Below are 67,210 nucleotides of genomic sequence, written 5' to 3'. Positions count from 1 at the left end.
GCCACATAGCGGTCGTAGCCCATGACGGTGAGCAGGAAAGAGTGGGTGAAGCCGAATGTGAAGGAGAAGAACATCTGGCTGGCACAGGCCCCAAAGGCGATGGTGCGCTGGGTGGAGAGCAGGTCAGCCAGCAGGCGGGGCGTGATGGCCAAGGTGTAGAGGATCTCGGAGATGGACAGGGTGCACAGGAAGAGGTACATGGGCGTGTGCAGGCCGCGCTCACTCCGGACAGTGACCATGATGAGCAGGTTCCCCAGCAGTGTGAACAGATACATGAGCATGAACAGCAGGAAGAAGATGGGCAGGAGATGTGGAGGGAAGGTGGAGAAGCCCACGAGGATGAATTCAGACACGGAGCTGTGGTTTAGACCCATAGTGGTGGCCATCCCTGGGTGGAGAGAGAGTGAAGGTTGCCTGGTGGGAAGGAGCTCTGGGTCTGTGCTGAGCCAGCCTGGGAGGACTTACCTGTTGGGGGGGGCCCTCGCCCTGGAGACCATGGCCAGTCCCTCTGCCATCCGCTGCCTATGATGACTGTCAGTGCTCTGCAGAGCTGTTTGGGGTTCACAGAAGATAGTGAGCCTCAATTGTGTAGTGCAAGCCCAGGTGCATAGTAAGAACACAGTAAAAAGTAATACTGATAATAATAATTACAACTACTATTATTACTAGTATTGACTCCATGAACAATCACCTGGTTTCCCTGCCTTTGAACATGCTGGCCACTCCATGCTTCTCTACATCTCTGTGATTTCCAATCCTTCCTGAATTTTACATGCAAGCTACTCCCTAATTGCTCTCTTCAGCTGGAGGTCCCCTCTCCTGTTGGCATGGAGAGGATGTAGATTCTGGTTAATTCTCAGCATTATCCCTTACCAGCTCACTGAGAACATGGAATAATAATCCTTATGCCACAAGGCTTTTGTGACACTCAGGGGAGCTGATTCACACTCAGCTCTTAGCTACTGTTGCTGTTGTGTGGTGTAACTTGTGTGACTCCCCACAAGGACACAGCACTGACCAGCATCAGCAGAGTCACATTCTCTGACCCCTGCTGGGCACTCTATCTCTGGTCACTTACCAATGCTCTTCTCTGAATGTCCTTCCCTCTCCTCGAGCCCTACCCACTCTCCTCTCCCCAACCTCCTTTGTGGAGCAACCAAGGCTCACGGCTGTGGCTTCTCTCATAATCCTTCCCCGAGTGGCAACAGACTCACATGTGCCCCAGCTCCCTGTGAGGGCAGCTGTCCTTCCAAGCACCTGCTCCATCCAGTGTTCCTTCTCTGTCTTTCTGTCTCTCTGTCTTCCTCTCTCTGCCACCAACAGACTTGATGCAAAAATGCAACATCTTTTTTAAAATGCAGGATGGATCCAAGATGAATGGATAAACAAAAAGGGCTATAGCCATATGACGGAATATCTTTAAGGCATACAGAAGCAGGAAGTACTGACACCCGCTGCAACATGGATGAACCTCAAAGACAATATGCTGAGTGAATGAAGCCAGCCACAAAGGCCACATAGTGTATGATTTCATTTATTGGAAATACCCAGAATAGGTAAACGCATCAAGACAGAAAGCAGATTAGCGGATGTCAGGGAACGGGAGTAGGGGGTGAATGGAGAGTGACTGTTAATGGGTTACAGATTTCCTTCTGGGGTGGTCAAATGTCTTGGAACGAAATAGAATGTTGGTGGAACAACACTGTGAATGTTTCGATGGCACTGTGTTGTGCCATTTAAAATGGCAAGGATGTGGAGAAATTGGAACTCTGTGCATTGTTGGCGGGATTGCAGAGTCGTGCAACAGCTATGGAAAACAGTATGAATGGTCCTCAGAAAATTAAAAATAGAGCTCCCTACGCCTTGGCCATCCCTCTTCTGGACATATATGCAAACGTGGCAAAAGCAGGGTCTGGCAGAGATATTTGCACACTCCTGGTCATAGCCGCACTGGTCACAATAGCGATGAGGGAGAAACAACTGCGAAGTCCATTGGAGGATGAACGGATAAACAAGATGTGATATAGCCATATTATGGAATATCATTCAACCTTGAAAGGAAGGAAATCCTGTCACATGCTACAACATGAATGGGCCTTGAGAACATTATGCTATGTGGAATCAGCCAGTCCCCAAAAGGAGAAATCCTGTAGGATCGGGCTTATGTGAGGTAGCTAAAATGGTCCAATTCATAGAGACAAAGTAGAATGGAGGTTGCCAAGGTCGATGGGAGTGGGAAATGGGAGTTTTGTTTATGGGTATAGAGTGTCTGTTTAGCAAGATGAAAAGAGTTCTGCAGATCCGTTACACAGCAATGTGAATATACTGCACGCCACCGAACTGCATACTTAAAAATGCTTAAGATAATAAATTTTATATTGTGTGTCTTTTACACCTCAAAGTACGAACACGTGCTACAACATAAATGAACCTTGAAAACGTCATGCTATGTGAAAAAAAGCCAGGCACAAAAGATTGTCTGAACAAAAGGTTGTCTGATTCCATTAATATGAAATACCCAAAATATGCAAATGCAGAGACACAACAAGAAGCTTAGGGGTTGGGGGAAGCTGCAGGCTGGGGAGGGAGGGGAATGGGGAAGTGACTACTAATGAAGGCAATGTTTCCTTTTGGGGTGATGAAAATATTTTGCAACTACAAAGGGGTGCTGGTTGCACAACATTGTGAATGTGCTAAATGCCAATGATTTGTACAATTCCAAATGGTTAGTTCTCTCTTATGTGAATTTTGCCCCTTTTTTTAAGAAAGCAAATGGGCCTTCCTCAGCCCTCCTCTACCTCTGTGCTGCCTGTCCCTGGGTCACAGCCCAGCCTGTTCCCAGAAAGTGAGAGAGTGAGTGCCTACGCCCAGAGGGGAGATCAGGGAAGAGGAGCCCACCACCTGCCCTTAGCCTTCCTGTGCCTTCCAGGGCAGCCTCTGATCCTCTGCCCAGGTGTGAGACAGCAGAAGGGGAGACACCTCAGAACAGCTCTACTCAGGGGTGGACACCCTCCTGTTCTTACAGACTGGGATCTGGGTGCCTCTGTGTGTCACAAACACCTACATATGGGTGTGTCCCCACACCTCCACATACCTGCCTTCCACCACCCCAACTACCACTGCACAGCTGCCTCAAGCTCACACACCAGATAGGCACACAGCAGGCCCCCATGCACCTGGGGCGCGCATTCAGACCCGCGCACTCACACAGATGCGGAGACCCAGCCACGGGGATGGACCCACACACCTGCAGAGTCGCGGCCACAGGCACACCTGCAGGTGCACACAGACGTACACTCTCACAGTATGACACAGCAGAAGTGCGAAGACGGTGACTAACGCCGGGGGTCCTTGGCAGACAACCTTCATGCTAAGACCTGCGGAGGCAGCCAGGAGGCTCAGGGGAAGCGCATGGACTCTGCGCACACCGCCCAGCCTGGATGCGCGATTGTGGAATTAGAGGCCTCTGCCCAGGCACAGTTCTGGATCCCAAGATCCACCCCAACATTCTTATTATCCACTGTCCTTCCCAGGGAACCCGCGCTTGCATCACTTCCTCCTGAAAGGCACCCAGGGTCACACACTCACCTCTGTTGGCAGGGTCGGCCACTGGGAGAAGTCTGGGGGCGTCGCAGAGGAAACCCTGGGTCCCCTCACTCACACTCAACACCAGGAGCTCAGAAGTGGGGTGGGCAGGGCTGGAGGCTGCACCTGCACTTTCTCTAGCTGTATTTGAGTGGCATTCCAAGGCTTCCCAGGGGAGGCTGCCTGTGGACTCAGGCTGTGGGCGGGGCCACCCGCAGGCCCCAGAGTCAGGAGGGTGGGAGCGGGGGCGGGGGCTGGGGGAGGCCCTCAGGGAGACTTCCAGAGGCTTCCCTGAGATTAGCCCAGAGCAGTACAGGTAGCCTCCAAACCTTCCCTGAGGCCTCCCAGCTGCGCTGTGCAGGGAATGGTTAATCCAGGAGATGGAGGTGACAAGACTGCCTCTAACTGGACAGGGGAAGGAATACAAAAGGGTCGCTGGCGCCCCTCCCCTACTCTCTGAGCATACTCCTTTGTGCTCATGCATGGTGGACTATGGACACTCCATTCCCAAAGCTCAAGCCCCATCCACACCCCACACACAGGCACCCCTGGGCCATCCCAGAGAGGACAGCACAGTTGCCCAGAGCTTTGGTGGGGAAACCCTGGGTCCCGGCCCTGGGAGTGGTCCAGAGGAGGGGCTGATATCTGGCCTCTGCAGAAGCAGAGGTCCTGGGCCACCAATGGAATCTCTAAGGCATGGCCCTGCTCTGGGCCCAGGCTGACCCAGGCTGAGCCCTGAGGAGGGAGGGAGGAGACAGTGCCAAGCCCTCACAGCTCCCAGCAGCCAGGCTTGCCTTGCTCTTGGGCCACAGTGCAGCTCAGTGTCCACTCTCCTCCCTCCCCGTGTTCTCACGACCAGGTCCCCCATGCTGGTGTGAACACATATGTCCTAGAAGACACCATCCCCCCTTGCATTAGTTTCCTGGGGCTGAGGAGACAAATTGCCACAAGCTGGGTGACTCAAAAAACCAGAAATGTGCTCTCTCACAGCTCTGGCGGCCACGTGTCAGCAAGGTAGTTCCTTCTAGAGGCTCTGAGGGAGGACCAGCCCTATGCCTCTCTGCCGGCTTCTGCTGGCTGCAAGCACCATGACTGCATCATGCCAATCTCTACCTGTGTCTTCACATGAACTTCTCCTTGTGTCTGTGTGTCCTCTCCTCTCCTTATAAGGACACCAGTCATTAGACACCAGACATTTAAGGGCCCAACACTCAAGACGATTTCATCTTGCGATCCTTCCCTAAATACATCTGTGAAGACCCTATTAAAAACACGGTCACTATGGACTCTTGGAAAAAAACTGAGGGCTTCAGGGGGTGGGGGATTGGGATAGGCCAGAGATGGGTATTAAGGAGGGCACGTATTGCATGGTGCACTGGGTGTAATACACAAACAATGAATCATGGAACACTGCATCAAAACCTAATGATGTGCTGTATGGTGACTAACATAACGTAATAAAAAATTATTATAAAAATAAATAAATAAAAATAAAAAACTAAAAACACGGTCACTTCTGAGGTTCCAAATGGACTTGCATTTCTGACCGACACTATTGTAACCCACTACAGCATCCCCCCTGATTTAGTTCTCTGCTTCAGCTCTCACCTCTACACCTGCTTCCTACACAACATCAGAGGGATCCTGCTAAACAAACCACAGTACATCCTCCCCCCTGCTTGGAACCAGCCATGGCTCCCTAGTTCCAGATGCTTCACTGCAGCCAAAAGTCTGGTCCTTGTTAGCCTCTGCAGGTTCCGCTCTCTGCTGCCTCTCCCTCTTCCAACACGGCACCCCAGCTCTGTGTCTCTAGGCTAAAATGAGATGCGACCATTTTCAATTTCTTGAGGGTAACAAACAATATCATCTCCAGGTCCCACTGCATCCCTCATGCCCCACCCCCATCTGCTTCTATCAACCGGTCTCAGGTCACATGCCACCTCCTCCAGGAAGCCTATCCTGCATCGCCACACCCCAGACTTGGCCAAGTGCCTCTCTGACTCCTCGCTTGCCTGAAGCCCCCATCCCATGGTGCTGTCATCACCTGGTTATGGGTCTGTGTCTCCCACTAGACTTCGACAGACCTCCTGAGGGCAGAGATGGCATCTCACTGGGAGCATGCAGTGTTCCTGGCACCCAGAATGGTAACAATTAAATGGAACAGTGAATTCTCAATAAAGATGCATTCAAGAAAACAGTGAAGGAAGGACATGCACATGCTGGGAGAACCCACAGTGGAGGAGGGAAAGGAGGGACATGGCATCTGAGCTGTAGTCTGAAGGATGAACGGCCCATGACACATGGCATCATGGAGGGAACGACAAGCAGGGGACCCAACATGAGCAAAGGCATGAAGTGCCCAGAATGGGGGCGGGGAGGCTGGGATGTCAGACAGGGGCCAAAATGTGAAGGGAATGGAGGCACCTTGGATCTACCTCTCTGGGGCCTGCAGGAGAGTGGGCTGGAAGGTGGTGCCAGCCTGGACTGAGGGTCCCGATGACACTCTCCTCTAAGCTCTAGCCCACTGGCACAGCAGAAGACCCAGAATGTGGGGGCAATCTGGGGGCTTTTCTGGCACAACTCAATTCCAGAACGGACATCAGAGAAACAGATGTTCAACCAAGAAATATATTCAGGACTAAGGAAAAAGATCTTTTGTTGCTGCTTCTGGACACCCAGAGAGGTCAGGCTGTAAGGCTAAGGTCACAGAAGGGGGTCAATAATAAGCCAGGAGCTGGAGTGAAGCCCAAGGTCTCAGTGCCGCTGAATCTTGCAGCCCTGCCTGGAGGGGGCGCTGTGACCCTGGACAAGTGGCTTGGCCTCTCTGGGCCTCACTTTCTCTTTGGTGAAATGGGGCTGAATGATAAGGAGAAGAGACACTTCGTGTTTAAAGAGCCTGGCACGCAGTAGGTGCTCAGTTGTGGTGAACGCTTCCTCCGCAACGCCCATTTTAATCTTTTTCTTTTTCTTTTTTTTTTTTAATTATTTTTTATTATATCATGTTAGTCACCATACAGTACATCCCCGGTTTCCGATGTAAGGCTCGATGATTCATTAGTTGTGTATAACACCCAGTGCACCATGCAATACGTGCCCTCCTTACCCATTTTAATCTTTTTCTTGAACTATGGGTACCATGCTTTCATTTGTCTCATAGGTATTTCTTGTGAACCTACTGTGTGCCAAGCAGTGTGTGGCCACTGGAAATAAAATAACCAGTAACCAAAGTCCCTTTGAATCACAGCCTTGTAGCTTTGCTCAGTTGTTCTATGACGCAGGATTCGTGCATTTCTGGGTCTGTGCCCTAGGTCTGACCCAGGGGTGACCAAGAAATACTGACTTGATTCCTACCCCAGACATTCAGCAGCCCCCGCTGGGTGCCACAGTCAGTGCTCACAGATGCAGACGGAGAGATGGGTCTGACCAAGCCCGTCCCCAAGAGTAATGTCCTGCACCTGCTTTCCTCTACAGCACTGCGCCCCTGGCCCAGGGTATGTGGGGTACCTTTCCCTGAGTCCTGCATCTAATCCCAGGCGCATGAAAATGGCAGGACACATTAACAGACAGTGAATTTCCTTTTCGGATCTTTTTACCTCCATACGTTTCAGGGAAGTCAATGGGGCTGTAGCGTCCTGGCAGTGGGCTGCACCTTCGTGATATTTATCTCCAGGAGCTGAATGACTTCAGCACTCGCCTGTCTCTCCTCCCTTGCCCAGTCACTCTTAGAGGTGGCACTCAGGTCCAGTCACTTTCCATCTCGGTCCAAACTAGAAACACCACGATTGTGTATAGGAGAAAATTCGCACTGTGGATTGAGCTGTTAAGTCAAGTTGAAAAACTCTTCAAACCCTTGGTCATAATCTTGTTTAAGAAGTCCCCCCTCGTTTTGCTAGGCGGCTGTGTGATGGTACATGGAGGGAGGAAGCCTCATGCTTGATCTGCTCTTTGATAACTGGGTGAGGTCGGAACAGGCCACACTAGCTGGTTAGTGTGATAAGCATGACCAGCCTCGGTACCCAAAGCCTATGGGCCAGATAACTCTTATCTCCCACTCAGACAACGTCCAGCCCCAGCTAGCGTGTGTCCAACAGCTGTGTGTGCAATGTCTGAGCCCTTCTCTGGGGACCCAACGGTGACGAGGACTGACATGCCTGCTCCTGTGGACATGACAGTAGAGAGGAGAAGGCGGGTGATGAGTACCTGAATGTAGTCAAGAATATGAGATGTTTGAGGAAGGGAAGGTGGTGGGCTATGAGAGCAGGGCAGATGGCGGGGGTATTATGGAGAAGGGGGCATTTCGGCTGAGGCTTTCTGCTCCAGAGGTAGAGTGTGAGGAAAGGGTGCATCAGGCAGAGGGAACAGCCTGTGCCAGGCATCTGAGGTGGGAAGATGACTGTCCATGTAAGGAACAGAAGAAAGCCAATGTGACAGGAGGCTTGAACAGGAGGGGAGAAGTGAGTGGCTCAAGATGGCTTAGAGACACACACGGATCCAAACAAAAGGACCCTATTCCATAGAGCCAGCTGCCACGGGACGGCCCTCATCGACACGAAATACTGGCTGTGATACACACACAAGAGGGTAGGTGGTTCCTCTCATGTCATTCACATACTCACCCCTGGAAAGTGAATTTCAGGTAAATTAGGGATGAGCCATTCATATTTCAGAAGGATTTTGCAGCAGACATACTTTCTGTAGCGTTGTACTGAGAGACGAGTTGTTTTCTCAGCCAGTTTTAGTGAACACCTATCAGGTGCCTGGCTCTGGCAACACAATACTAAGCTAGTTTGGCTTGGTCCTACCCTCTCAGGGCTGCTAGTCTAGTGGGGAAGGAGGGAAGGAGTTGATCGGGTAATATCTATAATGCAGTGCAGTGAGCATTCCTGTGGAAGTAGAAATCTTAGCTGCCCTCAGAGCTCTAGGGACCTTTGTCCCTGTCTGTGCCTAGCAGCATGGAGTGTTCACAATGGCCACTTGCCACCACGTGGTTTACAGGCTATGGTTCTGCCAAGGTGCATAGTGTAGAACTTGGCCACTCTGAGCTCCAGGAAACTGGTGCGTGGGCCAAGACATGGTCACCTCCATTTCCCACCTACGTCTCTTGGTGCTAATCAAACACCAAGCCTGAGCTTGAGACTAAGTGGGAAAACTATCTGGGGACCATTCCTCTGGAGTGCACTGAAGCCGTGGCTCTGTCTCCACCCCAGCCCTGAGATGTGCACTGAAACTCATCTGCTTGAAGCCAATCCTTAGGGATTCTTTAATTTCCACAAATGAAGTGGAGATGGGGAATTGTGTGTCAACTTTTAATGAGTTCCCAGGTCTCACTTAAAATCCTGTCACTTGTTCAATAATGAACCAGGGTCTTGGCTTCTAGGGATTGGTATGTCAGCCGGGCTGGGCAGGTTATGCAGGGAAGGGGTCCCATCGTGCTCTTTAACGCCATTGACTGACTCCTGAGGAGCCTAACTCTGTTCGCCTCTCTGTGTCCTCTAGGAACAGACCCAGAGGCCCTGGCAGGTGGGCTCCGAGCACGTGAGGGCAGGGCGGGAGGTGGCAGCATCAGACAATTCTACTAATTGCTTGGTACCCCAACAAGACGTCACTTCCACTGAATTCTCTGGGAGCTTTTTGTTTACTTCTTCAAACAAAGACTAACAAGCCACCAGTGTGTTTGTTCAGCTCTCTTCATGTTCTTAAACACAGATTAATAGGCAAGGAGAGACTTAGTGTAGTAGCTGGGGTGGCTCTGTGCCTCAGGGCACCGACTCACATCAGACAGACTCAGGTGGAAATCCTGGCCCAGCCACTTCCTGGTTGTGGCGCCTTGGTCAAATGACCACACCGTTCTGATTCTCTGTCTGAAACTGGGGATGCCAATAGTCATAGTCCCTGCCTAGTGTATAAACTGTCTGGTCCTTAGCAAATGTTCAGTAAGTGCTCCATACTGTTATTTCATCACCTGGGAGAGCCCTGTAGGAGTCTGGGTATATAGTGACCATCTCCCTGTTTACCCACCTTACCCCATGCCTTTGGAACCTATCCATCCATTCATCTATCAAGCATTATTGAGTGATTTCTGTGTTCCAGGCCCTGGAAATTCAAATGCAGAGCAAGCAAGTTGAGGTTCCTTCTGGTTTTCCCTTCTCCTGGGGAGACACTCATTTAGGAAAATATGAGTTTATCATTCACACAAATAAATGCTAATTTCAAGGAAATGGATTTATGGTTGCGGTTCTTGGGCTAGACGTAGCACCAAAGTCAACAATAAATGGATATTATGTCAGAATCAGAGTGGGCTGTGATGAACTTATTTTCCTGGATTTGTACCCTTCCTCAGTGAGCATCAGGTCCCACTGTCATTTGTCCAAACCTACCGTCATAAGCATGCTATGAAGGTGCATATGCATGTTGTGTCTTTCCATAATGTTAACTTTATTCAGTCCTAAAATAAGGTTAACATAATTGTAAAGCAGGTTCAGGATTCTAAACCCAGTGAGATTTTACTTCCTATTTAACTTGGCTTCATACATGTCACACAAAGCAAGCACAAGACAAAGTCAAACAACAAGCAAAAAACAACAAAGTGTAAAAAGTTCAGGACCAGATGGCGGAGGAGTAGGGGACCCCTTTTTCAGCCGGTCCCCTGAGTCGAGCTGGATAGGTAACAGACCAGCCTAAATAACCACGGAATCAGCCTGAGACGCAGGAAGATGCATCTGGATCTCTACAAATGAACATCCCCGGCGCTGAGTATTGAGGTATGAAGCGGGGAGCCATGAAACCGTGCACAGATATCGGAAGATAAACGGAACGGGGAGGGAGCCGCCGCGTTTGGGCGCTGGGAAGTGGCAGCCACCTGCACGAGGGAGCGGGTGGACTCAGGGACGGCACCCGCAAGAGAGCTGACTGAGACTGGTGAGCCGTGAACGCGCACCACCAGGCTTCTCACGGAACACTGGAATCCCGGTGTGCTCAAGGGATCCAGACTGAGACCGGGAGCTCCTGGAGCATGCGCAGGGCGGCTGGCGGCTGGTGGGCCACCGGCACGGGGGAGCGGGGGGACTCGCGGTCGGCACCCGAGAAACAGCAGACTGAGACCATGAACCGGGTGCGCGCGCCACCAGGCTTCTCACGGAACTCCGGAATCGGGGTGTGCTCACCGGGCATAGACTGAGACCGGGAGACCTGGGAGCACGCGGGGCGGCCAGTGGCTGGCGGCATTAGAAACACAAAGGACAGAGACGCGCCGGCCCTGGAAGTGAGGGCAGGGACGCCGGGTATGGGGCGCACAACCCGGGACGCTGCAGGGTTGAGCAGCACCAACAGTAACAGAGTTAAAGTGGCCAGAACATCAGTGGAGAATGGACCGCAATCCCTCTGTTCTGTGACAATTCAGCCTCTACTGCTCTGACTCTCAGAAGAGGCATAGCCGGCCGCCAGGGAAAGCCGCCAGAGAACAAAAGCCTGGAAATACCGGCTCAGAGAGTGCCCATCCCCATCCCCCCTCACAGGGGACACGGAGACTCTACCCAAACAGGGTTGCCTGAGTATCGGTGCAGCAGGCCCCTCCCCCAGAACACAGATGGCAGGCTGAAAAATCAAGAAGCTCACAACCTGGGGCACCTGGGTGGCGCAGTCATTGAGCGCCTGTCTCTGGCTTAGGGCGTGATCCCGGCATTCCGGAAAGGAGTCCCTCATTGGGCTCCTCCGCTGGGAGCCTGCTTCTTCCTCTCCCACTCCCCTGCTTCTGTTCCCGTTCTTCCTGACTGTCTCTCTCTCTCAGATAAATAAATAAATAAAATCTTTAAAGAAGAAGCCCACAACCCTAAGATCCCTATAAAACAAGGGGCATGGCCTGGGACCCAGTCAATAATTTGGGCTCTGGACAACCCCGCAACCTCTCCTCATCAGAATGACAAGAAGGAGAAGCCCCCCCCTAGCAAAGAAAAGACAGTGAGTCTGTGGCCTCTGCCACAGAAGTAACGGATATGGATGTAACCAATTTATCAGAAATGGAATTCAGAGTAATGATGGTCAAAATGATGAGCAGAATTGAAAAAAGTATTAACGAAAAGGTTACTGAGAATATAGAATATCTAAGGACGGAAATGAGAGCAAACTTGACAGAAATTAAAAATATGAGCCAAATGCAGGCAAAACTAGAGGCTCTGACGGCCAGGGACACCGAAGCAGAGGAAAGGGTTAGTGAATTGGAGGATGGGTTAATAGAGGAAAAAATAAAAATAGAAGATGCTCTTAAAAAAATCCACGCCCACGAATGTAGGTTACAGGAGATTACTGACTCAACGAAACGATCCAATGTTAGAATCATCGGCATCCCCGAGGGGGTGGAGAAAAACAGAGGTCTAGAAGAGATATTTGAACAAATTGTAGCTGAAAACTTCCCTAATCTAGCAAGGGAAACAAACATTCATGTCCAAGAGGCAGAAGGACCCCTCCCAAGCTCAACCACGACAAACCTACACCACATCACATCATAGTGCAATTCGCAAATATTAGATCCAAGGATACAGTATTGAAAGCGGCCAGGGCAAAGAAATTTCTCACCTACCAAGGCAAAGGCATCAGAATTATGTCAGACCTGTCTACACAGACCTGGAATGAGAGAAAGGGTTGGGGGAGCATTTTTAAAGCTCTTTCAGAGAAAAACATGCAGCCAAGGATCCTTTATCCAGCAAGGCTGTCATTCAGAATTGATGGAGAAATAAAGACCTTCCAGAATTGCCAGTCACTGACCAATTTCGTAACCACGAAACCAGCTCTACAGGAGATATTACGGGGGGTTCTATAAGTAAAAAGGCCCCAAGAGTGATACAGAACAGAAAGTCACAGCCAATACAAACAAAGATTTTATTGGCAACATGGCATCATTAAAAACATATCTCTCAGTACTCAGTCTTAATATTAATGGCTTAAATTCTCCCTTAATATGCCACAGGGTTGCAGATTGGATAAAAAGAAATGACCCATCCATTTGCTGTCTACAAGAGACTCATTTCGAACCCAAAGATGAATTCAGACTGAGAATAAGGGGATGGAGTACCATCTTTCACGCAAATGGACCTCAAAAGAAAGCTGGGGTACCAATTCTCATATCAGATAAATTGGATTTTAAACTACAGACTATAGTTAGAGACGCAGAAGGGCACTATATTATTCTTAAGGGAAGTATTCAACAAGTGGATATGACAATTATAAATATATATGCCCCCAACAGGGGAGCAGCAAGATACACAAGCCAACTCTTAACCAGAATAAAGAGACATATAGATAAAAATACATTAATAGTAGGGGACCTCAACACTCCACTCTCAGAAATAGACAGAACACCCTGGCAAAAACTAAGCAAAGAATCAAAGGCTTTGAATGCCATACTCGATGAGTTGGACCTCATAGATATATATAGAACACTACACCCCAGAACCAAAGAATACTCATTCTATTCTAATGCCCATGGAACATTCTCAAGAACAGACCATGTTCTGGGACACAAAACAGGTCTCAGCCAATACCAAAAGATTGAAATTATCCCCTGCATATTCTCAGACCACAACGCTCTGAAATTGGAACTCAACCACAAAGAAAAATTTGGAAGAAACTCAAACACTTGGAGACTAAGAACCATCCTGCTCAGGAATGACTCAATAAACTAGGAAATCAAAAATCAAATTAAACAATTTATGGAGACCAATGAGAATGAAAATACAACAGTCCAAAACCTATGGGATACTGCAAAGGCAGTCCTAAGGGGGAAATACATAGCCATCCAAGCCTCACTCAAAAGAATAGAAAAATCTAAAATGCAGTTTTTATATTCTCACCTCAAGAAGCTGGAACAGCAACAGAGGGACAGGCCTAATCCACGCACGAGGAAGCAGTTGACCAAAATTAGAGCTGAAATCAATCAAGCAGAAACCAGAAGTACAGTAGAGCAGATCAACAGGACTAGAAACTAGTTCTTTGAGAGAATCAATAAAATTGACAGACTACTGGCAAGACTTATCCAAAAGAAAAGAGAAAGGACCCAGATTATTAAAATTATGAATGAAAAAGGAGAGGTCACGACGAACACCATTGAAATTGGAAGGATTATTAGAAATTTTTATCAACAGCTATATGCCAATAAACTAAGCAATCTGGAAGAGATGGAATCCTTCCTGGAAACCTATAAACTACCAAGATTGAAATCGGAAGAAATTGATTTCTTAAACAGGCCAATTAATTATGAAGAAATTGAGTCAGAGATAAACAACCTTCCAAATAACAAAACTCCAGGCCTGGATGGTTTTCCTGGGGAATTCTACCAAACATTCAAAGAAGAAATAATACCTATTCTCCTAAAGCTATTTCAAAAAATAGAAACAGAAGGAAAGCTACCAAACTCATTCTATGAGGCCAATATTACCTTGATCCCCAAACCAGGCAAAGACCCCCTCAAAAAGGAGAATTACAGACCGATTTCCCTAATGAATATGGATGCCAAAATCCTCAACAAGATCCTAGCTAATAGAATCCAAAGTTCATTAAAAGGATTATCCATCACGATCAAGTGGGATTCATACCTGGGATGCAAGTGTGGTTCAATATTCGCAAATCAATCAGCGTGATACATCATATCAACAAGAAAAGACTCAGGAACCACATGATCCTCTCAATCGATGCCGAAAAAGCATTTGACAAAATACAGCATCCTTTCCTGATTAAAACCCTTCAGAGTGTAGGAATAGAAGGTACATTTCTCAATCTCATAAAAGCCATCTAGGAAAAGCCTACTGCAAATATTATTCTCAATGGGGAAAAGCTGGAAGCCTTTCCCTTAAGATCAGGAACACGACAAGGATGCCCACTCTCGCCACTATTATTCAACATAGTACTAGAAGTCCTTGCAACAGCAATCAGACGACAAAAAGGGATCAAAGGTATTCAAATCGGCAAAGAAGAAGTCAAAATGTCTCTCTTCGCAGACGACATGATACTCTATATGGAAAACCCAAAAGAAGCCACTCCCAAACTCTTAGAAGTTATAGAGCAATTCAGTAACGTGGTGGGATACAAAATCAATGCTTAGAAATCAGTTGCATTTCTGTACACGAATAACGAGAATGAAGAAAGAGAAATTAGGGAATCCATCCCATTTACAATAGCACCAAAAACCATACGTTACCTTGGAATTAACTTAACCAGAGACGTAAAGGTCCTATATTCTAGAAACTATAAAACACTCTTGAAAGACATTGAGGAAGACATAAAAAGATGGAAAGATATTCCATGCTCATGGATCGGAAGAATTAACATAGTTAAAATGTCCATGCTACCCAGAGCAATCTACACTTTCAATGCCATCCCGATCAAAATACTGAGGACATTTTTCAAAGAACTGGAACAAATAGTCCTTAAATTTGTATGGAACCAGAAAAGGCCCTGGATCTCCAAGGAACTGTTGAAAAGGAAAAACAAAGCTGGGGGCATCACAATGCCGGATTTCGAGCTGTACTACAAAGCTGTGATCACAAAGACAGCATGGTACTGGCACAAAAACAGACACGTAGACCAATGGAACAGAATAGAGAGCCCAGAAATGGACCCTCGGCTCTTTGGGCAACTAATATTTGATAAAGCAGGAAAAAACATCCAGTGGGAAAAAGACAGTCTCTTCAATAAATGGTGCTGGGAAAATTGGACAGCTACATGCAAAAGAATGAAACTTGACCACTATCTCACACCATACACAAAAATAAACTCCAAATGGATGAAAGACCTCGATGTGAGACAGGAATCCATCAAAATTCTAGAGGAGAACATAGGCAGCAACCTCTACGACATCGGCCAAAGCAACCTTTTTCATGATACATCCCCAAAGGCAAGAGAAACAAAAGATAAAATGAATTTATGGGACTTCATCAAGATTAAAAGTTTCTGCACAGCCAAGGAAACAGTCAGAAAAACTAAGAGGCAGCCCACGGAATGGGAGAATATATTTGCAAATGACACTACAGATAAAGGACTGGTATCCAAGATCTACAAAGAACTTCTCAAACTCAATACACGAGAAACAAATAAACAAATCAAAAAATGGGCAGAAGATATGAACAGACACTTTTCCAATGAAGACATACAAATGGCTAACAGACACATGAAAAAATGTTCAAAATCATTAGCCATCAAGGAAATTCAAATCAAAACCACACTGAGATACCACCTTACGCCAGTTAGAATGGCAAAAATAGACAAGGCAAGGGACAACAACTGTTGGAGAGGATGTGGAGAAAGGGGATCCCTCCTACATTGTTAGTGGGAATGCAAGTTGGTACAGACACTCTGGAAAACAGTGTGGAGGTCCCTTAAAAAGTTACAAATTGAGTTACCCTATGATCCAGCCATTTCACTACTGGGTGTTTACCCCAAAGATACAGACGTAGTAAAGAGAAGGGCCATATGCACCCCAATGTTCATAGCAGCAATGTCCACAATAGCTAAATCGTGGAAGGAGCCGAGATGCCCTTCAACAGATGACTGGATTAAGAAGTTGTGGTCCATATATACAATGGAATATTACTCAGCTATCAGAAAGAACGAGTTCTCAACATTTGCTACAACATGGACGGCACTGGAGGAGATAATGCTAAGTGAAATAAGTCAAGCAGAGAAAGACAACTATCATATGATTTCTCTCATCTATGGAACATAAGAACTAGGATGATCAGTAGGGGAAGAAAGGGATAAAGAAAGGGGGAGTAATCAGAAGGGGGAATGAAACATGAGAGACTATGGACTATGAGAAACAAACTGAGGGCCTCAGAGGGGAGGGGGGTGGAGGAATGGGATAGGCCGGTGATGGGTAGTAAGGAGGGCACGTATTGCATGGTGCACTGGGTGTTATACACAACTAATGAATCATCGAGCCTTACATCGAAAACCGGGGATGTACTGTATGGTGACTAACATAATAAAATAAAAAATCATTATAAAAAAAAAAAGTTCACGACCGAATGCAAGTTCACTCTGTGAGCACGTCGATGGGAGGAGGCCTTGGTCTGGTCTGGGTCAGCTCTCTGCACGTGCTGCTTATTATGTTCAAGCAGTGGAGGATATCTGTTGTGTTGAGAGATCAATAGTGCAAACCTTTTGCAGGCAATGCCATTTTGATGTGGTTGATGTGAAAGGGGCAGCGTTTGGAAAGCCTGACAGTTTCCTGCAAAATTCTTTCTTTTTAAAAGGAGTTTTATCAGTCTTGGATCTTTGCACACCTCCTTTGGTTCAGCTGGTTACCAGTTTTGGAAGTCATCTGCTGGTTTCAGCAATATCCATTCTGCACAGCAATGGCCTGGGCTGCTATGTCAGTGTTTGACATAAGTTACTGCTTGACATGAGTGACTTCATCTTGCTCTGTATGCCTGTTCTATCAGCTCCCCCTCTGCCTTAAACTACAAAGCCTCAGGAAGGCATCCTGGTGACATGAGTGTCTATCCTGTTTTTAATCACTGTGTCTGCCATGTTATAAGTACTCATGAGATTTTACTGAATACGTCGATTGCAAAATGCATCCTGAGAAAGCACATGGTTTGATTCACTTCATCAAACCATCATGAGACATCTGGTCAACCTACATTTTTTTCCAATACCTGAACTTCAGCTAAACTTTCAGAACAAAGAGCAAGAGACCACTCCTAGTTTCTGACAACTCATCTCCATGGATCTGGAAGAGAATCACATTTTCTGTTTCTCTTCTCTGCAGCAGGGATACAGGCATGCATCTCATTCCCATACAGTTTCAGATTCTAAAGAGAGAGATAGTGGGAACTAGATCAAATTGCTATTTTACCTAATTCAAAATGGCATTTGTTGGAGAACAATTCTTACGACAGAACTTAATTTGTTGTGACATGACTATCTAGCCATGAGTGACACATGCATAGGTAAGTAGCGTGGCCAGGACCAGGGAATGGCTGTGCCTAATTCTTATACCTGATGTCTGCACCTTCTCATCAGTCTTGGTCTCAAGAATTCAGGCTTGCAATTGTGGCAGAAACTCACATAGCTTTTTGGAATTAACAGAAGGGGGTCAGACACTTTTTATATGAGATAGAGATCCACTGCATCTGTACAATATAGATCATTAAATTTAATAAAGGTCTCTAAGAGGAAAAAAGGGGTCAGACTCTGAGTAGAATGTACAGAAGATATCAGTTGATTTGGGCCTAATGAAGGAATAGATGTCCCAAGGGAAGCCAGGCCAATGGAGCATCCCAGGCAAAAAAAAAAAAACTGTAGGGGCAAATGTATGGAGGTATGAGGGGCATGAGGAGGTGAAGTGGCAGACTGTGAAGGGGCTTTTGAGATTTAGAACCATCTCACTCCTTACCAGAGAGGAGACTGGACCAGCAGGAGATGCTGAAGGGGAAACCAGAGAGGCTGCCCAAGTTAATGGTGATGCTGAAATGTGAGGGGCCCAATTGCCCTGTATCCACAAGTGTTGGGCTTTTTAGGTCAGAACAAAGCCATAGATACAGGGATTTTAGGAAATGGAACTTGGTCCCCTGTATTGGTCAGCTTAGGTTTAGTGTGGGCAGTGACAACTGCTGACCTCAAAATCTTAGTGGCTGACAACCAGAGAGCTTCATGTCTTGGCCATGCTTTTGGTCACTGTGGATCAGCAGACTCTGCTTGAGGGGGTCTTCATTGCAGGACCAAGTCTGAAGGAGCTGCCCTCTCTGGGGAGAGCTGGTTTTGTGGCAAGAGCAAAATAAAGATGGCAGAACCACATAAGGCTCTTAAGATTCCTGCTTACTAGTGGCACATGTCAATTCCCATCACACATCATTGGCCCAAGCAAGATCCTGGATGAGCCTGGCTTTAATGCGCGTTAAGAATTATAATCCTCCTGCAGGGATGGGCCGAGGACTGCTTCTGGGGCATTTCTGCCACTCAGCAGAAATCAGGAAAGGAAATAAAGGGTGAGCAAGCCTAACGCCAAGAAAGGGACACAAGACTTTGGAGAAAGATCCTTTATTGTTGCCTCTGTGAACTCAGAATCCAGAAAAGGCAAGGATGGGGCCTGAGGCTGTATAACAAGGGTTCTACATCATCCCAGGGAGTGGGGTATATGGTCTTGGGTCAGCAGTTCTGCCGCCTCTCACAAATGAAAGCAAATCTGCCTAATTCACAGGAGAAGTCACTCCAGTGTCCATAGCTGTGCATCACCATGCAGGCTGGGACAGTTACATTATCATGTAGCTCCTCGGAGTCCCAGTTGCTGTAAAGAGATGGCCACAAAATCCCTGAGTAAATGAGCCAGTGCCTGAGCCCCCCAACCCTGTTCTCTGTGAGTGAGTGTCTGGCCCTGAAGGTCTTGAGGCCTCCAATGGGAGTCATTTATTGAGCTCATCTTATAGTAGTCATCTGGTCAACCCCTTCCCATTTCTTTTTTTTTTTTTTTTCTGAGTGGAGAGACTGAGCTCAAATGGGAGTGACAACAGGCAGCAGTCTTTAGGGAAGCTGAGGATCTCCATGTTCTGGGACCACTGTCTCTGCCTCATCCCACTGACCCTCTCCCCTTCTCTGAGGTCCATTTACCCTGAAGCCGGATTTTACCCTGTCCAAATTCTAGGCCTGCCACCTGATATCTATGTGACCAGGGTAAAAGTCTTAATGTCTGAACCTCTGTTTTCTTCTTTTGCAAACTGGGAGCATGTTCTGAGGATGTGTTGATTGGTGCTCAGACAGCAGATGAGTTTACCAAGGAGGTGAATTCTGCCCTAAGCCCGGACCCATCTAGAGCAGTTTGCCAGACAGGGAAAGGTGATGCTGGCAGATGGAAACAACCAAACAATAACAAAGAGTGTGAGGAGGCAGGTAGCTGCAGGAAGGCGTGGGGGATTCAATGTTGTCTCCACTAAAAAGATGTTCCCACACCCTCACCCCAGGTATCTGTGAACATGAAATTATTTGGGAAAAGGGTCTTTGCAAATGAAATTAGTGAAGGATATTGAGGTAAGATCATCCTGGATTAACTGAGTGAGCCTTAACTCCAATGACAAGTGTCCTTATAAGGGACAGAGGAGAGAGGACACAGGGGAAAGAGAAAGCTGTGTGACCACAGAGGCAGAGATTGGAGTGATGAGCCCGCGAGCCAAGGAATACCTGGAGCCACCAGAAGCTGGGAGAGGCAGGAAAAGATCCTCCCCTACAGCCTTTGGAGGGAGTTGTAGCCCTGCTGACATGTCGGTTTGGGATTTCTGGCCTCTAGAACTGTGAAAGAATAAATTTCTGTTGTTTTAAGCCACACAGTTTGTTACAGCTTTGTTAGAGGCCACAAGAAACTCATATAGTTAGCAAGTGCTACATTATTATACTCCTTAATAGGCCCAATCTGCATATTAGCACATTAAGGCTCTTAGAAGTCCTACAACAAAGAACCAGTTTGGCATTGAATCCATTGTTTCTCAAGCATTTAAATGGGAATACCCTTCCCGAGTAACAAAATAGCAATAGCTGGTATGGTAGAAAATGTGGTATGTTGTTTGGGAGTTGTTGCAGGTAAATAGTGAGTGGTCGTAGACTCACCCGTCAAAAGCCCTGCCAATCTCTTAGGAGGGGAATATCGTGGGTGATTAGGGGCACCTGCATGGCAGACATGGAGACTCACATGTAGGTGGGTGTTGAGCCATCCATCCACCTGTGGTGGCCTTTCTGGCCCTCTTTGAAGAGGCCTATCCAGGATGTCACCTGTGCAGTTGATGTCAGGAAGTCCTAGAAGGGAGAAGGCATACTGAGAGGTAAAATTCCATTAAAGCTGAAAGGAGAGAGTTTGGAATGTCTGAGGGTCGTAAGAGGGCTAAGGTACAGAGGAGCTCTCAGGTGGGCTGGCAGACAGAGACAGCCATGCACAGCACTTTATATCCTGATGCAAACTCCAGACCTACTATGTGCATGTTGTATGGCCTCAGACAAGTTACCCACCCTTTGGTCTCCCCATCCATACAAAGGAAAGAATGGAGTCTCCACCTTTTACCAGATTCTCAAGATGGGAAGAATCGATTGTGTGAGGTATGTGTTCCTAGAAAGAAGTACCGGACAAATATTGGCTGCGAATATTTTTTAAGGTCAATGCATGTCAGAGCAAGGGGTTTGATCTGTAGGCTATAGGAATATCTCTGGCTGGAAACCCAGATCTAAGGACATTCTTGATGCCCTGCTTTGAGCCAAGCCTTGTTCCTGAGATTATTTAGATCCTGCCCCAGACAAGCAGGCAAGCCTGGTGCAGTGTGAAGTTCTATGATGAAAGTCTCTGATGGTGTCATGAGATAATATGGAGAAAGGATGCTTGTATTGGGGTTTTGGCAGGTGAGTAAGAATTCTCCACACAGATAGCAAGAGTAAGAGTACTCCAAGCAGAGAGACCTACATGAATCAGAGCTTGGAGGCAGGACCACAGTGCAGAGAATCCATTCCCTGCATGTCTTAGCAGTGAGGTTCAGTTGCAGCAAGAAAGGAAGGTCTTGAAGACCATACTAGAAGTATTATGCTAGATCCCAAAGGGGACAGAAATATGAACCCCCAAATTCTTTTATAATCCCTCCCCACCCTGCTGAGATTCCGCCTTTCCCTATCCCACCTGTTCTGTTCTGCAGTTGATGATAACCAGGTGACCTTTCTTCTGGACACAAGAATCATTAGCTTGGGTCCAGGTGAGGTTGTCCAGGGAAAAGAAGTAGCAGGAGCCCTGAAAGACCTTCCAGTCCAGGGGGCAAGGCTCACAAGAGGATTCTGTGGGAATGGAGCCATTAGCAAAATTGGCATGTCCAGTTTTCCATCCACTGAAGTGCTGTGTCACCCATCACCCCCTGGTCACATTCCCAACAGCCTTCTCTTGAACATACCCAACAGTTGGAAACTCACTACCTGGTAAGTTGGTGCTTCCCATTATTGAACTGTATCAGAAGGAAATATAAAATGCTATAGATATCCTATGAGGTGGGGAAAAGGGACTCAACACTGTGGAATTAATATCCTACTTTTGTATAAAATACAGGGACATATGTTTGACATCCTTATTTGCTTGAAGAAACTCTAGAGCAGAAACTGTACAATGCACAGGACAGTCCCCAGTGCAAAGAATTATTCAGCCCCAAATATCAGTAGCACTCAGTTTAAGAAACTGTGCTCTGAAGGAAAACGTATATAACTACATAAAACAATTACAGTGGTTCCTGAGGATTAAGTGGGAACTTGGCAGTGAGGGCTCAGAAGTGAGAGAGAGGATTCTCGCTGCGTTCATCTATCTCCAGTTAGTGAATAGACACAAAGGCACACACAATTAATCCTTGTTATTTGCAGATTCTATATTTGCAAATTCACCTACTTATGAAAATGTATTGGTAACCCCAAAATCAATACTTATGAAGTTTTCCTGGTCACTCACAGACACGCATAGAGCAGCAAAAAGCTTGAGTCTGAAGGAAAATCAGGCAAGGCTCTGCTTTCTTGCTTCACCTCTCAGACTGTAAACAACCATCCTTTCCACAGGCCATTTTATGCTACACTTTTCACATTTTTGTGCTTTCTGTTGGTGATTTTGCTGTTTAAAAAGGTCCTTGGGGCGTGTGGGTGGCTCAGTCGGTTAAGTGCCTGACTTCGGTTCAAGTCATGATCTCAGGGTCCTGGGATCGAGCCCTGAGTTGGACTCCATGCTAAGTGGGGAGTCTGCTTGTGCTTCTGCCCCTCCCCTGCTCATGCTCTCTCTCCCTCTCAAATTAATAAATAAAATCTTTAAAAATAAAATAAAATGAAAAATAAAAAGGCCCTCAATTATAATGCAGAAGTGCTGTCAGTATTCCCAAATGAGCAGGAAGCCTGCAATATGCCTTACAGAGAAAATGCATGTGTGTTAGATAAGCTTCATTCAGGCATGAGTTCAAGTGCTGTTGGCCATGAGTTCAATGTTAATGAAACAATATCTATTAAATATATTGAAACAGAAACACATGAAAATGGGGTTGTATTGATCAGTTGACAAAACATTATGACCAGAGGCTTAAATAAACCTAACACTGTTATTTCCCCTAGGAGCAATGATTCAATATTCACCAATTCATCATTTGCAGGGACTTTATAAAACATAACTACATGAATAATGAGAATTGATTGTACATATAGTGAATGTCATCCACTCATGCAAAAGTTATATAAAAAACATGTGGCACCAAGAGCACCCCCTCCAGTAGCATCCAATCCAGAGGATTGTTTGGAAACCAGGAATCTACACTGTGGCAAATTCTCCAGGTACTTCTAATATGCCGCTACGGACCGACCACATTTGATAACACACCAATGTGGTATGAAAAGTAGAGGCTCTGGATCCTGACCGTCTGTCTTGAAGAAAATACTGTTAATTATCCCTATTTTACAGCTGAAGAAACTGAGGCTTGGAATGGCTTAAATGGGTTGCCCAAGGTCATATACAACCACAAGCCCAGACCAGGTCTGGCTGTCTCAAAGTTCTTGCTTTCCTGGGAGCCTCCACTACAAATATGATCTGATCATATCACCTGAACTTTCTAAAAAGATCTGAGAAGCCACTGGTATCAAGGTGACCTCTGAGAGCCAGTGCTGTGGGAAGCCCCACCGTTACAGGTGCTGAAGGCAGCACAGCCTCTCCCCTCTCCACCTCCTCTCCTTACCATTGCCTGCCAGTACAGCCTTTATTTGCCGGAACACTTCACCCCGGATGAAGTCCCGGTCGTGCCCGGCATCCCCCAGTCCCTGTGTCACTGTGGGACCCAAAGAGAAAGGGCTGGTGAAGGTCTTGGCAGAGAGAGGAGATGTGGTTGAGGGGCTGGAGGCCAACCATGTCAAACCTCACTCACCTTTTTCATTCAGTTGAAAGACTTCCTTCTGCACCTGCTGTGTCCTCTTCAAGACTGGGGAGAGGCGCGAGGAGGTGCTCTGGACCCCAAAACCTCCCTGGGATCTCTCCCTGTTCCTCAAACCCCAAGTGGCCAAGGCTTTCCCCCATTCCCAGGGCAAGGCATTCTGGGGCTCCGAAATGCCCCACCCATTTTTCAGATGAAGACATTGAGGCCCTGAGCGGTAAAGGCCCTTGTCTAAGGCAGTCAGTGAGGCAGAACTTTTATTCAGGGGTGTCTGTTGAGCCAGTTCTCTACAGTAGTTAGCAGGGAGCCTGGAGTTCTAGTCCAGGTCAGGGATGAGATCTGGGGAGACACTCACCAATGACTCAGACTGACTTCAGCCCATGCAGGACCCCAAAAGCCTCTGAGACTGATGGGCAGGTGAGCTCCATTCTGTTATCATTATGATCCCCCTAGTGACACAGACCACCCACCCCTGCACCAGCCCTGCAGACCTGCCTTTGCAGGTTGGGAGTCAGTGTGCTTGTTTCCCTGTGGTCACCCTGTCCCCACCAACCCATATGCCTTACCTTCAGACAGGGCCACACTGAAAATAATGACCATGAGAAGCAGGATCAGAGACACAACAAGGCAGAGATACTTCCAGGTCTTGTCCTGGGATGTCTGTCCCCATCGCCCTGGAGGAAACCTGGTCAGCCTCCCTCTCCCCAAGGACGTACACTCTCTTGCCCCCTGAGATGCCTCAGACAGTCTGCAGGAAACCACCATATCCCCTGGGGTATTCTGGGTTCACTACTGGACCCACCTGATAGGGAGGACCCAGAAAAGGCTGGAAAAAGAAGCCCATCCTTCTAGGATAAGAAGTCATGGGGGTGAAGGACAGTGGGATGAGGAAGGGCTTCAGGAAGACTCAAACCTTAGATATTCCCTTCCTCCAACCTGTGAGGGAATCAGGGCAACCTGGCACCCAGCTTTTGCTGAAGTAAAGGACCCCTGGTCCCAGCTCCTTGACTCACCAGTGTTCCCCTGCTGCGGGGGGAGTTTGGCTCTCAATGCTGTAATCTCATTAGGGTTTGAGGACTGCCTGGCTTCGGCCATGGCTGCAGTTCACTCAGGTCTGAAATGCCCCTGCCCTGCAGGGTTTTCTGGGTGATCTAACCAGCTCTTGGAAGGAAACACCCTCCTCCCCAACCCTCCTACACTTGTCTTCCTTCCTGGCTCAGCGTGGGGCCCCAACAACTCTATATGGCTGATGATCAAGTAATCCAATGGGGGAAGGGACCTGGGCACCTGGGGCAAAGACAGTGGGCACCAAGCTTTCCTCTGCCCAAGGTGGTTAAAACACAAAACAATACAGAACCAAATCCAAATCCCAGTACTCACACCATTGCCACTCTTTGCTTCTAACAGCTTTCTGTGAACAGTTACCTCAGGTTTGCCCAGTTTTGGACATTTGACCTTAGGAAATCATTTACGTGATTCTTTTCTTGGCTACTGAGGCCAGTTGCACTTCCCAGCACCATCATTCATGCGTGCATTACTCTAGCTAGTTAATTACCTATTTACTGTTTTAAAGTTTTAAAATTTTGAATATAAGGAAGAAAGAGCTAGCATTTATTGACTGCCTTCTGTCAAACGCAATGAAATGCACTTTACACACGCTATCTATTTTCCTTTTCACAAAAAAACTGTCCAAAATAGCACTGTTCAACACAGAATAGATGAAATGCTTGGTGTGGTGAAAACACAAGGCTAATAAAAAGCACAGCTAGGATGTAAATCAATCCCTTCTGACACCAAGCCATCTTCCCCATTATTCTCTGCTGTGTTGCCAACCTCAATACTATGCGCTTGAAAGAAAAGAAAGAAAAATTACTAGCCATCTGTTATGAGTTGAGTTGTAACCCTTATCCTCCACAAATTTATGTGTGAAAGCCCTAATCTTCAGGACCTCAGAATGTGACTGTATTTGGTAAGAGGGTTGTTGCAGATGTAATCAGTTAAGATCAAATCATACTGGAGTAGAGTGGGCCCCTCATCCAATATGACTAGTGTCCTTACCAAAAAAAAAAGGAACTTGCACACAAGGAAAATATCATGTGAAGATAAAGGCAGAAGTTGAGGTAGGCTTCTACAAGTCAAGAAACACCAAAGATTGCCAGCATGCTACAGAAGTCAGGAGAGAGGCTGGTGACAGACGCTTTCCTCACACCCATCAGAAAGAACCAACTTATGACACCTTGATCTGGGACTTCTATCTTCCCAAACTGTGAGACAACGAATTTCTGTGGTTTAAGCCACTCAGTGTGCTGCACTTTGTTATAAAAGCCCCAGGAAACTAATATACCACCTATTTTGCATATTGCATTGCAATCCTTAGTCACATGCATACTTATTTTACACAATTATGACCATAGTAATATATATAGTGTTTCCTCATGCGTCTAGGAAATCCTGATAATTTTTTAAATAGGAAAAAGTGCTCATGCTTATTAGCAATCGGAAAGATGCAACCTAAGTGAACAAGGAGATATTATTACATGGATATCAGATTGGGGCACATTTTTAAATCCGTCACTAAGTGTTGGTCAAGATATGGAGCAACTGGAACATTCTTACGCTGCTGGAGTGAGTGTAAATTGGTGCAAAAATTCTGGAGATCTGTTCAGCATAAATGACAAAGCTGAGAACACACATACCCTTGGGGTTGCATTTGTAAGTGTATGTCCAACACAGTTGCATGCTTATTTGCACATGCTTATTTGCATGCTTATTTCATCACAATTTTTTTGTAATTGCCAAAATTGAGAATAATCCAATGCCCATCTGAGTAGAATAGAAGAATACAACCATGGTATATCCATATGATAGAAAAATAGAAAACATACATCAATGAAGATAAGCCAACAAGAGCTGTATACAAGAGCTTGGATGAGTCTTTCATATTTTATTCTGGTGAGAGAAAACACACACACACACACACACACACACACACACACACACACACACAAGATTACAAAAACTATCTCTCCATAAGCAAAAGCAAGTATTCAAAAACAATTTGTGCAACCTACTCTCAAATGGATGAACAATGAAGAGTGTGTGAAAGATAAGTAGATAGGTAGGTAGATGATAGGTAGATAGATGATAGATAATAGTTCAATAAAGCAAATCTAGCACAGAGTTAGTAAATGGTGAAACTAGATGAAGGTCACACACGTTCATTGGACTATTCTTGCAACCTTTCTGTAGATCTAAATTTTTTCAATTTAAAAGTTGTGGAGAAAAAGTTTAAAAATGTGAAACACTGGGGTGCCTGGGTGGCTCAGTCATTAGGCGTCTGCCTTCGGCTCAGAGCGTGACCCCAGGGTCCTGGGATCGAGCCCCACATCAGGCTCCTTTGCTAGGAGCCTGGTTCTTCCTCTCCCACTCCCCCTGCTTGTGTTCCCTCTCTCAATGGCTGTCTCTCTCTGTCAAATAAATAAATAAAATCTTTTAAAAAATGTGAAACACTAATATTCATAGTGGTTTTATATTTAATAGCCTCAAAGCTGAAATAACTAAAATGTCCATCAATTTGTGAATGGATAAACAAATTGTAATATCTATGCAATGGAATACAACTGAGGGATGTAAAAGAAATGCATTCGTGATTCCTGCAACGACATGGGTAGTTCTCAAAGCCACATTAAGTGAATGAAGCCAGACCAAAAGGACTAGCTAACTACAGGATCTTCCCTATACGGAGCTAATATAGTGAGAGAAAGCAGAACATAGTTGTTTGGGGCTGAGGATGGGGGGATTGACTGGGAACTTTGGGGGACTCATGGAAATGTTCTGTATCTTGATTGTGGTGGCGTTTCCATGCCAAATTCATCAAAATTTATAACTTAAAATGAGGTCATTTTATGTAAACTACACATCAATTGAGTTGATTTTTGTAATGGTAAAACTAACTATATTGTTTAGGGGTGTATATATAGATACACATGGGTAAAAAATTGTAAAGAAAATTGATAAATGATTATTGGAAATTTAGGATACTGTTAAGTCTGGATAATTAACCCCTGTGATGAGAGACGAGTATGTGGGGCTTCTGGGTCTGGCAAGAGTCTTTTACCGCAGTTGGGTTGCATGTGTGAACATTGATTACATAACCATCCATTGATTGTATATGTTTGTTCATACATTTTGTGTATATGCATTATATTTCTCAATAAAGGTAAAAAATGTTGTGAAAAGGAATATGAAAATACTTTGCACAGTTAAACTGCTATATAACTGCTAATGGAATAAGGGACATTTATAGTTCCCTTGCTTTTGGGGATCAAATGTAAAAAAAAAAAAGATGAATTTTTCCTTTTTTTAAATAATTTTTTATTATGTTATGTTAGTTACCATACAGTATAGCCTTAGGTTTTGATGTAGCGTTCCATGTTTCATTATTTGCGTGTAATACCCAGTGAGATTTTTCCAATTTGCATGGCCTACTTGACATGCATCTATCAATTAGCATTTTCTGCAGACTTATTTTAGAGGGCAACATAACCATAATGTCATCTTAATTTTACACAACACAGTGGGTTCCTATGTAATGAGGAATTCAGAACATTTTTATGTCTGATATTGGGTGATAGTGCCTTCTAGATAATTCCCATACATTTTGTTTCCACTGTCCTAGAGAGAAATTACTCAAGGGGGGTTAAAGGTAAGGACAGAAACTTCGAAATCCTGGACTCACCGTTGGACAACTCGAAAGTGTTGGAAAAATAAAAATTAAAACCCAAAGAGCACGCCAATTCATACATACAGAATGAGCTATTTATCACTGAACAAAGAAAAGGTCCAGAATGCCTGCATGTAGTCTGTGATTGGCTATGAAGATATAAATTGTTAGCTCTATTTATATGGAATTAAAACTGCAGTTGATACACATCACCTTATGTAAACAGTTGGCAGTTACTGAATTCACATTGGTATTTTGTATTAGCCATGCCTTCTACTTTTCTGTTGTGTTGACACCTAGGGCCTTGCTGATCCTGGAGAGACTAGCCAGTTTCTAGAGAGAGTGATGGTTCACCCAGGAGCATGTCATTCCTATGCATGTCAACCCATCCAAAGCCCATACACCCAATTACCCCCTTTCTCTAAATACAAATTGTATAATTCATATAAATTTATGTAACTATTTATAAATACTCATTTATTTTATATTTATAAAGTATTTATAAGTGTATTTTAAATTTTATATTAATTTAATTATATTAATATTAATCAAATATTTATAAAAAGTCATCATATATGTGGCCCAAGAAACATTCAACAGATTACAAATCACCCATACCTTTCTACTGTTAGTGAGCCCTGTGGCTCAACCATAGACCCCAACAGTTAAAACTGAAACAAACAAGACCGCTTAACTCTTTTTTTTTTTTTTTAGATTTAATGTATTTATTTGAGAGAGAGGGAGTGAGCAAGAGAGAGAGTGGGGGAGGCGCGGAGGAGGAGCAGAGGGAGAAGCAGTCTCCCTGCTGAGCAGGTAGCCTGATGCCGGGCTCAATCCTAGGACCCAGGGATCAGGACCTGAGCCCAAGGCAGCCGCTTAACCAAGTGAGCCACCCAGGGGCCCCAAGACCGCTTAACTCTTACACTACATCCCATTGTGCTTATTTCTTATGCACTTTCTGGAGGCATTGATAAAGGTGTTTTGCAATGACCGGAACATTCCAACTGCCAGACCAGAAAAGCCCTGCTAGCAATGGAACACCGAGGGGACCACAGCCCCCACGCCCCATTCACAGCCCTTGATCCCAGGCTGAACACATAATGACGCGCCCCTGATCACGTGCTTTCTGCCTGCCGTCTTGCAGCACCACCTCTCCCCCCAAACTCTTAATAAAACTCTAGGTGTCCCTCTTGTAGACAGAGAGGTCTGTAGTTAAGGCTTGAGCCTGCCACCCACCCCAGCTGTCGGTAGCCGAAACAAACTCTCTCTCTTCCTCTTCCCACCCCTTCTCTCTTGAGTTACTGGCTTCTCTTGCTAAGAGTTTATGGGAGTATGTTCCGGCAATAGTGTTGGCAAGTCCAGCCAGGCACTGTGCTCTCAATTTGTCCAGCCGCTGGGGATTCCAGGAAGTGGGGGAGGGGGGGTGCTACTGGCTGGGGCAGCGCCAGAGCCCACCCATTCTTTTTCTGAGTTACAGGCTGTGATTGATCATTGGGTAACGTGTACTCTTTGACCGCAGAGCAGCAACATTTACAAGTAACAGCAAACTAAAATAAGACGAAATCAGAGAGGGAGACAAACCATAAGAGACTCTTAACTCTAGGAAACACTGAGGGTTGCTGGAGGGGAGGTGGGTGGGAGGATGGGGTAACTGGGTGATGGACATTAAGGAGGGCATGTGATGTGATGAGCACTGGGCGTTATATGCAACTGATGAATCACCAAATTCTACCCCTGAAACTAATAATACAGTATATGTTAATTAAATTAAAATTAAATAGAATTAAAAGATAAAAAATAAAAATAACAGCAAACTTCAAAAATGCACACAACTAGAAACTAGATCAATGAAACCATTTTTGGAACCAGCAGAAAGACAGGTCTAGGGTGAAAGCTAAGAGTTTGCTTTGGACACCATGAGCCCAAAATCCCTATCAGACTGCCATTTGGAGATGTCCCCAGCAGCTTTAAAATCCGGAGGCCTTTGCTCTGCCCGGTCCGCCAGATGCATGGAGATGTCAGGAATCCTATTACTACACACCACAGGTCTTAAATGTTGTTTCGTTAGTTAATAACTTAGATCTACTTACTTTCTGGCTATTTGGTTTTTACAGCTTACATTTTAATTAACTTCCTTTTATTTTTCCATCATTTTAGAGTTCATATTTATTTTAATTAGCAATAATGAAACCTGGTTTTGAAACATACCAGACATAGAGGGAGACCTCACACACATAATAGACCTCTCATGTATCTGTTTGCTGGTGAACCTAGTGAAATCATACATGGGCATCCATTTAAAATCTCTGGAAATGGTCCAGGGGGCATACGGCAAATGAAGAAATGTTTGTTTATTTATTCCAGAATTGCCAGGTGTCCCTTTGCTAATGATGCATCCACAGAGCAGCACATTCCCCCATTACTGGCATTTGGAATCTCCTATAAGCAGCTTCTTCAATAGGGCTGTGATCCCCTCTGTCATGGTTTGCCTGGGGCTTTGCCCACATTCTTCCTTCAGGACAGGATGCTTCCCTCCACTAAACCGATCTTCCCTAGTCTTCCTGTAATTCTCCCAGTTTTCAACTTAGAATGCCTTTCACTTTCATTTTTGAAAGATAGCTTTGTTGGATATATGACCCTCTTTGTCTCTTTCCTTGACCTGGTGGTCTTTCCTATGAGGCACGGGCAGGTTCATGGAAACAAAAACCCAAATCATTACTAAGGAATCACTCCTGGGATTCTCAGAGAAGCCAGAGGATCAGTACTTTCTCTTTGGGCTGAACTCGATCTTCATGGCTGAGTCCTTGCATACTGTCACGTCTGACTCCCACCTCCACAACCCCTTGGGCTTCATCTTCTCCAACTCCTCCTTTACTTGACATCTTTTCACTTCCATCATGGTCCCCAAAATACCAGACGACACCCAGAAGGGTACAAAGCAATCACTTTGGCAGACTGCCTCACATGGATGGTTTTAGCTGGGATGAACAATTGTCTCCTTGACCATGATTAGTTTGTAGCTATTGCTGCCTGTATGTAGTCTTGCCTGCTATTTCCTGGTTATTCTTCCAACATCACAGCTTCATTATTTTGCCCAGAAGAGATTCTCTAAAATTAGAAATGTTATTTTTGTGTGTGTTCATGTTCATTTGTGTCCATGCTATAAATAAACAAACAAACAAACAAACAAACAAATAAATAAATAAATCAAGATACTCACACCCCTTTCTCCCACAAGAGGACAAATAAAGACTTCTGAATTATCTGACACTATGGTTTTAGATTCTTTAAAAAGTTCAATTATACACCCCAGTGCTTCCCACCTTCCTGGAACTGAAGGTTGGACAATGTATCTCCTGGCATAATTTCAATCTCAAGGGCTGTAGCTCCCATGGCGATTAATTTTCTCTCTCTGACAAAAGGGGAGATAAAAAGAAGCTTTCTGATGCAACACAGTCCCTCAGAGCCTCTGTCCTCAGACAATTTTGTCAGTCACCCCATAAACCAAGGCAAGATTCATTAACCAAAGATCCCGGATTCCAAGGAGGTTTTATCAAGAAGGTGTCCCAAGATAAGGAGAATTGAAGTATGTGTGGGAGCCAAGAGAGGGTCTCTTAGATCCTGGCAAGTAGAGGTGACAGTCTGGAACCCCACTGCTTGTGAAACTTCCTGGAAAGTAGGCATGGTTAGAGAGGAGATATTGATGGCAAGAAAGAGACTCAGAAGTTGATAGTTTTATATTCATTTGTATGATCGTGCGGAGTTTCAGTATATGCAGGCATTTGGAGGGACAGAGAGATTGTATATGCCTCTTAATCTTCCCCGGCTCACAGGTGAGCATCTTAGAATTTGTTTTACCTCAGCCCATCAGCACTGCCCCGAGCCTCGGGTGGCAGGAGGGGGTTGGGGGAGTTGTTTATTTTAATGTCCACACATGAACCTCCATAGAAGCTGCTGAGCTGGGAGGACCTGGAGTTCTTGATCATTGCTGAGAGATTGGTCTTAGGACATGCTCCCTGCCACAGCCCAGAGACAGCTTCAACCCTCCTTCCAGAAATTCTAAAACACTGACATCCCAAAGCAGTTTTCAGAGATCAGATCAGATCAGCTTGGAGAGCCAGGACAGAAAGAGCCAAACTTCTGTTCAATGGGCAGAACAGGAAAATACACATGACTGGGACCTGTCAGAATGGATTCGGATCCCAGAACTGCCAGTCAATCCCCGTGCCACCTTAGACATGTCATTACACTAAGTATCTCCCTTGCCGATTTTGTCATCCAGCAAATGCATAACAAGCTCTTCTGTGCTCCTTGTGCTGTGTGTTCCAGAGTGATGGTCAAGCAGAAAGCAGTCTGTGAACTGAGCTTTCAAGTACTCATCATTTGATTACCAAACTAGCAAAGAGAGGGAAAGGCAGGAATGCAGTGTAACTTGAATGGGCCAGAGGCACGTTTGCTTCTGTGGACCCCTTCCTCCATAAATAACAATATTAAAAAATTATATTTTACAGCTTATTGTTGGTATAAAGACACTTACAGTTCTGGTTGGATGCAGTCATCTTTTCTCTTCTGACTTTAAAAGAAATAAAAACATTTTAATGTACCCTGGATCGCCAGTGTCTGATGGAGGAAGAGCTCAGCCATGCTTCCTCGTAAGTGGAAGATGCTGTGAAGGTTTTATTGGCAACAGAGAGTCTGCTAACTCCAGTGCCTCTTCTCTCATCTTTCATTTCAGCAAAGGGCATCAGATAATGAGGAAAATATAGAAAGGAAGGGGTTTAAAAGGCAAATCAACTCTGGCTGGTCCAAGTGGTAGAGCATGCAACTCTTGATCTCAGGGTATGAGTTCAAGCTCCATTTTGGGGTTAGAGCTTACTTTAATAAAATGGTTGCAGTCGGAGGGGCTGTTCATCCTAAGGTGTGAGGTAGCTGACTTAGAACAAGGAGACAACACACCCAAAGCTAAGAGTGGTCTCTGTCCAGTGCTTCCTACTGCCTGACTGGGGAAGGTGGGTTTAGTGGAGGGAAGCATCCTGTCCTGAAGGAAGAATGTGTGCAAAGCTCCAGGCAAACCATGACAGAGGGGATCACAGTCCCGTTGGAGAAGCTGCTTACAGGAGATTCCAAAAGCAAGTAACAGGGGAATGTGCTGCTCTGTGGATGCATCATTAGCAAAGGGACTACCTGGAAATGCTGGAAGGGAAAGTGAGGTCAGGGAAACAGTATTGAGTATGAGGGAAGGAAGGGGGCCTTTCATAGGTAAGACATTGGGGAGACATCATATAGCCATCAGATGTAGAGGATCCAAGGGACCAGGGCAAGTAGTACTGAGTTCACGTCGTGCTCTAGACCAATTGACGCTTCTTGGAGGTAAACCGGAGTTGACCTGCATGGTTTCTTAAGGTGGAGACTGGGGGGCTGTTGACCAGTCCACTGAAAGGACCACTGTACCAAAGCCAGGTGAGTGAGTGGGGGAGCATCAGGGCAAGTGTATTCAAGGCCGTGGACCCACAGTTGGTGAAGTGGCTCCTGCCCCAGGCCAGGCAGTAGGATAACTGTCAAACAGAAGAGAAAAACATAACATGACTGGAGCAGGAATGCCAAAGGGTTACTTAGGAAAGCAGAATCTGAACGATCCATTATTTTTTGCTGGAAAGTAAGGTGTGAAGAAAAAACACAGGAACCCTAGAATCATACCAGCTGTTGTTTAAAAATTAATTCTACTACTTGTTTGCTGAGTAATCTTGGACTGGTGTATCAGTGTCCTGGGGCCACTGTGTGGTCTAAAACAACAGACATCTGTTGTCTCACAGTTCTGGAGGTCAGATGTTCACAATCGAGGTGTTGCCAGGATTGATTCCTTTTGGAGGGTCCGAGGGAGAGTCTGTCCCATGCCTCTCTCTTAGACTGTGACAGCTTTGGCAATCCTTGGTGTTTCTTGGCTTATAGCTGGGTCAGTCCAATCTCTGCCTCCATCTTCACATGGCCACCTTCTTTGTGTCTCTGTGTGTCCTCTCCTTGTCTTACATTAACATTAGTCACTGGCTTTAGAGAACACCCTAAATCTGGGATGTTTTCCTCTCAAGATCCTTAATATATCTGCAAAGACCCTCTTTCCATTTAGGGACACATTCTGAGGTTCCAGGTGGACAAGAATTTGGAGGCAACGCTATTCAACCCAGTACAGTTGGTTATTGCACTTCTTTGAATCTCTGCTCCTTCAACTATACAAGTGATAACACTTATCAGTAAGATCAAGTAAAAAAATGCCTATAACACTTAAATATTAAATATTAAATGCCTGTAGTACTTAAAATTATCCAGCCCAAAATGTCAATAGTGCCAACATTGGGAAACACTCAGCTGAAACCCATTAGCCTTTCTCTGACCTTAACACGGTGTTCGGTACGTAGTAAATGCTTAATAGGAATCACCTCCCTTTTCTTCCCTTTGGTGGGGGGCTCGTGGGGGAGATGTGGATGAAAAGAGAAGAAATAAGTACACTGTCCACTTGAAAATCCTTTGACAAGGTCCAGAGAGACTGTTTGCCTATGAATTTGCCCCAAAGGATAATGATTAAAGAGCAAACCCTTCTCTATATGGAGTCATGGAAACAATGCAATTCTCCGGGGATTTGAGTTGAGACTAGTCTTATTAATAATTCCTTTAAAATGTACCTGGGAGGGGCGCCTGGGTGGCACAGCTGTTAAGCATCTGCCTTCGGCTTAGGGCGTGATCCCGGCGTTCTGGGATCCTCCTCTGCAATGAGCCTGCTTCTTCCTCTCCCACTCCCCCTGCTTATGTTCCCTCTCTTGCTGGCTGTCTCTATCTCTGTCAAATAAATAAATTAAATTAAATAAATGTACCTGGGAATTCAACTTCACGGATTAATCTCTAGGCATGCATAGGACATGAAGCTTATCTCTGCTAGAAGACCAAGACAATAGACTCAAGAGACCTCCCAGAGGCTCTGCTCCACGTCAGAGAAGAGTTTATGGATGTCAGTTGAAGGGTTTCTTAACCTTGGCACTATTGAAATTTGGGACCAGACAATTCTTTGTGGTGGGGACCATCCTGTGCATTCCAGGATATTTAATAGCATCCCTGATCTCTACCCACTAGATCCATTAGCAGCCCCAGGCTTGACAACTGAAAATATCTCCAGACATTGCCTATGTCCCAGGAAAGAGGCAAAATCACCCCTGGTTGAGAACCACCAATTTAGGGCAAGAACAGGGAATTGTCATTTCAGGAGAGCATGACTGAGAACAAACTTGAATTGATCATTTTTGCCATGCAAGTGGACAAGAGTTACAATGTTGAATAACATCAACAAAAAGGGCTAATACATATAGAACAGTCTTACTATATGCCAGACACTGAGCCAAGTACCAGGCATACATTATCCTATTATAGGTGAACCACCCTACCCAGCTGGTTTTTATTTATTTATTTATTTATTTATTTATTTATTTATTTATTTATTTATTATTTTATTTATTTATATGACAGAGAGACAGCCAGCGAGAGAGGGAACACAGCAGGGGAGTGGGAGAGGAAGAAGCAGGCTCCCAACGGAGGAGCCCGATGTGGGACTCGATCCCGGAACGCCGGGATCACGCCCTGAGCCGAAGGCAGATGCTTAACGACTGAGCTACCCAGGCGCCCCACCCCAGCTGGCTTTTTAATGTTTACATTTCATCTACAATATGAGTAATAGTTGTGAACTTAAATCAAGAAATTGCCACATGGTTGTCATTGAGCTAAGCTGTTTATTTACTCACAGCTACTCCTATGAGGAAGGTGTTTTTTATCCCTATAGACAGATGGGGAAACTGACTACCAGAAAGATTAAATAACTTGTCCAAAGTCACAAAGCTAGGTTGGTATTCAGATCTTGTTCTATCCCAGAGTATATTCCCTTAACCATATGCCAAACAATCCACACACTCCATATTCCTTCTCCAGGCTCATCATTCCCTATTATCTTTAGCAAGATCTCCCTATTTGATATCTAATCTCTTTGGAATACTTCCTTTGTGTTGGCCCCAGGGCGTCTGGGATAGGGTATATTCCAATATTCCACTGAGACTGACTTGCACTCCCTACCTTGGGGACAGAGAGTTCAACTGCAAATGTTGGTGGATAGTGCTTTCCTGGAGGGCAAAGGCAAAACTTTGCTATTCCCCATCCCCTGACCAAAGCAGACATAATGAATCAGTGATGGTTTTCTTTTTTTTCCTACTGAGACTGAATGTGCTCATCATCCTTCTTGAGACTCTAAGCAACCACTACCAAACAATTCTATCTGGCATGTAAGACAAGACTACTGCCCACTAAAACTCCTTCCAAATATCCTGTTCTTCCTACAGATGAGTTATGCTTCCTGGAAGATGAGAGAATCAAATCAGTCAATGATCTCGGACTTCACTCTCATGGGGCTCTTCAGCCACTCAGGGCCACATCTGGTCCTGTTCTCCCTTGTGGCTATCATATTCACTATGGGCCTTCTGGGCAATGCTGTCCTGCTCTTCCTGATCCACACAGACTCCAGGCTCCACACTCCCATGTACTTCCTGCTCAGTCAACTCTCCCTATTGGATGTTGGCTTTCCATTGGTCACCATCCCCAAGATGGCAGCTGACTTCCTGCAAGGAGAGGGTTCCATCTCCTTCGGGGGGTGTGCAGCTCAGATGTTCTTCCTGATGCTGATGGGTGTCTCTGAAGGTGTCCTGCTATCCCTCATGTCTTACGACCGCTATGTTGCCGTGTGCCACCCCCTGCATTATCCTGTGCTCATGAGACGTCAGGTCTGCCTGCTCGTGGTGGGCACCTCCTGGTTGTCAGGTGTGCTTGTGGCCTCCATCCAGACCTCCATCACCCTGCACTTCCCCTACTGTGCCTCACACACTGTGGATCACTTCTTCTGTGAGCTGCCTGCTCTGCTGAAGCTCTCTTGTGCAGACACATCCGCGTATGAGTTGTCGCTGTCCATCTCAGGGGTGCTGATCTTGCTGCTGCCCCTGTCACTCATCACCACCTCCTACAGCCATGTGTTGAGGGCTGTTCTCCACATGCACTCTGCCGAGGCCAGACACAAGGCCTTCACCACCTGCTCCTCGCACATCACTGTGGTGGGGCTGTTTTATGGGGCAGCCATGTTCATGTACATGGTTCCAGGCACCTACCACAGCCCACAGCAGGACAATGTGGTTTCCCTCTTCTACAGCCTTGTTACCCCCATGCTCAACCCCCTCATCTATAGCCTGAGAAACCGAGAGGTTCGAATGGCTTTGGTCAAGGTCCTTGGAAGAACTGGTTTTAGGTCAGAGATGACCTGCTGGAGGATTCTGCATTGTTCCCAGGACCCTCCCTTACAGTTGAGGCCTGTTTCATTTGCAGTTCATGTGGTGCAAGGTGTACTATAACCAACTCCTTTTCTCTTCCCAGACTTGCTTTTTCTCTTGGGGGTTTATAGAAAACAAAAATAGTGAACCCAATCACTTAAACAAGAGGAGGGGTTGTTTGCTTGGGGTGTTTTTTTTTTTTTCATTCTTAAACAGAAGGAAATTTTTGCTAAAATAATGCTAACCCAATAGCTTGTGGATATTTTGGCCACTCATTAGTGTCCTGGCTTATACCCCATTCTTATACATTTATGCACAGTGAGTGATGGGTCTGGGATCCAATATCTGAAATCCAAGTAAGAAAGGAGATATAGGGGCTACTGCTCTGGCAGTGATGCTCTAAACATCCCTGCCCATGTTGGTTCTCAGCAGTATCTTTGTTTGAATCACATTTTTAGGTTTCACAGAAGTAGAAGACTCACTCAAGATGACCCTGGTTGGGCAGTCCAAGCATGTGTTACTTTTGCTGTCTCAGTTACGATGAAGTAGAGATGTAAGATGGTGAAGCCCACTCTTATCTGAATATCAAGGCCATATAAGATTGGATGCTGTCATTTTTAAACTTTTGTTGTCATCACCATTGGGTACAAGAATTAAGATTACTCAATTAAAGATTTCCAGAGGAAAAATATATCCCTGATCTTCATCTTTGCAAAGATATTTACTAAATATGTCTTTGGATTAAGAATCAGAGCCGTGGGGAGGAGTTAAGATGGCGGAGGAGTAAGGGACCCCTTTTTCAGCTGGTCCCCTGAGTCGAGCTGGATAGGTAACAGACCAGCCTAAATAACCATGGAATCAGCCTGAGACACAGGAAGATACATCTGGATCTCTACAAATGAACATCTCCAGCGCTGAGTATTGAGGTACCAAGAGGGGAGCCGTAAAACCAAGCACAGATATCGAAGATAAACGGAAGGGGGAGGGAGCCGCCGCGTTTGGGCGCCAGAAAGCGGCAGCCACCTGCACGGGGGAGTGGGCGGACCCATGGTGGGCACCCGCGAGAGAGCGGACAGAGACCGGTGAGCCGTGAATGCGCGCCACCAGACATCTCGCGGAACACCGGAATCCCGGTGTGCTCACGGGATCCAGACTGAGACCAGGAGCTCTCGGAGCGTGCGCGGGGCGGCTGGCGGCTGGCGGGCCACCTGCATGGGGGAGCGGGCGGACTCGCGGTCGGCACCCGCGAAACAGCAGACCGAGACCCTGAACCGGGTGCGCCCGCCACCAGGCTTCTCACGGAACTCCGGAATCGCGGTGTGCTCACCGGGCATAGACTGAGACCGGGAGACCCGGGAGCGCGCGGGGCAGCCGGTGGCTGGCGGCATTAGAAACACAAAGGACAGAGACGCGCCAGCCCTGGAAGTGAGGGCAGGGACGCCGGGTGTGGGGCGCACATCCCGGGACGCTGCAGGGTTGAGCAGCACCAACAGTCAAGAGTTAAAGTGGCCAGAACATCAGTGGAGAACGGGCCGCAATCCCTCTGTTCTGTGACAATGCAGCCTCCGCTGCTCTGACTCTCAGAAGAGGCATAGCCGACCGCCAGGGAAAGCCGCCAAGAGAACAAAAGCCTGTAAATACCGGCTCACAGCGTGCCCATCCCCTTCGCCCCTCGCAGGGGACACGGAGACTCTACCCAAACAGGGTTGCCTGAGTATCCGTGCGGCAGGCCCCTCCCCCAGAACACAGAAGGCAGGCTGAAAAATCAAGAAGCCCACAACCCGGGGCGCCTGGGTGGCGCAGTCATTGAGCGCCTGTCTCCGGCTTAGGGCGTGATCCCAGCGTTCTGGAAAGGAGTCCCTCATCCGGCTCCTCCACTGGGAGACTGCTTCTTCCTCTCCCACTCCCCTGCTTCTGTTCCCGTTCTTGCTGACTGTCTCTCTCTCTCAGATAAATAAATAAAATCTTTAAAGAAGAAGCCCACATCTCTAAGATCCCTATAAAACAAGGGGCACGGCCTGGTACCCAGTCAATAATTTGGGCTCTGGACAACCCTGCAACCTCTCCTCATCAGAATGACAAGAAGGAGAAGCTCCCCCCCCCCACAGCAAAGAAAAGACAGTGAGTCTGTGGCCTCTGCCACAGAAATAATGGATATGGATGTAACCAAATTATCAGAAATGGAATTCAAAGTAACGATGGTCAAAATGATGAGCAGAATTGAAAAAAGTATTAACGAAAAGGTTACTGAGAATATAGAATCCCTAAGGACAGAAACGAGAGCGAATCTGACAGAAATTAAAAAATCTATGAGCCAAATGCAGGCAAAACTAGAGGCTCTGACGGCCAGGGTCACCGAAGCAGAGGGAAGGGTTAGTGAATTGGAGGATGGGTTAATAGAGGAAAAAATAAAAATAGAAGATGCTTTTAAAAAAATCCACATCCACGAATGTTGGCTACGGGAGATTACGGACTCAATGAAACAATCCAATGTTAGAATCATCGGCATCCCCGAGGGGGTGGAGAAAAACAGAGGTCTAGAAGAGATATTTGAACAAATGGTAGCTGAAAACTTCCCTAATCTAGCGAGGGAAACAAACATTCGTGTCCAAGAGGCAGAGAGGACCCCTCCCAAGCTCAACCACGACAAACCTACGCCACGTCACGTCATAGTGCATTTCGCAAATATTAGACCCAAGGATACAGTATTGAAAGCGGCCAGGGCAAAGAAATTTCTCATGTACCAAGGCAAAGGCATCAGAATTACGTCAGACCTGTCTACACAGACCTGGAACGAGAGAAAGGATTGGGGGACCATTTTTAAAGCTCTTTCAGAGAAAAACATGCAGCCAAGGATCCTTTATCCAGCAAGGCTGTCATTCAGAATTGATGGAGAAATAGAGACATTTCAGAATCGCCAGTCACTAACCAATTTCATAACCACGAAACCAGCCCTACAGGAGATATTACGGGGGGTTCTATAAAAGTAAAAAGGCCCCAAGAGTGATACAGAACAGAAAGTCACAGCCAATACAAAGAAAGACTTTACTGGCAACATGGCATTATTAAAAGCATATCTCTCAGTACTCAGTCTTAATATTAATGGCTTAAATTCTCCCTTAATATGCCACAGGGTTGCAGATTGGATAAAAAGAAATGACCCATCCATTTGCTGTCTACAAGAGACTCATTTCGAACCCAAAGATGAATTCAGACTGAGAGTAAGGGGATGGAGTACCATCTTTCACGCAAATGGACCTCAAAAGAAAGCTGGGGTACCAATTCTCATATCAGATAAATTGGATTTTAAACTACAGACTATAGTTAGAGACGCAGAAGGGCACTATAATATTCTTAAAGGAGGTATTCAACAAGTGGATATGACAATTATAAATATATATGCCCCCAACAGGGGAACAGCAAGATACACAAGCCAACTCTTAACCAGAATAAAGAGACATATAAATAAAAATACATTAATAGTAGGGGACCTCAACACTCCACTCTCAGAAATAGACAGAACACCCTGGCAAAAACTAAGCAAAGAATCAAAGGCTTTGAATGCCATACTCGATGAGTTGGACCTCATAGATATATATAGAACACTACACCCCAGAACCAAAGAATACTCATTCTATTCTAATGCCCATGGAACATTCTCAAGAATAGACCATGTTCTGGGACACAAAACAGGTCTCAACCGATACCAAAAGATTGAAATTATCCCCTGCATATTCTCAGACCACAACGCTCTGAAATTGGAACTCAACCACAAAGAAAAATTTGGAAGAAACTCAAACACTTGGAGACTAAGAACCATCCTGCTCAGGAATGACTCGATAAACAAGGAAATCAAAAATCAAATTAAACAATTTATGGAGACCAATGAGAATGAAAATACAACAGTCCAAAACCTATGGGATACTGCAAAGGCAGTCCTAAGGGGGAAATACATAGCTATCCAAGCCTCACTCAAAAGAATAGAAAAATCTAAAATGCAGTTTTTATATTCTCACCTCAAGAAGCTGGAACAGCAACAGAGGGACAGGCCTAATCCACACACGAGGAAGCAGTTGACCAAAATTAGAGCTGAAATCAATCAAGCAGAAACCAGAAGTACAGAAGAACAGATCAACAGGACTAGAAACTAGTTCTTTGAGAGAATCAATAAAATTGACAGACTACTGGCAAGACTTATCCAAAAGAAAAGAGAAAGGACCCAGATTATTAAAATTATGAATGAAAAAGGAGAGGTCACGATGAAAACCATTGAAATTGGAAGGATTATTAGAAATTTTTATCAACAGCTATATGCCAATAAACTAAGCAATCTGGAAGAGATGGAATCCTTCCTGGAAACCTATAAACTACCAAGATTGAAACCGGAAGAAATTGATTCCTTAAACAGGCCAATTAATTATGAAGAAATTGAGTCAGTGATAAACAACCTTCCAAATAACAAAACTCCAGGCCCGGACGGTTTTCCTGGGGAATTCTACCAAACATTCAAAGAAGAAATAATACCTATTCTCCTAAAGCTATTTCAAAAAATAGAAACAGAAGGAAAGCTACCAAACTCATTCTATGAGGCCAATATTACCTTGATCCCCAAACCAGGCAAAGACCCCCTCAAAAAGGAGAATTACAGACCGATTTCCCTAATGAATATGGACGCCAAAATCCTCAACAAGATACTTGTTAATAGAATCCAAAGTTCATTAAAAGGATTATCCATCACGATCAAGTGGGATTCATACCTGGGATGCAAGTGTGGTTCAATATTCGCAAATCAATCAGCGTGATACATCATATCAACAAAAAAAGACTCAGGAACCACATGATCCTCTCAATCGATGCCGAAAAAGCATTTGACAAAATACAGCATCCTTTCCTGATTAAAACCCTTCAGAGTGTAGGAATAGAAGGTACATTTCTCAATATCATAAAAGCCATCTAGGAAAAGCCTACTGCAAATATTATTCTCAATGGGGAAAAGCTGGAAGCCTTTCCCTTAAGATCAGGAACACGACAAGGATGCCCACTCTCGCCACTATTATTCAACATAGTACTAGAAGTCCTTGCAACAGCAATCAGACGACAAAAAGGGATCAAAGGTATTCAAATCGGCAAAGAAGAAGTCAAAATGTCTCTCTTCACAGATGACATGATACTCTATATGGTAAACCCAAAAGAAGCCACTCTCAAACTATTAGAAGTTATAGAGCAATTCAGTAACGTGGCGGGATACAAAATCAATGCTCAGAAATCAGTTGCATTTCTGTACACGAATAACGAGAATGAAGAAAGAGAAATTAGGGAATCCATCCCATTTACAATAGCACCAAAAACCATACGTTACCTTGGAATTAACTTAACCAGAGACGTAAAGGACCTATATTCTAGAAACTATAAATCACTCTTGAAAGACATTGAGGAAGACATAAAAAGATGGAAAGATATTCCATGCTCATGGATCGGAAGAATTAACATAGTTAAAATGTCCATGCTACCCAGAGCAATCTACACTTTCAATGCCATCCCGATCAAAATACCGAGGACATTTTTCAAAGAACTGGAACAAATAGTCCTTAAATTTGTATGGAACCAGAAAAGGCCTCGGATCTCCAAGGAACTGTTGAAAAGGAAAAACAAAGCTGGGGGCATCACAATGCCGGATTTTGAGCTGTACTACAAAGCTGTGATCACAAAGACAGCATGGTACTGGCACAAAAACAGACACGTAGACCAATGGAACAGAATAGAGAGCCCAGAAATGGACCCTCGGCTCTTTGGGCAACTAATATTTGATAAAGCAGGAAAAAACATCCGGTGGGAAAAAGACAGTCTCTTCAATAAATGGTGCTGGGAAAATTGGACAGCTACATGCAAAAGAATGAAACTTGACCACTATCTCACACCATACACAAAAATAAACTCCAAATGGATGAAAGACCTCGATGTGAGACAGGAATCCATCAAAATTCTAGAGGAGAACATAGGCAGCAACCTCTACGACATCGGCCAAAGCAACCTTTTTCATGATACATCCCCAAAGGCAAGAGAAACAAAAGATAAAATGAATTTATGGGACTTCATCAAGATTAAAAGTTTCTGCACAGCCAAGGAAACAGTCAGAAAAACTAAGAGGCAGCCCACAGAATGGGAGAATATATTTGCAAATGACACTACAGATAAAGGACTGGTATCCAAGATCTACAAAGAACTTCTCAAACTCAATACACGAGAAACAAATAAATCAAAAAATGGGCAGAAGATATGAACAGACACTTTTCCAATGAAGACATACAAATGGCTAACAGACACATGAAAAAATGTTCAAAATCATTAGCCATCCAGGAAATTCAAATCAAAACCACCCTGAGATACCACCTTACGCCAGTTAGAATGGCAAAAATAGACAAGGCAAGAGACAACAACTGTTGGAGAGGATGTGGAGAAAGGGGATCCCTCCTACATTGTTGGTGGGAATGCAAGTTGGTACAGCCACTCTGGAAAACAGTGTGGAGGTCCCTTAAAAAGTTAAAAATTGAGCTACCCTATGATCCAGCCATTGCACTACTGGGTGTTTACCCCAAAGATACAGACGTAGTAAAGAGAAGAACCATATGCACACCAATGTTCATAGCAGCAAATGTCCACAATAGCTAAATCGTGGAAGGAGCCGAGATGCCCTGCAACAGATGACTGGATTAAGAAGTTGTGGTCCATATATACAATGGAATATTACTCAGCTATCAGAAAGAACGAGTTCTCAACATTTGCTACAACATGGACGGCACTGGAGGAGATAATGCTAAGTGAAATAAGTCAAGCAGAGAAAGACAACTATCATATGATTTCTCTCATCTATGGAACATAAGAACTAGGATGATCTGTAGGGGAAGAAAGGGATAAAGAAAGGGGGGGGTAATCAGAAGGGGGAATGAAACATGAGAGACTATGGACTATGAGAAAAAAATTGAGGGCTACAGAGGGGAGGGGGGCGGGCGAATGGGATAGGCCGGTGATGGGTAGTAAGGAGGGTACGTATTGCATGGTGCACTGGGTGTTATACACAACTAATGAATCATTGAGCCTTACATCGGAAACCGGGGATGTACTGTATGGTGACTAACATAATATAATAAAAAATCATTATAAAAAAAAAAAGAATCAGAGCCGTTCTTATGCATATGAAGACTGAGTTGACACATCATCCAAAGCATTTTGAACGGTGGGTGCCAATCTATGTGTGTGTTGAGGAAAGGGGTTATTGATTGGGAGCTTTTAAGTATTTGAACTATGTCATCAAGCCCACATCTAAGTCCAAGCTTCTTTTCAGAGCTCTCTGGGACCAGTCAATATAGGTATCAGGGATGATACCTGTAGAATACTGTACTACTTGTAGTACACAATAATACAATAAGGTATCACAACTTGACTACAGAAGAGTATCGGGGTAGTATAGTATGGTATCAGAGATGACCTACACTGGAATTTATATGGGCAATAAATAAACTTTTATCTATAAAACCAACAGGGTTTCTATTATCACAGCATACACCCTCAAGAACCCTGTCAGTACTTCCTATTATTGTCTTATTTATAGATGAAGAAACTGAAGCACAGGGAGTTTAGGCAACATATCCAAGCTCCCCCAACTAGGAAGTAGGGGAGCTGCAATTCTAATCCAGGCTGTCTGAGTCGTTGTTCAATATATCACAATGCTTCCAACTGGCAAATGCTCCTGAAGGCTAGAAAGGAAATTGTAAAAATCAAGGTAAGGAGCTATAACATGACAGTGAGAATTCTCTTGTCTCTTCTTGGCCACAGTCATCCTTAGGCTGATCGCTCTGAGGTCATAGGTGAAATGAAGGTCAGACCCTCATCATGGTTTTGCTGCTCTCAGGACTAGGCAGGTGAGTGAGGTGGGGGAGGGCATGTTTTAATGCAGTTTTACAAACCAGTAAGAACAAGCCAGAAGGACCCAAGCCTTCCCTATTGCCCTTCTCTTTTCATTTCTACCCTTGCTCCCCCCCCAGATCCAGTAGTTCCCTGAAGTTACAAAAAATAGACTGGATGTGTGTATATTTCTGCCCAAACTTGAGATACTTTTCAAGAAATATTCCACTGTGGTGGATACAGTGAAGGGAACATAGAAAAGAGTAAGGTTCTGCGTGGCTGATAAGGTTTTTTACATTTTTTATTTAAATTCAATTATCCAACATATAGATCATCATTAGTTTCAGATGTAGTGTTCAATAACTTTTCAGTTGCAGATGCCTGGGTGGCTCAGTCAGTTAAGTGTCTGCCTTCAGGGCAATGAACCACGAGAGACTATGGACTCTGGGAAACAAACTGAGGGCTTCAGAGGGGAGGGGGGATGGGGGATTGGGATAGGCCAGTGATGGGTATTAAAGAGGGCACATATTGCATGGAACACTGGGTGTTATATGCAAACAATGAATCATGGAACACTACATCAAAAACTAAGGATGTACTGTATGGTGACGAACATAACATAATAAAAAATTATTATTAAATAAATACATAAATAAATTTTTTAAAAAAGTGTCTGCCTTCAGCTCAAGTCATGATCTCAGGGTCCTGGGATCCAGTCCTGCATTGGGCTCCTTGCTTAGCAGGGAGTCTGCTTCTCCCTCTCCCTTTGCCCCTCCCCCTCCGACGCTCTCTCTCGCTCACTCTCTCTCTTTGAAATAAATAAATAAATAAATAAATAAATAAATAAATAATATTTTAAAAAATTTATCAGTTGCAAGGGGCTGATTAGTTTTATTTCTTAGACATTTCATGAACATAGGCATGAAAAGCTTTAAGCAAGTTCAGTGGGGGAAATGATGCCAGGCCTGGTTCCAGCTCTTCCTCTGCCTTCATCTACACCACGGACCTTGTCAGAAGGACTGGGTCTCTCACTTCCTCCCCCGCTCTTCCTCCTTCTCATGCCCAACTGAGATCTCCAAAAGATGAGTTGCGGGGCACCTGGGTGGCTCAGTCGGTTAAGCCTCTGTCTCTTGATTTTAGCTCAGGTCATGATTTCAGCATCGTGAGATCCAGCCACACATCAGTCTCCACACTGAGTGTGGAGCCTGCCTAATTAAGAGTCTCTCTCTTTGGGATGCTTGGGTGACTCAGTCAGTTAAGCATCTGCCTTTGGCTCAGGTCATGATCCCAGGGTCCTAGGATTGAGTCCCAAGTAGGGCTCCCTGCTCAGCAGGGCGTCTGCTTCTCCCTCTGCCTGCCGCTCCCTCTGCTTGTGCCCTCTCTCTCTCTCTGTGACAAATAAATAAATAAAATCTTAAAAAAAAAATTCTCTTTCCCTCTTCCTCTGCCCCTCCCCCATCCACTCACATGCACACCCTCTTTCTTTCAAAAAAATAAAATAAAAGATGAGTTGCTCCACCATCAAGTGCACACATTTTTGCTTGAATAGATTTTGCCTGAAAAGATTGTCACCCACGGAGGAGAGTGGTCATTTACCTAACTCTGTTGCCAACATTTTGAATGATACAGCTTCAAAATCAGCCAATTTCCTGGAGGAAAAGTATATTTCCTGATTGCTTTATTCTCAATATCCCTGATTTCTAGTGGGGGTGAACATCTTTTCATAAGCTTAATGACCATTCAAATTTCCTTGGCTATGGATTTCTTACAAAAGTATGGAAAGCAAATGATGAAAGTACTAATCATAAGAAAGATACAGTGTGTACAACAATATCAGAAAAAGCAGACTTGAAAACAATGAGAATTATCAGAGATAAAGAATGACATTTCATAATGATAAAGGGTCAATTCATCAAGAAGATAATAAATATAAATGTAGAGGAATTCATTGCTCAACCCCATTCGCAAAGACACTCCCTTCCATGGTGTGAATCCAAACCAAGCGTTAGGGGGTGCTAGTGTTTCAAAATCAAGTGGCTCATTCTCAAGATTCTCCAGAGGCATATTTTACTGCTGGGGGTCTAACCAGGCCCTTATTTCTTTCCTCAAGCTTCAAAGCCAGACACTGCCCACTGGCACACTGTGGCATCCCAAGAACCTCTGGAAATAATTGAGATCTAGGAATGAAAACAAAATAAAAAAAGAGCAAAGCAGAGTTTTGCTCCAAAGCACAAAAGTAAAACCACAAAATTGAAGTCAATAAATGTTTAAAGAAATAACTACCAAATGAAATGTTACATCAATGTCCCTAATTGTTGGCTTTAACATGTATAATAATGACAATACAGGCTACAAAAAACCTGCACACAAATATTCAGAGCAGCTTTATTTGTAATAGCCAAACACTGGAAATAACCCAAATGTTGTCCAATACATGAATGGTTGAACAAACACCAGTACACCCATACAATGATATTCTACCCCGTATTTGTTTGCTTAGGCCAGCTGAATAAAGTACCATAGACTGGGTCGTTTACACAACAGAAATTTATCTTCTTGCAGCTCTTGAGGCCAGAACTCTGAGACCAAATGTTGGCAACGTTGGCTCCCTGCAAGGGCCAGGAGGGAAGATCTGTCCCAGGCCTCCCTTCTTGGTGCATGGATGTCTTCTCCTTGTATCTTCATATCACCTTTTCTCTGTGTTTATCTCTGTGTGCAAATGTTCTCTTCTTATAAGGACAGCGGTCATGTGGGATTAAGGCCCAGCCTAATGAATTCATTTTAAACTTCCTTATCTCTGTAAAGACCCTATCTCCAAATAAAGTCATAGTCTGTGGTACTAGAGGTTAGAACACCGACATATGGATTTGGAGTGGGGGGCACAATTCAGCCCATGACATACCCAGTAATGAAAATGGAACGAAATGCCATGTTACATAGAACAACGTGAGCAGATCTCCAGGGCATTATGCTGAGTGCAAAAGAAAAAAAAAAAAAGCCAATCACAAAAGGTTATATACTGTGTGAATCCATGTCTATGATACCCTCAAAATGACAATTTTATCCACACCTGTGATAAAATTGCATACAACTATACAGACACATTGTACTAATATGAATTTTTTGGTTTTTGATATTGTACTATACTTATATACAATGTAACTACTGGATGAAACTCAGTGGAAGGTATGCAGAATTCTTTGTACTATTTTTAAAACTTCTTGTGCATCCGTAACTATTTCAAAATAAGTTGGAAAAACAGAAGATTCACTTTGGTAATAAAGATTCATTCTCGGGTTAAAAAAATTTCCAGCGGAACTCATTTCTGTTTTTGTTTTTTAACTTAATAGGAGAGTCTATTGATGCTCAAAAGTATCCAGCTAAGGGTTAAATAAGCAATATACTCATGGTAACAAAATGGTTTCAAGAGAGAAATGTCCACTTTTTCCTCAAGAGATCATTTCCTCTTTTTTACAGAGAAAAAATAGAGATATATTTGTATATAAATATATATTTTTAAAAGTAGATAGATACATAGATAGATAGATACATACATAGATAGATACATAGATGATAGATAGATAGATAGATAGATAGATAGATAGATAGATAGATATGTCTTAATTTGTATTATAGGAGGTCACATGCTTGGTAAAGTGTATGAATGGCTTGAGTTATCCAGATTTCACTACACCACCATTCATGTAATGGATAAGTGGCTTAAAGAAAGTTTCCTTAAAACAATCAACAGGACAAAATTAATTTTAACAATGCAAACACCATGCCTAAGAAAATGACTAAGGCTAGGATCCTTTACTGGGTAAAGTGTGAGAGGAAAAGATCGTAACCAGTGACGTTGGCAGATTGCATTTTCTAAGGATGACCATACCAATCATTGTCTGCCATCCCACACATTGTTCTTGAAATGTGATGTTGATACTCTTCCATAGAAAAGCAACTGACCCTTGATCCCAGCTCAGGTCTTGATCTCAGGGTCATGAGTTCAAGCCCCACACTTGGCTCCGTGCTTGGTGTGGTGCCTGCCTTAAAAAAAAAAAAAGTTCCAAATTTTCAGTTATAAGATGAATAAGTTCTAAGGATCTTACAATGAGGGGACTATAGTTAATATTTCTGAATCATACACTTGAAATTTGCTAAGACAGTAGGTCTTTTTTGTTGTTTTTTAAGTAGGCTCCATACTCAATGTGAAGCCCAACTTGGGGACTTGAACTCACTACCTGGAGATCAAGACCTGAGCTGAGATCAAGAGTCAGTTGCTTAACAAACTGAGCCACCCAGGCTCCCCTGAGACAGCAGGTCTTAAGTGTTCTCATCACACACAGAACTTTGGTAACTATGAGAGGTAACGATGTATTAACTCGATTGGGGTAATCATTTCACAACATATACACATACCAAATTATCACATTGTATGCCCTAAATATACACTCAGTTACAATTCAATAAAGCTAGCTGGAAAAGATTCAATCTGAAAAAAAAGAGAAAGATATCCATAAGCAAAATAAATGCTATTATTGTTGTTGTTATTTTAATCCACTATCTTTGGGGGTTATTTGTTACAAAGTGATTGATAACTGCAACAGCAGGGATAGAAGTCAACTTCCCGGCAAAAAAATATGAAAACATCAAGAAGACTACCATATATACAGATTCATAAGCACTAACATCAACCATGATATATGCCTCAAAGTGCAAGCTAAGAATACTGCGAATCTCCCATAATTAACTATAAATCCACTGAAGTAAGATTTATTTTACTGGGTATTATATGCAAACAATGAATCGTGGAACACTATATCAAAAACTAATGATGTATTGTATGGTGACTAATATAACATAATAAAAATTTTTTAAATGAAAATAAATCAATAAATAGGATTTATTTTATCCTTGCTTTTTGTAAATTAATATTTACATTGTGTGGTTTATAAATTATTGTATCTTCTCTCTCTAGTACATAACCTAACTTATAAATGAATATATGGCTCAAATGCTTTTTTAAAATAAGATGTTATGTGTCCTGCCTGTGGGTGGGAGCCATGGTAGGATTTTGAGCAGAGAAGTGCACCACGAATTTGTCACAAAGATGCAAAGGTGCCAAGGGAATTTTGCCACTCCTAGGGTCATTGAAGAAAGTTCTCCCCAAGAAAAGTGCCTTAGAGAGCAAGGCCTCCACAGAAGCGGAAGAAAAAGAGAAAGAAAGAAATGATGAGTGTTGCTCGCTTTCCCCAAGAGGCCACATCTAGCAGGGGTTGCATTTACGGCAGACAATTATTTGGCATTTGGATCCCTAACAAAGCACTCCGGGGCTCAGCCCAGGGCAGTGGGATCAGGACATGAGCACTAAAGCTTCTTCCCGAGGAACCACAGACCTACTTCCCCATCACTCAAAGCCCCAGGCCCCATTCTCCAAGCAACCCAGCTCACCACTCAACTCCAGATCCAGAAGGCAGAGATGTAGTGCCTGATGTCATAGCTTACCTGCCAGGTGAGTGCAGAAAGAAAGAGCAGGAGTTCTGGAGATAGCCAGACCCGCTCTGTAACCCTGGACTAGTGACTTTGCTCTCTGAGTCTTGACTAGTTATTCTTCATGTCGTATGAATGGGACCAGAACATCTTTATGTGTATAAGGCATGCTAATGCCTATGTTGTGCTGTTTTATAGGAGTGGGCTTTGGAAGCAAATAGACCCGAGCCATTTGACCTCCTTGCACTTCAAAGTCTTCCTCTAGGGAATAGGAGTAACAGTAGCTATCTTGGAGAATCAGATACAATCATACCCGTAGACTCACTTACATAGTGAGCCCTCAGTACAGGTGAGCTGTAGGAAGTAGGAAGAGCTATTGCAGGGTTTTCCCCAGGGAGGGAAGTGAGGTTGTAACTAAAAGAAACTTAGACTCCATATTGCTTCTATTTCCCTTGCTGCTGTGACCTGTAGGCGAAAGACTTCTGATGAGCCCTGTCGGCATGTTAATCATCAAAGGAGTTTTGTTTACAGCTGAGATTTGCAAAACCTGCTTTTTTACTGGAAACCTACCTCACTGGAGGAGATAAAAAGGATGTACAACAATGACTGTACTAGGTTTGAGATTTTCAGGAACGACATGACCAGATTCCCACACCCAAGGATCAACTAACCAAGAGCTAAGAAGTTTCACGACCTTCCTGGGATGTCAGTCACCTTTTAACTCCAACGTCCTCCCATTTCTCCCTTTTGCTAACCTAAAAGCAGCTCCAATTTCATATCCAGAGAGATGGCTCTTTGGGACAGTAGTCTGCCCTCCTCAGTTTCCTTGTTTGACGAATAAAGTCACTTTCTTAGCCCAACATCTTGCCTTTCCACTTACTGGCTTGTCCTGCAGGGAGCTTGGACTTGATTACAAGGTTACTTTGGGGATTGTCCCGGGGGACAGAGGAGAAAGAGGAGACATGAGAGTGACCGGTGAGGGCACAGACTGGATAGGGGAGAGGCAAGGGTCTGGAGAGGATAGGAGGGGACAGGAAGGGGGGACATTTTAGGAAGAAAGAGCCCCAGGAAATGGTGGTCTATTGGCCATAGAAGTGAGGAGGTGGGGGAGGGGTGAACAACACAGAGGCTCTGCTTCCGGGGTGGGAGGAATATCAGGGAAGCTGGAGGTCCTGGAGGATATCCACCAAGGGATGCCCAGGAGGGTAACATCAGCCAGAGCATTGCAGACAGATCCCAGATACAGGCCAGTGGATCCACTCTACTGGTTCCCACATTCTTCTTTGAGAATGGAGGACAGGAGCCAGGAACCTCATCAAGAATGTATGAGAGAGACAGACAGAGAGAGAGAGCAGTACAGACACAGAAAGACAGAGATAGGGAGAGAAAGAGACAGAAAGAGACAGACGCAGAGACACAGAGAGACTGAGACAGAGATACAGAGAGAGACACAGAGATAGTGAGAGGCAGAAACAGACACACACACACACACATACACACACACACAGAAACAAAAGAAGCATTTGGATTTCAGGCATTCCAAAAATGTTCAGTGTCTTGATGTGGTAATAGTTTCACAGGCCATATACATAATGTCAGAACTCATCAATTTCTGTGTTCACCTATATGTCATTTATTACACAAGGTATAACTCAAAAAAAGTAGTAATACAGGTCAAAAGAAAAAAATTGAAAGTACTGTTTATAATATAACAAATATCACCTACCTCAAGAAATAAAGCATCACAGACACAATTGAAACCCAGTGTGTACCTTCCCCCCTTCCCCTGTCCCATTATTTCCCTCCTCCAAGGTGACCATTATTCTAAATACAGCCTTTGTCATGCCCCTATGGGTTTTACAATTTTTATGTAAATAGGGTCACTCTACACATCCTTCTGCAACTTGCTGGATTTTGCTTAGAATTTTATTTTTAAGATTCATAAAAATATTCATATTTTAAATTCATATCAATACGCATGGCTCTAGTTCATTTGCTTCCTGAGTGATATAATATTTTATTATGGAAATACACACTCATGTTATTTGTCCACTTTGCTGGTGATGGAAATCTAAGTATTTTCCAATTTTCCACTATTATGAGAAGTGTCAGTCATGATTTGTTTCCCAATTTTTTATTGTTGTCAAATACACATGACATAAAATTTACCATCTTAACCATTTTTGAGTGTCCAGTTCAGTGGCATTAAATACATTCACACTGTTGTACGACTTTCACCACCAACCATCTCCAGAACTCTTTTCATTTTGTGATCGCTAAACACTGACTCCCCATCCCCTCCCCCAGCCCGATCCCACCATCTACTTCCTGTCTATATGAATCTGACTCCTCTAAGGACCTCACATAAATGAAATCATACAGTATTTGTTCTTTTGTGTCTGGGTTCTTGCATTTAGCATAAGGTCCTCAAGTTTCATCCATAATGTAGCTGAGTCGTCAGAATGTCCTTCCTTTGCAGGGTCATGTAATATTCTATCGTATGGATGCATCATGTTTTGCTAACCTACCATATACATTCTTGATCATACCTTCTTATGTGCTCACTTGGAAGCATATACCCAATGCTTCCCAAAGGGCACGTGCATATGCCCTATATCTCTGTAGCTGTAAAGCTAAGAATTATTAAATTTTAGAATATGGGCATTTTCGGGGCACCTGGGTGGCACAGCGGTTAAGCATCTGCCTTCAGCTCAGGGCGTGATTCCGGCGTTATTAGATCGAGCCCCACATCAGGCTCCTCCGCTATGAGCCTGCTTCTTCCTCTCCCACTCCCCCTGCTTGTGTTCCCTCTCTCGCTGGCTGTCTCTATCTCTGTTGAATAAATAAATAAAATCTAAAAAAAAAAAAGAATATGGGCATTTTCAACCTTTCCAGATATTGTCAGGTAATTCTCCAAAGTCATCTTGCCAGTTTGCTCTCCCACCAGCCGTGGATAAGGGTTTCTTCATTCTACATCTTCAGAAAGTCTTGTTGCTGCCAGACTTACTCTGATGAGTGAAATGGGATCTTGTAGTGCCTTCCAGCTCCTCATTATTGGTGAGGTTGAGCATCTTGTATTTTTTCACGTGGCAACTGGGTTCCCCTGTCTGTGATATTGTTTCTTCACATCTCTGATGCAGGTAAGGGGGGGCTTACACAGGTCATCAGAGCATCTGGTCACAGTTTAGAAGTATCCCAAAATGAGATGCTCAGTAAGTGTTTGATGAATGAATGAGGAAGTGGAGGCTGTGCATATAGACTCACTGGGAAAGGAAGAGAGATGCGCTGCAGGCAGAGGGATTGGTGGGGCCAGAGAGGGTTTCTTCCAAGTCTGGACAATACCAACCAAAGGTCTGCCACCATGGCTGCTGGAGCCCCAGCCGCCTGCTGATGCTACCAAGAGAGTTTTTGGCATTATAACAGTCACCTGTCTGATTCTACCTCCCTCTAACCTTCTGAGCCTTCCTGAGGCACTCAGAGTGGCAGAAACTCATTGGAAACCAGCTGGAAAGTGGGAAGGCAACAGCGCAGAGAAGCAGAGAGGGGAATGTGAGAAGTGAACGGGACTCTGTCCCTCCACATGGACCAGAACATCGCAGCCCACACACCCTCTGCCCACAAAACCACCTGCCCAAGCAGACTTTGCTAGCTCTTTCTTAGGGCACCCCATCCCTTGGTCTCTCTCCGGAAACACCTGAACGTGAGACTTCCGGGTCCCCAGAGAGGGAAAAAGAAAAAGCATCGCTCGCTTCCTGAAATGATGCTCCAAGGAGGACCCGACACCATGTCTGTGGTTCCTGCCAAACAATACAACTTGAGTCTAATCATGAGGAAACATCCAATAAACCCACATTGAGAGACATTCTATAAAAAAAATCCACCTGGATTCTTCAAATGTGTCAATGTTGTAACTTCGGGAACCATTGAATCTGGGTGCCTGGCATATCGGAGTCTGTTGCAAAGCTCTCTCAATGTTTATATCCATTTGGAAAATGTATAATAAAAAATTAAATATATTTTTAAATGTCATGAAAGTGCAAGAAAAGCTGAGAGGCTGGCCTTTATGAAAGGAGACAAAAGAAACATATCTGATAACCAGAAATGGATGCTTGATCCTGAACTGGATCTAGATGCACCTGATCCCATTTCTACCTTCTGGAGCCTGGACCAGAGAAGAAACCTGCTATAAATGGAAGCCATTCAGGGACAGTGGGAGACATTGGAATCCGGACTAGCTATTGCATAATAAAATGTGTCAGCAATGAATTTCTTGAATTTTATACATTTGCTGTGGTTACATAAGAGAATGCCCTTGTTCTTAGGATATGCACGTAAGGTATTTAGGGGTAGAGGAGCACCATGTCTGCAAGTGCTTCAGGGGAAAAAAATACTTTTATATACAGAGATGGAGCTATAAAAGAAATGTGAAAAAAAGGGTGAACAATCTCAAAGTAGGAGAAGGACATGAAAGAATTCTTTGTAATATTCTTGCAATTCTTCTGTAAATTTGAAATTATTTTAATTTTATATTATTTGTATTTATATATTTAAAATTATTATTATAAATATTATTTTAAAAGTATACATATACACGCATGTCAAAACTTATCAAATCATAAATTGTAAATATGTGCTGTTTGTCCTATAGCAATGATACGTCAATCAAACTAGTGTAGAAATAAGTAAAAGAATGGAGAGGGAACTTCATTTGCAAAGGCAGAGAGGCATGACCCCGAATCTTCTGCCGGGGAGAAGGACACTTCCTTCTAGCTGGAGTTTGGGTTTCATGGGGCGGGGACAGCTATGAGAGAAGGGCGGGGGAGCTGGGAGGCCATCAGTGGTTTGTGGGTTGACTTCTGCAGTCCCACGATGGGCGTGACCCTGCATCCTTGCAGGGTGCGTTTCCCAGTATGGACGCTGGGGAGCGCCAGTACATCGCCACGCCAGAAGGTTTTCTAGAAGTCTGAAAATGTTCAAGACCTGGAAGAAAATATTGAAAACCACGCACTCTGATGTTTGAAAACATAAAAGCAAGGCTGAAAAAATCAAAATCAATAAACGCTTGGAGGAAATGTCTGCTTAAACTAGCATGATGTCGACTTCATTCATTGTTAAACTTAGCATTTCTCCAAAATGTCATTACATTTGGAAAGTTATCGGTAGGTTAAATGTTCTCCATTTGCAAGAATCCCCGTAGGTGCACAATAAGTACATGGTGCAATAATTCTCACAGCACCTAAATAATTTCAAAAGCACAGCGATCTTCTCTACTTTTTTTTAATATATTTTTTAAAGATTTTATTTATTTATTTGACAGAGAGAGACAGCCAGTGAGAGAGGGAACACAGGCAGGGGGAGTGGGAGAGGAAGTAGCAGGCTCCTAGCAGAGAAGCCTGATGTGGGGCTCGATCCCAGAACGCCGGGATCACGCCCTGAGCCAAAGGCAAACGCTTAACGACTGCGCCACCCAGGCACCCCTACTTTTTTTTGTTTTAAACAGAGGAAGAAATGCATTTACCGTGAGTGGCTTGTTACGATGTTTGCTATGAGGTGGAATGGGACCTCTGAGAGTACAGGTGCCCAGGGATGTCCTGTCCAGCCTCCTGCCTTCACACCTGCTATTCCTTTGGCCTGAATCACTCTTCCCTCCCTACTTTGGCCAACTCCACTCCCTTTCATCCTTCCTATCTCAGTTGAAGACCACCTCCTCAGGGAAGATTTCTCTAACCCAACTCAGGCTCCCATTACCCCCGCTCTTAGCATCAGATGCTTCATTACCCATGTCACATTGTAACCATAACCTTATTATTTGTACAATTATTGGGTTTCTGTCGGTCTTCTCCATTCAAACGTGAACTGGATAAGGGGCAAAGATGCCATCTTTTCTCTGCTGGCCCAGGGCTTGGCACATAGTAGTTGCTTGCTAATAATCGAATGAATGAATGAAAGAGTGAGGGAAGGAAGGAAGGAAGGAAGGAAGGAAGGAAGGAAGGAAGGACCAAACAGGTGCGTGAAACGATAAACTTATTCTTGTCCAGTCTTCTAATCCAAATCAAAATTCCTATGATTCCATTGCAAAACTCTAAATATTAGCTGTCAAAATTCTCTTTAAACTCATGCTTATTATTTCAACAAGAGTCCCCTCTTCTCCTGCTGGCTCTCTCTGCCCAGTCGTGTGTTGAGTCGTGTTGAGGTAGCAGAGAAAGCTCAGTCCCAGACTCTGCCCTTGAGAAGTTCAGTCTGGGTTGGGAGCACAGAGCTGGACACAGACACCGTTTCGAGATGGATCACAGTGAGGGTCCTGGGGGCTGATGAGCAGTGAAGGAAAAATGTCCTAGAAAAGAGGCTTGAACTTGGCATGGAGAACAGAGTATAAAGAATCATTAGTCCACGGTGGTTTTCCTACCTGAGGGACCGTGTATGTGAAGGCCCTAAGGCTTGAGAAAGCATGATTTTAGGAGAGAGTGGAGATAGGAACTGGCTATAGAGGAGACTGGAAGCTAGAGTGTAAGGATCCTGTTACCAAGAAAGTGAGGGACTACATCCCACTGCAAGAGAATCGATCAGCATCAGCTACTGTCCACGTGGGGCAGGCAAGGTGCTCCAGTGAGAATCGGGCAGGGCTGCTAGGGACAGCGGAGCAGGTTGTATGCACTACACTAACCGCAGGGGGCACCATTCACACAGACTGCAATGAGAATGGTGCTTACACACGCTCCACACTGGGGAGTTACGCTGTAGTGTCCCTGCATGCAGGGAGAAAACAGAACCTTCATGTACATTAATTTTTATCTCCCAAGAACTTTTAAATCAATAGTAATTACAGAATGGACAGCAGGATTGCATACGCCAACACTGCGCCAAAGTGGATATACAGATAATAAAGATGCACCTGTCAGCCATTAGGGAAATGCAAATCAAAACCATGAAAGAGGGGCGCCTGGGTGGCTCAGTAGTTAAGCGTCTGCCTTCGGCTCAGGGAGTGATCCCAGAGTCCTAGGATCGAGCCCCACATCGGGCTCCTCTGCTGGGAGCCTGCTTCTTCCTCTCCCACTCCCCCTGCTTGTGTTCCCTCTCTCGCTGGCTATCTCTCTCTGTCAAATAAATAAATAAAATCTTTAAAAAAAAAACATGAAAGAAATACCATGACACACCTATCAGAATGGCTAAAATAAAAATACTGACAATACAAGTGCCACCAACAGAGACTTCCATACATTACTGGTGGGGATGCAAAATGGTGTGGCCCACTCTGGAAAATGGCTTGACAGTTCTTACAAAATTAAACTTGCACTTGCCATATTTATACCCTTGAGAAACAAATTCTTATGTATATGAATATTCACAGCAATTTTATTTGCGATAACCAGAAGCTGGAAACAACCTAAGTGTCCTTCCACTGGTGAATGTCTACCCAAACAGTGGTCCATCCATACGACGGAATACAACTCAGCAATGAAAAGGAATGGACTAATTTTTTTAAAAGATTTTTTATTTATTCATTTGAGACAGCAAGAGAAAGAGCGAGTGAGAGCACAAGCAGGGGGGCGGGTAGTAGGGGGAGGGAGAAGAAAGCTGCACACTGAGGAGGGAGCCCTCTGTGGGCTCAAGGCCGGTTCTGGGACAGAGGTCTGTATCATGGTTTCAGTGAGTATAGGGGCCTTGTATTAGATGGTGCAAAGAGATTCACTATAAAGCAGTCAAGAGAACAACTAGGTCAGATCATGCTGAAAGGAGATGACATTACTCTGCTCCAAATGAAGTGATCAGGGACACCTGGCTGGCTTGGTTGGTGAAGCATGTGACTCTTGATCTCGGGGTCATGAGTTCAAGCCCCACATTGGGCGTAGAGTTGACTTAAATAAATAAAACTTAAAAAAGAAATGATCAGTGAAGTGAGAAGTTGTTGAGAAGACAACAGTTTGTTTTTGTAGGTGTCCTTTGTTGGGAGTATAGTTCTAAGACATTTCTTCATATTGTTTTGGTTACCATTATGTTATTACCAGATGACAGTAAACACTGTGGGATTGTTTTTATTTTTTAAAATAATCAAAGACTCCTTTGCCTCATCTAGTGCAAACTTGAGGTACAAATTTGTTTTAGAAGTGGGGTGCTGCCATGACCGTAGATGGCATTATCTTAGCGGCTGGGTTGTGAGGACACAGTGTTTCAGGCTAGAAAGCCGGGTGTCCTCTTTAGGTCCAAGCCAAGGTTAAACTATAATCCCTGAGAACTTGGGAGATGGTTCAAGTGGTTGTGAAGCCCGCATCTCTAGAGGAAGTGATGAGAAGGAGCAAGAAATCATTGTGAGTTGGTGGCTCTTTGCCAATTTGTGCAAAGTATTACAAGAAAGGTGTGGATTCCCGGGGAGGAGATGCGGGGGAGGGGGGACAAGAGTCGGCCCACAGAGATAGAAAACTCCAGAGCTGAGAGTCCTTGAAGATTTAGAGAAGCCCCATGATCCTGATTTCTGAAACAGGGGTGAGAGGACATAGCCTTCTGAATGGTAAGTGGCTGACCCTAAGCTTTTAAGCACTGAGGCATCCATTTTCAAAAGACATCCATTTTTTAAAGAAATCTGTTTCAATCCAACTTTATTTACCAAACAGTGGTGGGCCCCATTTGGCCCATAGACTGAAGCTTCCTGACCCTTGTCCTAACTCAGATTGTAGTGTTTGCTTGCTTGGGTGTTTGTTTTTAGTTTCAGGTGTACAATATAATGATTCAATATCTGTATCTGTTGCAAGAGACCACAGTGGGTCTAGCGAAGATCTATCACCACACACTCTCCTTTTTCTTGGGAAGAGAATTTTCAAGATCTAGTCTCTCAGCGACTTTCAAATATATAATACAGTTGACTAGAGTCACCGCACTGAACACTACACCCGATGATTTATTTATTTTATGGCTGGAAGTTTGTAGCTTCTGACCCCTTTCACCCACTTTCCTTATCACTCACCTCAGCCTCTGGCAACCATCCATCAGTCCTCTGAATCTGGGAGTTTTTTCTTTTTTTGTTTGTTTGTTTTGTTTCGTTTTAGATTCCCCTTATAAGTGAGATCAAGCAGTATTTGTCTTTCTCTGCCTGACTTATTTCACTTAGCACTGGCCATCCGTGTTGTCCCAAATGGCAGGGTTTCCTGCTTTTTCACGGCCAAATAATTCATCCGTCTTGAAGAAACGTGTTGCCATCTGTATGACCGGTCTACTAGCAGGACAACCAGATAAGGAATTAGGCCACCCTCACCACCAAGTTCCCCTTTTAGAAAGCTCTGGAGATTCTAGGTAACTGACCTCTTGAGTGACCCCGCCTGTCCCTTCCCACTCCCGAATTCCTGCTCTTATGCTTCATTTTTAAAAAATTTTTAAGTTTATGTTTTAGTAATCTCTACACCTAAGATGGGGCTTGAACTCACAACCCCAAGATCAAGACTTGCATGCTCCACGGACTGAGCCAGCCAGGCAGCCCTGCTCTTATGCTTCAAATTAGCCAATACAGAGTGGACCCTGAAACCCTAGACACCTCATCCATGGACCCTAGTAACTGCAGAGCCTGAGGCCTGTGCTCTCTCTGTCTCCCCACAGCCTTGGTGCACAGCCCCCAGGATAAGCACCAGGAGGGCTGGTCCCACCCCACTACTGACTTGGTGGGGAAATGTGTGTGGGGACTCCCACAAGCAGCACATGCTGGGTGGGGACCTCAGGCCTTCCTAGCAGGGCAGCACTATCAGTGGGCTGAGACCAGCACACCATCCCACCCAAGACCTTTGTTTCAAATGACCTCAAGTAGGGGCCATTAACATGATAGGGAGACCTGAGTAAATCAAGGAATGCAAAAACTCTCTCTGGGAAAGAGCTTTGGGTGTGGTTACTGACAAAGCAAAGAGCCTCCTCACTGTTCTAGAGAATTCCTTGGAAATCAAGAGCCCAGCCTGTGCTTGCTTGAGCCTTAAAACAATACCGATTTGCACTAATCTGCTCCTGAGGAATCAATCCATGACAGTGGCAGAGGGCCTGCGAAGGGCACGTCCTTCTGTGTTCACTTTGCCTGTGGCCACGGAGGGTGAACGGGCAGGGTGGCCGGTGGTAGAACAGACACCACAGTGAACTACAGACAATGGAGCCTCCCCCAGCTCGCCCAGGAATGCATTCCACGTCACAAGCAGGGCCTTCCTAAATAAACCCTGCCCCCACGAGATCTGATCATTCTTATGGAGGAGCAGCTGGTCTTAACATTGTACATTGGGTGAGGGGAGGACCAGGTAAATGGACGTTTAGTTGACAAATTATTGGATCGGGGGAACATTCCACCGTGTTGAAGAAGGCTGTGTATCAGCCAGAGATTTTGAACTGAGTTGAAGGCATCCACGACCTGGGACGTCAGGCTGCCTTCAGAGAGGGGTCTTAGGTGGTTCCTCTGGGCGGGGCAGAAGCCTGCTTTCATGTCATTGGTGGCTAGAGGGACAGGAGGGGGACTGCTAGCTCTCCACAAAAATCTACCCTCCCCCTCTTCTATATAACAGATCAGAGCCTGGCCACAGGGCTGGCCAGCTACACCACGTTTCCTGGCCTCGCCTGCAGCTAGGTGGGGTCGAGTGTGGGATGGGAGAAGTGTGTGGTGCTTGGAGGGACGGTGCTTGCCTGCCCTGCAATCTCTGATTAGGTTTTTTTGTAATAATATTGTAATAAGAGTTTCCGGGAAATGGGCCAGAAATAAGACATGGGGAACTTGGGTCTGTGAATGGTCTAAAGCAGAGTCACCCACTGACCTAGAACACCCACTGTCACATGAGACAAAAATGAACTCTTACCTTACTCAAGCCATATTCCTTTCGAGCTCTTTTCCTTTTTTTTAAGCAAATGTAATGCGTTGAATTACATCCTCTCCCCAAACTCCTACCTTAAGTCCTAATCCCCCGTATTTCCGAATTTGAGCTGATTTGGAAATAGGACTATTGCAGATGTAACAGTTACGATGATGTCATACTGGCGTTGGGTGGGCTCCTAATCCAGGAGAACTTGTGTCCTTCTTTTTAAAAAGGGGACGTTTGGAAGAGACAAGCACACAAGGTGGATGCCACGTAGAGACGGTGGGTGATCTGCAAGTTAAAGGATGGTCAGAGGAGCACCAGTGCCCTCCAGCTAGGAGAGAGGCTCGGGACACATTCGCCCTCACAGCCTCAGATGGAAGCAACCTGCCAACACCTTGATTTTCTACTTCTGGTGTCCAGAATCGGGAGATAACAAATTTCCGTCTATGTCACTTCGTTTGTGGTTGGTTAGTTTGTGTTTCCTTTTGTTTTTGCTTTTTCAGAATCCCCAGGGAAGGAATACAGTGACTGGTACCAGCAATGAGATGCTGACATCACAACAATGAAAAATGAGTGGTCTTCTGGTAAAGACACAAAAAAACTCAGGCTGGAAAGCTAGAGACCCTTGTTACGCCAAAAACCATCATTGGGTAATACCGTCCCTGGCGGTAACCTGGAAGGTAGATCGTATGTCCACTGAGCCTGTGTTTCTGGAAGTCATTGCAAAGAGCTATGACATCACTGTGAGTTGGCTGTTTCTTGCTGCTTTGCAAGGATTCACAAGAAAGAGATGATCCTCGACAAGATCTGGCCACTTTTCAGAGCCAGAAACATCACACGCTTAGAAGAGCCAACAGCTTCCTGTCCTTCAAAAGCAATAACAATAAGGATCTTGCCTCCTACCCAAGGCTATTGTTTCAGATGACCATTAACTGAGAGGGACCAAAACCTAGGTGGTTCAAGGAAGCAAATATTGCAAAATCAATAAACACAAGAGCTCTGGCTAGAAAAGCACATTGGCTCTGGGGCCTCGCAATGGAACTGACCAGAAACAACTAGACCAGATGTCTACTGTAAGGTTTTTGATGGAACCATGCAGTTCCGAAAACAAAGAGTTCAGTCTGCAAAATCTTATGACTTTTGAGCCTCTGCATTTGTGTCTTTTTATTAGAGCAGATTAACCTGAACCTGAACCAAAGTGGGGCTTGTATCCCAGTGCCTCTAGTTTGCTGAGCACTTCCTTTCAACCGTGATGTGTTCCTCAGGCTGCAGTGTGAGCGCCACAGGGCAGAGATTTTGTTTGTTCCCTGCCGGACCTTCAACCCTTAAAAGTGTGTTTATGGTGTCACAGATGTTCAAGAAGTAGTTGTTAGAGGAAGGAAGTAATACATAGAGAACCAAGAGCGACACAAAGGAAACATCTAAACTTGGGACTGTGCTGGGAAACCTCTTCAGATGGGCACTGGATTTGTCACTCCAACATCCCAGTGCTATGGTCACCGAATAAAAACTGGCTTCCTATTGATGAGGGCCCCCAAGGCCCCCTTCATGTCTCTGTTGCGTAGACTGTAGATGAAGGGGTTCAGCATGGGAGTGACCACGGTGTACATCACGGCAGCGGCTGTGTCCTTCTGGGCCGTGTGCGAGGACGCGGGGCTGAAATAAACCCCAATGAGTGTCCCGTAGAACAGGGACACCACAGACAGATGAGAGCCACAGGTGGAGAAAGCCTTCTGCTTGCCTCTCGTGGAAGGGATCCTCAGCACTGTGGCAAAGATGCGTGTGTAGGAGACCAAGATGCCCACAAAGGGAGTGACAGTGGGTAGGGCACCCACGGTATACACCACTGCATTATTGAGAAAGGTGTCGGAGCAGGCCAGCTTCAGCAGAGGGCTGAGGTCACAAAAGAAATGGGGCACCCGGTTGTGGGTGCAGAATGAGAGGCGAGTCAGTAATACTGTGTGGGTCAGGGCATTCCCGAAGGCTGCAGTCCAGGATGCAGCCACCAGGAGGCCACAGAGCTGCGGTATCACAGACCTGGCATAGTGCAGAGGGCGACAGATGGCCACATAGCGGTCATAGGCCATGGCAGTCAGCAGGAAGCTATCGATGCCAGCAAACCAGATGAAGAAGAACATCTGGGTCAGGCAGCCTGCGTAAGGGATCCCTCTGTGCCCTGACACGTGGTTGGCCAGCATCTTGGGGACGGTGGTGGAGGTGAAGCACATGTCCACAAAGGCCAAGTTAGCCAGGAAGAAGTACATGGGGGTGTGCAGTCGGGGGTCAGTGGCGATAGCCAGGATGATGAGCAGGTTCCCCAGTCCCGTGACCAGGTACATAGTCAGGAAGAGTATGAAGAGCAGCTGCTGTTGCTTGGGGCTCTCTGAGAGGCCCAGGAGCAGGAACTCAGAGACGGAGGTGAGATTTGCCCCTTCCGTGGCCATCCTGCATCAATCAGAAAGGACACCCAAGAGTTGTCCAGGGTCCTGACACGGCCAGCCCTTCCCCTGCACCCTGATCTCATCCCCTCTCATTAGACCAGACATTCCTCAATTCTTCCCACTCTCTCCTGCAACAGGACCCCACCCACTCACCTGTTTGCTGTTCCATCCGTGACACACCATTCATTCCCCACAACCCACCTGCAGGATGGATGGACCGCTGCCAAGCACGCGGACTGTTTCTCACCCTCACCCCCTACACCTCTATGACCCAGGACATCACCTGGGTACAGCAGGGAGCTCAGCCGGCACACTGGGTAACATGGAAATGTGGACATTAACACCCCCAGGAGTGACTTTCACTCGGCAAAGGACCTGTCCTTGCTGGGTGGCTCCCTGGCTTCATCACTCCTGAGTGAGGCAGCTCTGAGGTGTGTTCTCTTGGGGATCCCTAGAAAGATCACTGCTCAGCTGTCCTGAGTGGGAATCTGCTCATCCATGCCTCCCTTCCCCAAATGCTCATTGGATCTCCTGGGATTACCTCTTAAATATACGATTTGCACTCAAGCCCTTGACTCAGAACCTGCTTTGGGGAGAATCCAAAGTTAGACTCAGGATTCCAGAACTTCTTCCATCCTTGAGAGAGTCCCTTCTTTGTGCCCAATAGGCCTCCAGCTTCAGCTCCCTTTCTCTGTCTCCCTGGACCTCAACACTCCTCACAAATATTGCCTGTCCTTGCATGTCAGGAGCAGCTGTGACCTCCTATTGCCCCTCCAAGGCTAGTATGCAGCCAGTATGAGCCAGGACAGTTGTCCATTGCTAAAATCTGGAAATATTTGGCACACGCTAGGACATACCCTCACGGTACTTCCAAAGAAGAGTAAAATTAATTAACAACACAAATTATAAGGTAAACTCAGTATATCTAGTTCACTGTCATTGAAGGTTGCAACGAGCTTCAGTACACCAGCAACATCTGAGATGTATTTGCAAAACTTTTTGCCAGTTTGGCTATTGTCACTGTGAGCGGCATGGTCGTGTGCTTAGAAATGCTCTGCTCTCTAGGAGAGGTACCAGTCTGTCAGCATCCTCAAATCTGAGGTTGGCTCTGGTTTTTAGATAGTTAAGATTTACTTCGGTGTTCACCGTTTGTGCATTCTCATTTTTGCATGGAAGTGTGCAGTGTTTGGAGAATGATCAAATCACGTTTATAATAATACATTAAAAGAAAGGATCTAGGGGCGCCTGGGTGGCGCAGTCGTTAAGCGTCTGCCTTCGGCTCAAGGTGTGATCCTAGCGTTATGGGATCGAGCCCCACATCAGGCTCCTCCGCTATGAGCCTGCTTCCTCCTCTCCCACTTCCCCTGCTTCTGTTCCCTCTCTCGCTGGCTGTCTCTGTCTCTTCAAATAAATAAAAAATAAAATCTTAAAAAAAAAAAAGAAAGAAAGGATCCAGAATGAAAAGGCAACAAAGCTTGCAAAGGCTTTTTAAGGCTCTGATTAAATATCATGGACAGTGCTCTGCTGGATTTGGGGGAGAACAGAGGAGGAATGCTATTCACTGCGATCTGTATTCCAGCCACATCGATGCTAGCAAAGTCAGGGCAACCTGAAACAGTTGTGCTTCTGGGTAAGACTCACTGTAAAATATGACAAGTCATTTATAATTTGGCAAACAATTACTTAACACTAAAAGCATGGGTAGTTTCTGGTATCAGGTGAAGGAAATATTGGATCCAAATACTGCTTACAAGCTGTTCACTGAGGTTGGAAATGCTGATACCCGATGACTTCCTCGGAATGGCAATCATGTTCAGTTCATTGGGGCTCAAATAAAGAAGATTTGTAATAGTCAATGGTGAAAGATGAAAAGAACGTTGTTATTAAGTGTCACGCTAAAAAAAAAATTGGAACAATAAAAAGTTTCCGGAAAAATTGCTGTATGTCAAAGTATGTTGGTAAAGCAGACAGATAGCATTTTGAAAGCAATATGCCTTCTAAAAGACGCTGATGTATGGCTAAAAGTCATTGAGAGTTCTCAGATACGAAATAATTAATAAAACATCAAAAACCATAATATCGATATGGGCATGACAACTGCCATTCAGACTCGTGGATTAGCTTGTAGCAAAACCATTTCCTGGACAGAGAAAACAGCTTTGCAAAACGTTACTCAAGTAAGGAAAACCTCACCCGTGATCGGTGTCACTGCTGTTCCTTCTGTAATTTATTTTAAAAGCAAAATTCACAGATAAAATTTAAGTCCAGAGTTTTGGGCAAAACTTGCAGAACTTTCTGGATGTTTTAATTTGGTATCGTTCAAGTCTCTTTGTTCAGCTTTTGCTGGATGATTCAAAAAAGATACAATGATAACGAAGCACTTTAAATATGCCTCTTAAAACTTTATGTATGCCACCGTGCATCCAATAAACACAGAGAGAATAAATCAATGTGTCTGAAGAGCTGGGGACTGAAATGAGAAAATTGGAAGTGTATATGGACGCAAATGGACGAACTGAGGAGCTGCGGCTGCAACGGACAGCCTGGAAATAATTCTGGGTCTCGTAAATTCTTCTCAGTAGTAATTGTGGGAAAGGAGTCAGCACTTAGAAAATAAAGGTGGGTATTTTTTGGTTTATTTTTAGTTTTTCATTTTTATTTTTTTAGATTTGATTTGTCTTTAGTCTTTAAGAGTTGGCTTTAATAAACGCAATTCTAAGAGTACGTGGGTGGCTTAGTCAGTTAAGCATCTGACTTGGTCTCAGGTCATGATCTCAGAGTCCTTGGATCAAAGCCCACGTGGGGCTCCCTGCTCAGCAGGGAGTCTGCTTCTCCCTCTCCCTCTACCCTCCCCCCCCCACTCATGCTCACACACACTCTCTCTCTTTCAAATAAAATAAAATAAAATAAAATAAAATAAAATAAAATAAAATAAAATAAAATAAAATAAAAGCAGTTCTAATAGGGACATCAACACTTTATCTGGTTTTACAGGAAAGCAATAGTTGGGTTATTAAAG

General features: G+C 44.8%; 4 protein-coding genes across 5 annotated transcripts in view; 1 reads left to right on the top strand and 3 right to left on the bottom strand.

Annotated features, from left to right (window-relative positions):
• Positions 1 to 3,786, bottom strand: part of LOC123780053 (olfactory receptor 10H2-like) — a 7,191-nt gene extending 3,405 nt beyond the window's left edge. Inside the window, exons 1-3 of one of the 2 annotated variants that reach the window (XM_045778825.2) lie at positions 3,589 to 3,786; positions 466 to 550; positions 1 to 388 (exon numbers count right to left, since the gene is read on the bottom strand). The exon at positions 1 to 388 is cut by the window's left edge and continues 3,405 nt beyond it. In XM_045778825.2, the coding sequence (XP_045634781.1) occupies positions 1 to 386 (386 nt within the window). In that variant the 5' untranslated portion in view covers positions 387 to 388; positions 466 to 550; positions 3,589 to 3,786. The remainder of the gene's footprint in view (positions 389 to 465; positions 551 to 3,588) is intronic. The other variant, XM_045778826.2, reaches the window with a different exon arrangement.
• A 14,909-nt stretch (positions 3,787 to 18,695) lies between these two features.
• On the bottom strand, positions 18,696 to 24,575 carry LOC123779813 (C-type lectin domain family 4 member G-like). Its single transcript, XM_087866650.1, has 7 exons — positions 24,494 to 24,575; positions 24,047 to 24,154; positions 23,475 to 23,528; positions 23,289 to 23,378; positions 21,224 to 21,375; positions 20,255 to 20,358; positions 18,696 to 18,862 (listed from the first exon to the last, which is right to left on the bottom strand). Exons 1-7 carry the CDS (start codon positions 24,573 to 24,575, stop codon positions 18,724 to 18,726), a joined length of 729 nt encoding a protein of 242 aa, XP_087722776.1. The 3' UTR covers positions 18,696 to 18,723.
• Positions 24,576 to 36,596: 12,021 nt separating this feature from the next.
• LOC123779814 (olfactory receptor 2Z1-like) lies at positions 36,597 to 37,631 on the top strand. The gene has a single exon (XM_045778357.2). It carries the CDS (start codon positions 36,597 to 36,599, stop codon positions 37,629 to 37,631), a length of 1,035 nt encoding a protein of 344 aa, XP_045634313.1.
• A 25,615-nt stretch (positions 37,632 to 63,246) lies between these two features.
• LOC123780045 (olfactory receptor 1f45-like) lies at positions 63,247 to 64,194 on the bottom strand. The gene has a single exon (XM_045778816.1). The coding sequence runs from the start codon at positions 64,192 to 64,194 to the stop codon at positions 63,247 to 63,249; it is 948 nt and encodes a 315-aa protein (XP_045634772.1).
• Between the last annotated feature and the right edge of the window lie 3,016 nt (positions 64,195 to 67,210).

The sequence above is a fragment of the Ursus americanus genome, chromosome 14 (assembly GCF_024610735.1).
Source record: "Ursus americanus isolate L20-20 chromosome 14, mUrsAme1.1.p, whole genome shotgun sequence".
Lineage (NCBI taxonomy): Eukaryota > Metazoa > Chordata > Mammalia > Carnivora > Ursidae > Ursus > Ursus americanus.
Note: the sequence above shows the minus strand (reverse complement) of the source record. Positions and strands in the feature narration are given on the sequence as shown.

Bases quoted from the DNA above. Each gene is read 5' to 3' on its own strand.
- LOC123780045 (XM_045778816.1), bottom strand. From the start codon at position 64,194: ATGGCCACGGAAGGGGCAAATCTCACCTCCGTCTCTGAGTTCCTGCTC.
- LOC123779814 (XM_045778357.2), top strand. From the start codon at position 36,597: ATGAGAGAATCAAATCAGTCAATGATCTCGGACTTCACTCTCATGGGG.
- LOC123779813 (XM_087866650.1), bottom strand. From the start codon at position 24,575: ATGGCCGAAGCCAGGCAGTCCTCAAACCCTAATGAGATTACAGCATTG. The intron at 23,379-23,474 runs GTGAGTGAGGTT...TGGGTCCCACAG, and splicing joins CTTTCAACTGAATGAAAAAG to TGACACAGGGACTGGGGGAT. The intron at 21,376-23,288 runs GTAAGGAGAGGA...CCATTCCCACAG, and splicing joins GGCTGTACTGGCAGGCAATG to AATCCTCTTGTGAGCCTTGC.